A 72,089-nucleotide genomic window follows, 5' to 3' on the forward strand; every position below is an offset into this window, starting at 1 on the left:
CATGATGGATTTTGAGGGCAGATTTCCCATAAGTCATGCTAGGATAGAAAGGATTTTTCAAAAAATGTTCTATACTTACCTCTTAGCCTATGATTTTTATTGTTATTAATAATTTGGCTGTTGCAGTACAGGATTCGTTAGTATAATAAATCTACCCATTCTCCTCTAGAATTTATTGTCATTTTTTATGCCACTTTTCCTTCCGGAATTATCTAATGAAACTATTGTGCTCCGCAGATGTCTTTGGTTTGTGTGTGGGGTAGTTTTTGTACACCACTCAATTTATGCTAATCATTGCTAATTAAGTTGTTTTTAATTTAATGTCATTTCTGTTGAATGTAATGATGTTGGAAGGTGGCAGATTGACAAGAGTGGAAAATGAGGTTGGCTATTAATCCCCGCATAATTACAGCTTCAGCAGCGGGTTATTGGCTACCTATCAAGCAGAACCAATCTTCAGCCGATCCGTTTTCATGAGCGAGAAGACTTTTCTGCTCGTTGGAACGGGGGCTGCGCTTATATTAATTATTGACACTCGGCGTCGACCTAACCTGGGTGATAAAGATCTGTGAGCGAACACATAAAGGACCTGGGGGAGGAACTGCCAAAACAAAGGACAATACAATTTATATTTTTTATATTCTCCTTAAAAGATCATTGATTTCACATTCCGTTGGCGGCCATACGTCAGACGGTACATTGTGTATTTGTTATCTTCTGCTCTCCACATGTGTCCAGGCAGCAGATGCAGCAGAGGGAAATTGGTCAAGTTACTATTTTTGTCCCTAATAAGAACATCATGTTTCATAGCCACGTGTACAAAGTTCCTACAGTTCTGTGTTTTAGAACATTTTCATGTAAAGGGGCTGGCCACCGTTGTAATTAAATTACCCATGTGCCTTTACTACCTTGTAGATAAACCCTGAATGTTCATCAAGTGATTCAGCAGTCCTGCTACTTACTTACCTTACTCAATGGCATGGAATTTACAGGATACTGCATAACAGTTTATACTCTTATACAGACTTCCAGCTTCAAAAAGATCCATAAGGTACAAAGGTCCATAAGGACCTGTAGTTGGTTTAGGGTCCCAAATCAACCTGATTGAAGTATGAAATCTATATAAAAGAATAAACTTTTTAAGACCTGTGATCGGAGCCTCTAACAAACTCTGGCAATAGGTGAAGCGAATGCCGAACCCCAAATTCTTGCCACTTCAATCTTTGTTCTTCTGTGGGTTTAGCACTGAACCGAAGTGTGGAATCTAATGACGTTACATGTTTCCATTATTTAAATGTTAAGGCGATTTTTTAAACGAAACCACCCACAGGTCCTTATGGACCATTGGTTTAATGTCCCAAATTGCCCCTAAGCAAGTCCCTATGTGCGTCATATCAAAAAAATAAGTATAACACCCCGGCTTCACTGAGCATGCTCTGTGGACATGCCACTTGTACAATGAAGCCGGGGTGTACTGCTCCAGCTTCATTAAATTACTGTGCAGGGAGCACCAGAGACCAGTGCACAGCACCCAGGGTTCGCTCCAGGTTTCAGTAGGCCCCTGGGTGACAGAGCCTCAGTGGGCCCCTTTGCAGTAAACTTACATGGTGGCATTAACAATTCTGAAACTTAAACAGCCTCCTGTTCCCTAAAATATTCCCTAGTTTATCATCCCAAACAGCCCCCCCTCATGGTTATTTTATATACAGCCCCCTCATGGTTATTTTATATACCCCTCTTTATGGTTATTTTATTTTATATATAACCCTTATGGATTCATTAGAAACAGCCCCTTTTGCCCCCATGTATTATGTGGGCCCTCCCAGCAGCCCTGGGTCCCGGCACTTTCTCGGATATGCTCAGTGCTGGTGCCGACCATGAAGGTGGCTCATCAGACCCATCCCTGGTTAAGTATAAAGGTTTCTTTTTTTTAGCTAGAGGGACAAGCTGAAGGGTGAATTGGGGCACTAAACAAATAGTCCATAAGGACATGTGGGTGGTTCAGTGTCCCAAAACCTGAAATGTCCTCTTTGACCTCCACAAGGATGTCATAACTATGCATTTTCAATATATTTAGGAAATGGCTACTTGCTCTTTTGTAAAATGTCTCTAAAATTCTTCCATTTCCATCTTAGGACATGACAACAGGTTTTATCTGAGGTCAAACACATCTCTGCTGTCCCACTGATAACCTCGGCACCACGACATCTGCACGTTCAGAGTCATTTCAGGGAATTCTTTGTTCCAATAGTCCTCTCTCAGCTTCCCGTCACATCGTCAATAGCGCTAATTTAGCCGAGACCTATACCTCCGAGAGTCCTCCTATTGATAATGCATTATCCATTCCTCAGTTCTACAGAAACACCAGAAAAAAAACTTTTTGAAGTGATTAGACAAAACATCGACGTAATTACCAGCGATGACAACAGGAAGACTCAGCACTCGATGTCATTGTCCTGCCGGCTTGGGGACACACAAAGGGATCTTTTGAGGTCTACCTTATGATGTTCTTCAAGGCCACAAAGACATACAGCCATCATTTATTTCATCAGGAACATCTCAGCGCTCACATTTCCCAATAGCCATATTTATAAAGTCTACATTAATAGCCACTCGAGATGCTACATTGTATGGAGTGGAATCCGTATAAAGCCAACGGAAACAACGGAAAAGGGAAAAGCATTTTAGAAGCTTCCACCTATTGGTAACAAAAACACAAGGTCAAAGCTCTTCCATGGCCTAATACCAGACAAGGAGATAATGTTACTTTCATAGAACATTAAAAAGAATCGGACAAAACGCGGGATTTAACTTCAAAATTGTGTGGCAAGCCATGCACTTACATGCACCAGGAAGAAGAAGGTGAACTCCGGCGGATCTGAGCGGGGAAGCCACACATGCAGGATATCGGGTAAGTAAATGTGCCCCAATATATTCTGAGACCCCAAAACTAAACTGGGTTTCGCTGACCCTCTTCCCACAACTAAGCTAAATGTTGAGGCACCGCCTATGGAAGGTGCCTGAGAGGTTGGGGTCCTCTAATCCAGCTAGGCCAGTGTAACCTACCTCCAGAATACTCCTAGTGGTAACATGTGCAAGCTGACTCCTGCTGTTCTCTCCCTCTGCATATGCTCAACGGAGGCCTTGAAGCCTATGGGGGAAGGATGCAGCACACTGCACCTTCTTCCAGCCTCCACTGAGAGTACTCACTCAACTTCAGCAGCAGACAATCACCTACTGCTGCCAGTGTTCACAGTGGTGGATTATAATATAGGCAACTTGCCAGTAGCCCGGGGCCCATTGCCACCCAGTGATGATATCCTTCGACATCTGTCCCTGCTCTCAATACACATGTACACAATAGCTATTTCAGGACCTTTGAAGGTCCTCTAAATGTCCTGGAACAGCAGAATGGAAGCAGGAAGCTGATTCTAGTACCAGATGTATGAAGTGAATTCCAGACTTGTAGAGGCCATAATATTCATACAGCCCTGGGACCATGGCAGTGTTAATCAGCCCCTGAGTCTTCACTCCTCCTTCTACTTTCAGGGGGAAGGAGAAAGGACCCGAGGACAGATCCCAATGTATGTGCAGTATGTAAAGTGAAATATGTCCTAGCCAAAGTAGCCATACACTGTAAGGACACGTTGGGAATCTTCCACATCCAATATATCCTTATAATATATGACAAAATGGCAATGTGAATGTAGCCTTACATTCTGTATTTCCAGCTGAATATACAGTATTTCCACCAGGTCAGCTTTATTGTCCTGTTGCCTAAGGAGTCTCTAGTTTTTTATCTCTTTCAGCATTTTGCCAAAAATGCCAGTTTTCTTCCATAACCAGGTTATGTCTGGTATTTTCTAGTTTCTTTCTATTAAAACTAATTGTCAGGGCCAGCTCCAGCACTGGGTATACCAGGGCAAGTGCCGGGGCCCAGAGCTGCTGGGGGGGGGGACCACATGAGGCTGTACATAAGGAATACAATGAGTTCAGGGGGGGCTTTATCTAATCAATCCATAGGGTGTTTGGGATGATAAACTAGGGAATATTTTAGGGAACAGGAGACTGTTTGAGTTTCTGGATTTTTAATGCCACCATGTAAGTTCATTGCAAAGGGGCCCACTGAGGCTCTGCCACCCAGGGGCCTACTGAAACCTGGAGCCGACCCTGCTAATTGTCAGTTTTAAGTTTTCAAGCAGTTTCATCTTCAGTCCATACACCCTACATCTGTAATGTTTTATCATGTCCTACTGATCCGTGTCTTTATCTCGGAGGAAATGCTTATTTTTCTTGAAGAATTCTTTGGACAGCAGTAACTCATCTAGAATCCTCTGACCAGGAATGTAACATTGTACATATCCGAAACTTGGCCGGAAGCTTTGGCATTATTTATACAATTGATATCAATGCGGAACCTTAATAATCATCTAAACAAATCCCGTTCTGATTAGTTTACCGATGACTTAAGATGGAAACGCACGGTTTTCTGGACAAGCAAATACCGTGATTTGTTCTCCATTTTTCCTTCTCATTAGGGGCGTGTGATATGTTCTAATTTATACATACAAAACATTCTCGCCTCAAACAAAGGTCAACTTGTTCATTCCCTTGAAGAGAAAGCTGGGAAGTGCAGGACTGTGTATTCAAATAGGCAATTAAAGGAATATGTTTTATTCTGCGAATAGGAGAATCTTTAAGAGAGTCGTATAATTCTGCATATTGGTGTCAATTTAGGTTACAGTATGTGCCGGCAGTCTTATTGTTTCACCAGTCATTTTCTTAAAGGGAACCCTGTACCCTAGTTAATATATGTTATGTACCATTAAATATTGGTGCACAATTATTATAAGCTGTCACGGGTGCTCCTGTGACCCAGATCCTGGGTTGCAGGCGCACCCGTGCCCCTCTCCGTGGTTCCCGCTCCCCACCCCCCCGGCATCATTCACCTCCCCACGCTCCTGCTCCCATCCCGGCTCCCCATCTACTAGGGTGCGCACACGCCGGTGCTCGTAAATTTAAAGGACCAGCACATCTCTGATTGGCGCTTGCCGTTTCCCAGATTTAGATAAAAGCCGGCCTCTCCCAGCATTCCCCTCCAGATATTCGTGCTTTATGTTGTTGAGAAAGCTTATTCCGTGTGTATTGATCTCCTATTGTGACCCCGGACCTGTTCCCGTTTACGCTCCTCCGATGCCAGCCCTGACCTTCTGCTCCACCTCTGACCCTGAACCTTTGTCACCTGTCCTGACCTCCTGGCATTTCCCGACCACGAACCTGCCTTCCGTTCTTGTACCTCACCTTGGCTGCCACCGTGGACAAAGTCGCACCTGTGGAACGACCTGGTGGTACCACGCTGCAGCAAGTCCAAGCTGCTTTGAGGCGGGCTCTGGTGAAGACCAGGTGCCACTTAGACTCCGGTCCCAGATGCCGGCTTGTGTCATCATCTACAGTGGTCCAGGGGGTCCACTACCTCTGGAGCCTGACATAAGCATCTATAACATTAGAAAAAATGTCAGAACTAGTGTTGAGTAGACCCAAACCGAAAAGTTTGGGTTTGTTCCGAACTATCTGAGTTTTGGTCCCCCAGACCCAACCTCAAACTTAATTCGAAGTTCAGTGCCAGGTTCAGTTCCAACCCCCATGCTGTTAATGGCCACTATCAGTCTTGTTAACTCTCTAAATACCACTGGCATTTGTATTAACCGCAGCCGTGTGCATTGTCAATTATTTTGGGCAAAGGCACACATGCGATTGGGTCTTACTGGTTGGGACCACTAACCCGTATTGGGCATCCACTGAAAACATCTTTGTCCAGTAGGATGACCTGAAATGCATTATACTTATGATACCTGTGCCATATAACCTCAGGTATTAGTATTAGACCCCAAAGCTGGATGCCAAACCTGTCTTGCGACAATGATTCAGTTCAATGATCCTCTTTCAGTTCAATCATCATCATGAATGTTCTGGAGACCACAAATTGGAGATATCTCAGCAGGAAAGTCCACTTAAGGGTGAATCTCAGGAGATCCAGTGTAGCACCCAACAAGTTAACGCCTAAGATCTCGAGTCATGAGAAATGTAACAGAGAGAAAGATATTTTTATGATATATTTTTTACTCTTATTCCACAACAAGTCTCATTTGTCCTTTATGGCTTGGACATTGCAGGAGCTCAGGTTCTGCACTTTCTGTGCTGTTTATCCCTGTAGGAGTAGTAATTACCTGGTGGTGGGATTTTCGTGCCTACAAAAAGAGAGAGTGTGAAGACCAAAATAAGGACCACTGATTGAAATGCCTGCTGATCTAACGAGCTTCCATCTATAACCATGACCTATCTGCACTGTAATACGTCTTCAGTCATGAGTAATGCAGTAAAAAACTGTTATTCAGGTTACATAAATAGTTTACTGCAATCAAGGAACATTTTTGTTATTTTGTAACTAGCAGATTAGAATCTATATATGTTTATGGGCCTCCACCTACCAGGAACCCAACTTTCAGGTAGTAGTAGGTTGACCAACGACAAGTTATATGTCATATAAAAGTTACATACCCCTAAAATACTTGTGGGCAACTTCTCCTGGATCCGAATACAGATCTATAAACAGTAAGATCTAAGTAGGACACTGGTTCACATTTGGTGGAGCTGCTCGATAATACAGGACTTCTGGCAGATGGTGTTTGACACCTATAGCAGAGTGTCTGGTAAGACTATACAATTTAGCCCACAGGTTGCCCTCCTTTCAGTGTTACCGGGCACCATCTCCTCCATCAAAAAAAGGCTCCTCCGCCACTTTCTCACGGCGGCAAGGACAGTGATCCCTCAACACTGTAAGAGCCCTCATCCACCCACGGCTGTGGAGTGGATACAGGAGCTTCGTTACATACGGAGGATGAAGAAGCTGGTGGCCGAGGACATGCCCGACCTGAGTAAGACAGCCACTGTGTGGACCCCTTGGGAGGAATTCCATTTAACCCCGGCCTTTCAGGATCTTTTTGCTTAAAATAATAAGGTCTCTACTTGAATTTGTAACCTTTCAGGACCCTTGCATTGCAAATAGGCGATACGCCTGTAGTGTACAACCAAAACATGACACAGAAGCCATCCCTAACCCCAGCCCCCTCCCCCTTTCCCCGCCCAGTTATTCCCTTCGCGTCTGTCTTGTACTGTCTACCCCCTGTTCGTATTTTTGTCTTGTTCTATCATTGGAAAGGATGGGAGGACCCCCGCAGCCGGTACTTTATGATCTCTACCTCAATATAATTTCACAGCCTGCTGCCACGTCACTGTGTGACATGATGTAATATGTATCTTAATGCTGGGGTCCTGCGAGACCACCCTTCTTGCCTTGGAAATTCTGTTCACAATTGTTACTCTTTTTCATCAATTAATGTTGATTGAACATAAGTAGGACACTGGTGTTAGAGACCCACAATGGACATTTGTGCCGTGGACTTTGTGTCCCGCATAAAACATCTATATCTATATCTGTCCAGTTCAAAATGGAAATTTTGGACTCTGCTACTCCAATCATCTGTGTAGTTTTTCACTAAAGCTGGAGTAGTACACCCTGTAAATGGTTGGATCCTTGGCACATGCGCAGTGACAATGAGGTCTACTTCCCTGGGTTCAGGTTCTGTTGAGGGACCAAGGGCAACAAAGATAAATCAAGGTTTTTTAAGAGTGCCCCAGTCATATAGGAGTAAGGACACATGGATTGTTTGGTGTCCCATGACCTTCTGATACAGTGAGATTTATTCCAGCATTAATGAGTGTCTGGACCTACTACAAAAAGTTTCTCTAGCGCTGGAAGACCTGTCCTCTCCTATTACTCACAAAATAGAGATAAGCGGACCTAAACTTTAGCTGTGGTGTCTTCCGGTTCGGCAGATCTTCCTAACCTGGATGTGTTGCTTGATGGGCTAAAGAGTAGCCCATCAGGCAGTTTTATACCCCTTCTAAATAAGCATGGCTGTGATTGGTCAGGTGTGTCCCCCAGGTTTCCACCTGGTCAATCACTGCCTAGTAGCCAGGGGAGTAAAGAGGCCTGATTGGCTGCTCTGCAGACCATAAAGCAACATGTCCAGGTTAAGCAAAGCTGCTGAACCATGGATGTTGAACCCAAAGTTCGGGTCTGCCCATCTCTACTCATAACCGCAAACCATTTAATATAGGTTAAACAGCAAAATATTCAATTTTTCCTGTAGTGGTGCCGTAGAAAATGTGAACACTTACTACTAGGTTTTCCAGTTCTAATATATAGGAACCAGGGTGTAACAGGAGGGATACAGAGGGTGCGGTTACAACTGGGTCCAAGAGGCTTAGGGGGCCCTTATGGTGTCACTTTCCCATATCAAAAGACCAATACTATAACCAAACATTATAGTCGGGGGCCTGGCATAGAGTATTGTACTGGGCCAATCAGCTTCAGGTTACTGATAGGGACTAAAGATAATTTGAGGATCAAAAAGGACATCTACCACCAGGATGAAGGATGGTCAACCAAGCACACTTACATGCTGGTGTGTACCCCTGCTCATTTTTTAGCTTCTTGTGCCCTGGGTTTTGAGAAAAAAAGGCTTAGAGAATCATGCAAATGACCCTGAGGGGCTCAAGGCTGCATTATCATCTATGGAGCCAGGAGCCTCTCTGGCTCATTTGCATAATTTTGAAAAACTTTTTTTGTAAGTATCAGGGAATAAGGAGCATAAAGAAGAGCCGATCATGCCAGAGGGGGCACACACCAGTATGTCAGTGTACTTGGTTTACAGTCCTTCATCCTGGTGGTAGATGTCCTTTAATTACGACAAAAATTCTAGTATCGGTCTCCTTTTACTGATATTCTCTGTTGTTCTATGACTACGATAGAAAGTTATTTAAATTTGGTTTCTATTATTTTAATTGACTGTTCATTTTACTGGCTTAGGGCTCATTCCATGATATCCCACAATTACAGAGGTATGTCCATAACAAGCCGTAATCCCATAGTGGTAATTCCTCGCATACTATACACATGACACACTCCACCATCGGCTCTGCGCTCTTCACCAGTCTATGATTCAATAGCAGATACCAATCAGTATAAATACACCATACACATATCCATTATCCCACATTACTGTTGCGTTATGGTCATTCGTTGTCTTAGAGAACGATTGGTGCAATCAGATCTGCAATATCTCTTGTGGTTATAAACTTTATTCACTGTAGCATCTTATGATTGGATTCAGCACCTTCCGCTCTGTGTTCAGCCCAGGGGACAACACGTCACGTAGCTGTGCATCACAGGGAACGTTCCTGGTTGTTGTTGTTGCAATTTTCTATACTGATAACTTTTGAACCACAAGATATTGCAGATCTGATTTTGGCAATCCCTTTCTGAGACGATCCTGGTCTTCTTGCCATGTTATATAATATAATAATATAATATCCAGTATGTTCAAAGGGTTACCATGATCTGGACATAACCTGGATAATAGCCATTAATATGAGACTTTTGTAATACAAAACTTCCATCAATTAGTCTTACAGGGGAGATCAAACCATTCATTCCACACACATCTCATTTTTGTATTAGGTTCCAAGGGGGAGATTTATCAGAAGTGTCTGAGAGCAGAAATGTTCTAGTTGCCCAAGGCAACCAATCAGAGCTCAGCTTTCATTTTCCCACAGCAGTTTATAAAATGAGAGCTTAGCCCTGATTGGTTGTCATGGGCTACTGGAACAGTTCTGCCCCCAAATGTTTGTTTCTATTGAAATCATCTTAAGGAAAGTAATAGATAGGTATAATATTGAGAGAATATCACTTTTAAGGGTGATTCGCTTTGACAACTCCTACTGCTCTGACAATCGGCTCAAAGGAAATCTCTCATAAAAATAAATGATGATAAACCAGGGACACTTACTCATAGATCCAGGCACCATAACTGAGGTAATCTTCTTATATTTATTATCCATGGCCTCCTTCCTTATAAAATCAACTATTAAAACTATGCTAATGAGCCCAAGTTGCTACACTAGCCCCTCTGTGATATGGCTTTACAGTCTGTTAAAATTTTGCTAATGAGCTTGAATGTCTACAGGGGCTGTTCCCAGAGTATCTCTTTGCTGCAGACTCACAGGCAGTTACACTGTCTCCCCCTCTGCTCCCTCAGCACTCCTCCCTCCCCCTGCATGATGTAATTTCACTGCAGCAGAGGAAGCTTCAGCACACAGCAAGTACTCTTGCACAGTGTAACAGTCTGTGAAACTATATCACGCAGAAACTCTGATAACACCCTGAGGAACCCTTTTGTCTCATTGGCATAATTTTCAAAGTTGATATTAGAAGGAAGGAGGCAATGGCTAACAGATATGAGAAGTTTACCACATTCACGTTGTCTGGATCTATGGGTAAGTGCCCCTGGTTTATCATGATGGGCATTGATGATAAATTTTCTTTATTATTCAGTACACCATCTCTCTAGATCACCTACTAATCAGCTGATATCTTTCAGGAAACACAGAGGGGGTCATTTACTAAGGGCCCGATTCGCGGTTTCCCGACGTGTTACCCGAATATTTCCGATTTGCGCCAATTGTACCTGAATTGCCCCGGGATTTTGACGGACGCGATCGAATTGTGGCGCATCAGTGCTGGCATGCACGCAATGGAAATCGGGGGACGTATTCGGAAAAACTGACGCATTTAAAAACCGAAAATGTGTCGCTTGGGAAGCGCTTACCTTCACCTGGTCCAGCTCGGTGTATTCCGGCGCGTTCAGATGATTTTCAGCGCAGCAGCGCCACCTGGTGGACGGCGGAGGAACTACCTTCATAAATCCCGTCCGGACCCGAATCCTGTTCAGAGAATGCGCCGCTGGATCGCGAATGGACCGGGTAAGTAAATCTGCCCCAGAAAGTTTTTAGTTTCCCTGCAGTGCCACCACAGGAGAAATGGGGTATTACACCATGTCCATTCAAGCCAATGGGGCTCATTTACTAAGGGTATTCCAACGATTTCCGTTTTGCGCTGAATTGCCCAGGGATTTTGGTGCACAAGATCGGATTTTGGCACATTTGGCGCATCCGCATTTGGCGGATTTTGGCGCCAGCTTGCATGCGACAGAAATCGGGGGGCAGGCCGTCGGAAAAAAACTGATTCGGACTACGTGCGGGATTTAACATTTAGAATTGTGTCACAAGATCAAGCACTTACATGCACCAGGAAGAAGAAGGTGAACTCCGGCGGAGCTGAGCGGGGAAACGTCAGATGCAGGAACTTGGGCGCACGAGCTACGTGAATCACGGCAGACCCGAATTTGCGTTGGACAATGCACTGCAGGATCGCGACAGGACCGGGTAAGTAAATGTGCCCCAATGTCCTGTCTGTGTAATGCAGGATTGGACTGGTCCTCCAAGTCGACAGACGCTCTTTTATAATGGTTTAAACTCAATCCTGAAGAAGGAACCATCTATATAACCAAATAGTCTGCAATATAAACCAGACAGCTTCATTATGGTAATTTTTATTTCTATTTTTTTTTTTTTTTATGTTTTTTGCCTTGAAATGTGCATAAAAGATATCATGCAGCACATTAAGTGCTAAATTCTCCTTTCTTCATTGTTTGGAAACTTCCTCCCAGCAGGCTCAGCTGTCACTGTTAGCGAGTGTGGAGCTTACGGCAGATCAGAACATCGCTGTGATATGGTTTTAATGGCACAAGGGAACGTCATATCAATTACTTTAGCTTCCAGTTGATTTACTTCTGAAGAATCTCTCACTCTCGAATTGCAAATTGAAGGTCACTACTGACACTGCTTAAATGTATGTTCTCGCCGCATCTTAGCAGGTTGTACACAATTGGAAGTCAATGAATGTAGCCGAGGCTTAATACTGGGAGAAGGGGATTGAAGCACAACTTAAAAATACAAAGTGAGGAGCCGAAATGATTGAGGGAAAATTGCACTTTTCTTTCTGGTGCGGTCCCTCAGGTAATCTTATCTCACTAGAAGCTCTAGTAGCTTTTTGGACCATGTGCTTCCCATTCCTTTGAAAATATTAGAAGGACTTTGGTCCATGTTGTGCACCCGATTTTCCAATGGACGTGTTTTCGGACCACTGATTTGTTAGTCAAATGCATTCTCAAATGTACAGAGAAAAAAGGTCTAACAATCTAAAATGTGTTGTAAAAATGTTATGTCGTCTATTGCCGCGATTCACTACGATTGTGCGCCCGATATCCTGCAGATGTCGCTTCAGCGCTGAGGTCCCCTGGAGTTCACCTTCTTCTTCCTGGTGCATGTAAGTGCTTGATCTTGCGACACAATTCCTTTTTTAAATTCTGCGGTTTGTCCGAATCCGTCGGCTTGTCCGACAGCCCGCCCCCCCCATTTCTGTCACGTGCAAGCCGGCGCCTATGTAACAAAATCCCGGGGCTATTCGGCGTAAAACGGAAATCGTTGGGAAACCCAGCGAAAATGCATCCGACGGACCCTTAGTAAATGAGCCCATTGTCCACAAGCAGTTCTGGACCAATAGTCCAGGAACCAATGTCTATCTTGACCATCAAGAAGTCTCTAACAGGGATTTTTGGCCACTGAAACTTTGTCCTGAAGTGTCCTCAATTTTGAAATCTTTAAAAAAAAATTTGAGAATGCTGGGAACTCCTAAGAAGTCGAATTGGGAACAGCCAGTGTTTTTCCTTTTAAGAGGTTAGGTATATAGAGCTATCCATATATATATATATATATATATATATATATATATATATATATATATATATATATACATATATCCCATATCTATCTATCTAGCATGCTTGAGAAAGGTGCGGTTTTAGCACCGAAACGTCGCTGTGTGATGGAATAAAAGTTCACCACTTTTCTACAATTCATTGAGTGCTGCCTCTTCACTACGTATATCAAGGACCCATGCCAAGGGATCATCGGCTGTTGCACCAACTACTAATTACTGGCTTGTGCTGCTTTGGACTTTGCATTTTCTATCTATCTATCTATCTATCTATCTATCTATCCCATATCTATCTATCTAATACAAAAGCTAGGTATCACAACATCTCTCCATCTATGGGGCACATTTATCGGGGCTTGTGCACCAGTTTCCCAACTTACAAGTATATTGCACCTATTTCAGGGCTTGTATGCTTGTAAATGAGCCCCATATGTGGAACAATAAAAATTATGCAGATAACTATCTACCCCCTTACATCATCTCCATGTAAAGTGGGTGTGGAGGGTTAGTAAAGGGGGGGTACCCCATGGCTGAGTGTGCAAGTGTGGGGCATCAGTACCATAGTCAACTACTGTGCACCTCTAGGACTATGCCCTTGCACTCACTAGCATCTCTTTATACCTGATGTCAGTAACAGTGGGAACACTGGATGGACAACCCGCTTAAAAAACACCCAGAATATATTACTTTGTAGGTGAGGTTGAGGAGGCGGTTTTAACATTTTGCCTCAGGCAGCAGACAGTCTGGGTTCACCCCTGTGACCCACAGCACCAGTATGTAGTTCAATACATAAGTACAGTACTATAGCCAAGATTCATACAGAAACACAGCACCAGGACCAAGTCCCGGTCCCTATATACATATACAGTATCCCAAGTGATTTTACATATGTACAGAGCCCTCTAATTTACATGTATACAGTACCTTCATGATGCATTAATACATGCAGGCCCCCATTTTAATTCATACTGTGCCCCCTGTAATAAATAGATCGATACTATGCCCACTGTATTAGATAGATACTGTGCCCCCTCTAGTAAATACCATCCTCCCTTCATCAGATATATATATACTGTGCCCCTCACCATTAGATAAATAAATGTGAGGATGCATCTGTATACATACCATTGATCGTTGGGAGTGCTGCGCTGGTAACCACAGGGAGAAAACAAAGGATTCCAAACAATGTATATTCATAACACCATAACCCCAGTATATAGGTATCTAGCACACTGCCCCCAGTATATAGGTATCCAGCACACTGCCCCCAGTATACAGGTATCCAGCACACTGCCCCAGTATATAAGTATCCAACACACTGCCCCCAGAATATAGGTATCCAGCACACTGCCCCTAGTATATAGGTATCCAGCACACTGCCCCAGTATATAAGTATCCAACACACTGCCCCCAGTATACAGGTATCCAGCACACTGCCCCAGTATATAAGTATCCAATACACTGCCCCCAGAATATAGGTATCCAGCACACTGCCCCTAGTATATAGGTATCCAGCACACTGCCCCAGTATATAGGTATCCAGCAAACTGCCACCAGTATATAGGTATCCAGCAAACTTCCCCCAGTATATATATATATATATATATATATATATATATATATACAGCGCACTGCCCCCAATATATGGGTATACAGCACGCTGCAGCCCCTCTACCTAGTACAAAGGTATCCAGCACACTGTAGCACCACCTACGGTATATAGGTATCCAGCACACTGCAGCATTACCCATGTTATATAGGTAGCCAGCACACTACAGCCCCCCCAGTATATAGGTGGCCAGCACACTACAGCCCCCCCCAGTATATAGGTGGCCAGCACACTACAGCCCCCCCCCCAGTATATAGTTAGCCAGCTCACTGCCCCAACACATAAGGTGACTACTCAGTTTATTTTACTCTTGTTTTGCAGGGGTGGCTTCTGGTGCCCCCCGTTTATTTTACCAGGTTGTGCCTGTCCCTCCCGGTGTAAGAAAAGGGCCTCTATCTATCTACCGTATCTGTGTTTCTAGAATGTTCCTCATGTCATATCGCAGACACCAGGGACCTCCGCTGTCTGATCTTTATCTAAGACCCCATTTTACTGCAGGGATTTTCAGGCACTAAAAATTTTAAAAAGAATCCACAAACCTCGCACCTGACGGAATATTTGCTATAAAATCTGGATGACACCGGATCATGAAACATTTAGGAGCCGGAACATAAAAATTGCAAAATGGGGATAGATTGTTTTTACGGCCGGGCTTAGACGCTAGTGATGGCGGCGTGCAGTAAAATCCCATGTTTTATATTGTGAGTGGAATCGCTGCGGGCGCTTTCTATGTATATACACGGCTGCCATCCATCCATTCCTCTCTTTTATTACTTCTGCTTTCCGTACAGTCCCCCGATAGAGATATTTCCTCTATTTACTGCCTAGGGTACATTCAGGGCCGGCGCTATGGGTAGGCAAAGGTGGCAATTGCCCAGGGCCCCCAGGGAGAAAGGGGAGAATCTCTTCTTTCAAATGAATCTTGAATTGTGTTTCTAGGTGCCATGGATCCAGAGATATTCAGGTTTAAAGTGAGATATCAGGTGCCATTTTTATATATAAATATCACTTCCGACGGCAGTTTAACAGTTAATATCTCCGTTTTTCTGCATTTTAGAAACACAAATTTAGATTCATATAAAAGAGGAGACTCTCTTCTTTCATAGGAAAAAGAAGTGAGGTTCTATGTGTCACAGAGCCAGAGATACAGCCCCCTGAAGTGTCTCCCCCTCCAGATTCTTAGCCAACAGGCTGCGGGAGCATTTGCTGCACACAGGAGCTGGTGCTCCTCACAGATAATGGAAATATTCACTTTATATGTTACTAGTACTACATTTTGAGAAGGGATAATATCAACTAATATTCATGTTTTTAACCCTTCTCTATGCAAATCTAAGAACACACTTTGGGCCACATGTATCAATCGTTTTTTTCTGTTGTTTTTGCGCCTTTTCATTCAGGCGCACCATTTTTTGTGCCATTTTTGCGACTAAATGCAACTAAATGCTAGCTGCGCAGCAAAAAATAACCAGCTTTCCCTCATTTATCCTAGCAATCCAGATGTTTTGATGCGCCTAATGATATTCATCACTTGCGACTTTTCATTTAGGCGCAAAAACTGGCGCAAAAACACTCCAGCCCGAAGGTGGCGTTAACTGAGAAGAAAGCACTGAGCCCCTTTGCAGAACAGCTCATTTCTAGCAGCAAAGATCAGCCAGACACTGCAGACACTAGTACATATAATACAGACATGAGATACTCTGCAGACACTAGAACATATAATACAGACATGAGATGCTCTGCAGACACTAGAACATATAATACAGACATGAGATACTCTGCAGACAGGAGCTGCAGACTCTATTTACAGTTCATCACCTTCTATTTACAAAACATTCTGCAGAATCCTGAGCTCAAAGCAAGAGAGAAGAGAACGTTACAGAATGTTGCACATAGTACTGGGGGATACTGTGCAGAATTACAGGGGTGCAGCAGGAGACCAGCACTGGGGGATCCCCTCCAGGAGAAGCCCCTGCTGAGGAGGTCACTGGGTGCAGGGTGTCACACACCTGGGTGCTGCTGTGAGTGTTATCTTCATTCTGGGCTGTGGGAGAAGCAGAGAGGAGCTTGTAGCAGGATCACATGTAAGTGCCTAAATCTAACATTACGCCTTAACTGCGCCAAAATTGCGCCTAAACTGTGTTAAAGTAAAGTGATTAATAAGAGGCAGGAAATTAACTTATCACAGATGGTTGTAGCTTGTGATAATTCTGGCAAAACAGTGCGCAGAATTTAGGCGCAACTACTACACTTAGGCGCACAAAAGTGATAAATGTGGCCCTTTCTCTCTTATTCCCTTTTATTTTGTGATAGTTATTTTTTGTTGGGAAAATTGACTGATACGATGAACATTCAATCCTCTTCGCCTAATGTGACTACACCACGACCAGAACATGTCCATAAAGTTATATGTAACACCAAAAACACACACATGTCCTGGAATAAAGTTTTTATTTCCCATCATCCTCCATTATTTACACCTATGTTATGACATTCTCACTTTAATTCTTATGAAGCGCGGAGGGTTCTGTTATTGTGATAATACAATGGCGACATCTAAACGTGACTTTTATTATCTCATTAGAGAGGTTTATGGATATATAGTTATTTATTTGGGTTACCATTGTGTAAGGAACAGACAATGATAGATCTGTGTGAATTTTCTGCAGTTCCCTTTGCTGCATATTTTGGTGAATATACACATGTGGGGTATGTATCATCTCCTCACATCTTACTGTTTTAGGAAAGTATATTTTCTTTATATAAGTATCTGGATTTGTACATATTTTAGAGGAAATTTTGAATGTTAATTGCCAAATGCATCGCCTGGTTGTCTGCTTTCTATTCTATAGGTTTTATGGCGCCTTTACTTTTTATTCTGTTTTATTGCTATATTTTGCAGGTTGTGACTGTCTAAAAATGTCTAGCTGAAAAGCAGATATCTAGTTATTACAGTTTTAGTGATATTATGTGGATTTATTCATGTGAACATATCAATAGGGCACATTTGTGAACTCTACAAATGTCCATGTATTACATTTAGGAGATGTGAAGGATAAACATTGTCTGTCTGGATCAAATTTTTTGCCATCAAAGTCAAATTTTAAGTATTTTTAATAAAATGTTTCAATTTGAATCAAAATTGCATGAAGGCGCCTATGTCTATAAAATCTTTGATGCAATTTTGAAAATGGGGCAAGTGTCTGCTTTCAGAAAATATCGGTCCCCCTCCCCAATGGGCCTCACAGTCTAATCAACCTACCAGTAATTTTTTGGAGTGTGGGAGGAAACCGGAGGACCCGGAGGAAACCCACGCAGACACAGAGAGAACATACAAAATCTTTGCAGATGTTGACCAGCGCTGCAAGGCTGTAGTGCTAATCACGGAGCCACCATGCTGCCCATAAATCTCCCTATCATCTATCTCCTATAAAATTCTCCCATATTACAGTTTGTTTTACCATACTAAAGGAGCCTCTTGCTGACTGTGACTGGTCATAAAATAGTTTTATTTTGGGGCCCCACTTTTAGTTTTGCCCAGGGCCCCACTTTGTCTAGAACCGGCCCTGGGTACATTACAAAGACATTCAGATTAGGATCTTCCCTCCTTCGGTAGCTCATTGTCCCCTGCCTTTCCCTTTACCGTCATGCTAAACATATGGGTGTTTGTTGGGGAATGATATCCGCGGCTTATCCATTCCCGGCACAAATGGAAAAATATCTCCTTGTTTTGCTGCCCTTTTGATGGTAATCGCTTTGTTTAATAGGGATTTTTTTTCTCCTTTTCTATTCCTTACACATCAACCTATCCATTCTCCGCAGATAATGACACCTGCTATAGCCGCAGCGGATTCCTATATTCCCATAACCCCAGGGACAGATACAGAATACAATAGCCCAATTACTGGCACCTCCTAATGCTTCACATTCCCTTTAAGAGGCAAAAATACCTGGAAATAGAATATTCTCCCCTGACATTTATGAGTCATCTGATGGATAATAGATGTTTGGTGACTAGTGAAAGTACCAGCCTTCAGCATATTAATAAACCTTGTGACTCAGTGGTTAGCACTACAGCCTTGCAGCGCTGGGGTCCTGCGTTCAAGTCCCTTCCAGGGCAATATAAGCAAAGAGTTTGTATGTTCTATCCGTGTTTGCGTGGGTTTCCTCCGGGTCCTCCGGTTTCCTCCCACACTCCAAAACATACTAGTAGGTTGATTAGATTGTGAGCCCCATTGGGGACAGGGACTGATTTGGCAAGTTCTGTGCAGCGCTGCGTAATATGTGTGTGCTATATAAATAAAGGAATTATTATTATTATACTGATGGTACTTTTTCCATGATAAAAGCATTTTTGTGAACCAGGAAGAACAGGATGAACAAAGCAATGGCTACTGTCAGCGTGCGTATAAGTGTGCTGCAGTGTATGGTATCAGATAATAGCGGATACAAAGGGGATTAAGCAGGTTTCAATATAATTCCTTTCATGTAGATTCTTCTTAAAGGGATCCACCAGCTATCAAATCAATGGAGGTCATTTACTTACCCGGTCCTGTCGCGATCCAGCGGCACGTTCTACGACGAGGATTCGGGTCTGCCGGGATTCACTAAGGTCGTGCGCGCACCACCGTGTCCACCAGGTGTCGCTGCTGCGCTGAGGTCGGTCGGAGTTCACCTGCTTCTTCTCGGTGCATGTAAGTGCTTGATCTTGCGACACAAATCGTTTTTTAAATTCTGCGTTGTTTCCGAATCCGTCGGGTTTTCCGTCAGCCTCGCCCCCGATTTCTGTCGCGTGAAAGCCAGCGCGATTGCGCCGAAATCCAATCCCGTGCGCCAAAATCCGGCGCAAATTGGAAAAACTCGGGAAACCCAACGAAAGTGCGGCCGCGGAGCCCTTAGTAAATGACCCCCAATATGTCTCACGATTCCCAGTTTTCTATTAGAAAAATAGGCAAAGAAAAAGAGCGAAGATCCCCTTATGGCATGTGGGTGTTCCCAGGTGGGAGGGGCTTAAACCGCTGGTGAAATAGGAAGGAGTGAATATTGGAAGGTATTAATATATGGCATAGATGTGGATAGATAAAACCACATAGCAAATCTCAGGGGTCGAAAGCAGTTGTTTTGGTTTCTACATGTAGAATCCACCCCTCAGAGGAGGGGCTTAGGGGGAAGGTAATGGACGGCCCCCTCAGATCTTACATTAGGCAAAATACAAAGGGGGGATGCATCATATGCTGGCAAATGATATCCCAGCGTATTATTCAAACCTGCCTAGCACCCGCCGGATCAATCAGGAGTTTCCTGATAAATAACCTATGGCGTGGGTCTAATTTCAAAGCACATTGTGTGCCTGGTTCAGTTCTACCCCCAGACCAACCTGGCAAAGAACTGCGCAGGGGGGTAGCAGTCTTCTGAATTGGGCCCCCCTACCCCCACAAACATATACAAATATGTTTATTCACACATTTATACACTCTTTTACACATTATATACTTATTATGGTGTACAGTAAGCAGCATAATATGTATCCTCCATTCTTTAATGTGTCAGGTCAGATGATAGGGCCCCCTGACACTGCGGGCCCCATAGCAGCTGGTATGGCGCTACCCCTGTAGATAAGCCCCTGGGCAATAAACTGCATCCAAACCAGGGTAGGCTGTAACTGGTTGGCAGGTGTAGGCGAGCCCACTGCATGGCCTGGCACCAACTGGCGAAGATGGCACCTCTGCTCCTGGAAATGCTACTAAATCACAGCTTTTATGCCTGTTTTCAAGGGTATAAGCCGCGATACAACCCCCCAAAAGTATCAATTCTATTTGGAATGTTCCTTTTACAAGTTCTATCGATCTTTTCTTCTGCTTGTATTACTTTTTGTATTACACGTGTAGTTGTTGTGTCATTTCAGTATTAACCAAAGCTAAAAGCAGAGCAGGAAAAGGCGGAAAAATATAAAGGAAAGTCGGATACTGTTTCTTTTAAACCCATCAGAAACTCCATGTGCTATTCCAGCCTTAAAGGCGCTGGGCTCAGCATCAGTTCACATTTGGAAGCCGCCTTCCAGCTGGGGATCAGATGACTTTTCGCTTGTTTTGGTTGTCAGGCTTCTCTCGGTTTTGATGCTTTGTGGGGATATAAACACAAGCACAATGAAGATTTCAGTCCTGGGAAAACAAGCCAAGTTATGATCCTGTTATCATATTGGGATATCAAGTTAACAACTTTCTTCTGCCAATGAAAGAAAATGTTGGCAAACGTACAATAAAACGAAATGTAAACTGAGCAAATATATTCAGATGTTCTGGTGGAATGATAGACAAATACGTTATCAAATATGTACTTTGAAAAATCATTTGGTTCCACATGGATAAGATGAAATGTAGTCAGGGATTAAGGGGAATTGGCTCCTGAACCAGCGCCATATGAGCGCCAAACATTTATCTACATCATACATGGGGCTGCAGTGCTACAGCATGTGCTATGCTCACTTCTATTTGTACTGGGCACAGCGCCATAAATTTTATAGAGGCCATGTCTGGTATTACATCTCAGTTTCACTTAAATGGAACTGAGATACAGAGGCACATTTACTTACCCGGTCCAGTCGCGTTCTCCGACGAGGATTCGGGTCTGCCAGGATTCACTAAGGTCCGCGCGCCCGATATCCAGCAGGTGTCGCTGCTGCGCCGAGGTCCACCGGAGTTCACCTTCTTCGTCTCGGTGCATGTAAGGGCTGATCTTGTGACACAAAGGGGCAGATTTACTTACCCGGTCCTGTAGCGATCCCGTGGTGCGTTGTCTGACGAGGATTCGGGTCTGGCGCGATTCATGAAGATCGTGCATCCGAGTTCCTGCATGTGTCGCTGCTGCGCTGAGGTCTGCCAGAGTTCACCTTCTTCTTCCCGATGCATGTGAGTTCTTGATCTTGCGACACAATTGGCTTTTTCCGCGGTTTGTCCGAATCCGTCGGGTTGTCCGACGGCCACGCCCCCGATTTCTGTTGCATGCAAGCCGATGCGCCAAAATCCGACCCAGTGCGCCAAAAACCCGGGGTAATTCGCCTCAAAACAGAAATTGTTGGGAAACCCGACAAAAGTGCGCGATTCGGACCCTTAGTAAATGAGTCCTAAATTCTTCTTTAAATTCCGCGGTTTTTCAGGATCTGTCGGGTTGTCCGACAGCCACCCCCCCTGATTTCTGTCACGTGCAAGTCGATGCGCCAAAATCCGATCGCGTGCGCCAAAATCCCGGGGCAATTCGGCGTAAATCAGAAATCATCGGGAAACCCAAAGAAAGTGCGTGATTCAAACCCATAGTAAATGAGCCCCATAGTATCGGACCCAGACTCATAGATGTGCCTATTACCAAAGCTCTTTTGCCTCTTCAATAATCTTTTCATTGGGGAAGCCATTGCTAACACCGATCTTGTACAGTTGCCCTTATAGGTCCCAGAAAACTATTAAAATAGTTAGTTTGTAGCCTGAAAATTACTGATTTTTCCCTCTCAAAGTTTTCTGTAGACTTTAATGCAAAGATGAAACTTATATCAAGGTCAAAAAACCTTAGGGGACCAGTGGGCTCAGACAGATTATAAAATGGGTGGTTTATGACAGCCACCTGTGGCCCAGGTTTTCTTGGGAGCCCATGACTTCCCAAACCCCCCATCAAGTCTGATATTACTTTGAATAGTTAATGAAGAGGAGGCCTCCAAAATTAAACTTCTCATCCAAAGAAAAATGTATACAACAGGACCTGTAATAGCCTGCCAAACCCTAGCACTGTACTAAAGAGAACACACCGGAGCTATGTGAGGTAAGTATTTTTCTTAATAGGGGAGGTTTATCATAGCAAGTGTCGGGCAATGATGGAAGCCCCATCTAAGCCCCTGATGTATCCTGATGTACCCTATATTCCGGCGTATACGACGACCTGGTGTATAAGACGACCCCCCTACTTTCCTGTTTAAAATATAGAGTTTAAGATATATTCGCTGTATAAGACTACCCCTTTTCCAACGCATACAAAACACCGGTAAAATAAAAAAAAAACAGATTTGAATTTAACATGGTCCTTTTTTTTAATTTAAATTCTTATGACATGCAGGTATATAGCAGGAAAACTGTCGCTCATAAACATAAGGCATACAACAACAACATTACCATCGTCCATTTTACTGTAAATGTTACCATACTGTACCTTAAATTTTTATTTTATTAAATATTCCATGCCATGTACTCAGAAGCGGAAAAAACGCATTTGCGCCATTTCCTTGTGGGCTTGGATATTACGTCTTTCACTGAGCGCCCCAAATGACATGTCTACTTTATTCTTTGGGTCGGTACGATTAAGGGGATACCAAATTTGTATCGGTTTTATAATGTTTTCATACATTTACAAAAATGAAAACCTCCTGTACAAAAATAATTTTTTTGATTTTGCCAACTTCTGGCGCTAATAACTTTTTTATACTTTGGTGTATGGGGAACGGCGATCCCAGGTAAGATGGCTTTTTGAGCAGTGGCGTAACTAGAGTCCTCTGGGCCCCAGGGCTAAATTCCCGACAGCCCCCCCCCCCCCGGTATGCATAAAAACATTGGACACCATCCACCAGTAGCTATAATTAATGTCCCTCATCTACCAGTAGCCATAATTAATGTCCCTCCTCACCAGTAGCCATAATTAATGTCCCCCATCTACCAGTAGCAATTAATGTCCCCCCCTCACCAGTAGCCATAATTAATGTCCCCCCCTCACCAGTAGCCATAATTAATGTCCCCCATCTACCAGTAGCCATAATTAATGTCCCCCATCTACCAGTAGCCATAATTAATGCCCCCCCATCTACCAGTAGCCATAATTAATGTCCCCCCATCCACCAGTAGCCATAATTAATGTCCCCCATCTACCAATAGCCATAATTAATGTCCCCCATCTACCAGTAGCCATAATTAATGTCCCCCATCTACCAGTAGCCATAATTAATGTCCCCCATCTACCAGTAGCCATAATTAATGTCCCCCATCTACCAGTAGCCATAATTAATGTCCCCCATCTACCAGTAGCCATAATTAATGTCCCCCATCTACCAGTAGCCATAATTAATGTCCCCCATCTACCAGTAGCCATAATTAATGTCCCCCCCTCACCAGTAGCCATAATTAATGTCCCCCATCTACCAATAGCCATAATTAATGTCCCTCCTCACCAGTAGCCATAATTAATGTCCCCCATCTACCAGTAGCCATAATTAATGTCCCCCCCTCACCAGTAGCCATAATTAATGTCCCCCCCTCACCAGTAGCCATAATTAATGTCCCCCCTCACCAGTAGCCATAATTAATGTCCCCCCCTCACCAGTAGCCATAATTAATGTCCCCCCCTCACCAGTAGCCATAATTAATGTCCCCCATCTACCAGTAGCCATAATTAATGTCCCCCATCTACCAGTAGCCATAATTAATGTCCCCCATCTACCAGTAGCCATAATTAATGTCCCCCATCTACCAGTAGCCATAATTAATGTCCCCCATCTACCAGTAGCCATAATTAATGTCCCCCATCTACCAGTAGCCATAATTAATGTCCCCCATCTACCAGTAGCCATAATTAATGTCCCCCCCTCACCAGTAGCCATAATTAATGTCCCCCATCTACCAATAGCCATAATTAATGTCCCTCCTCACCAGTAGCCATAATTAATATCCCCCATCTACCAGTAGCCATAATTAATGTCCCCCCCTCACCAGTAGCCATAATTAATGTCCCCCCCTCACCAGTAGCCATAATTAATGTCCCCCCTCACCAGTAGCCATAATTAATGTCCCCCCCTCACCAGTAGCCATGATTAATGTCCCCCGCTCAACAGTAGCCATGATTAATGCCCCCCCTCACCAGTAGCCATAATCAATGTCCACCCCACCAGTAGCCATGATTGATGTCCCCACCCCCAGCAGTAGCCATGATTAATGTCCCCCCTAGCAGTAGCCATGATTAATGTCCCCACCCCCAGCAGTAGCCATGATTAATGTCCCCACCCCCAGCAGTAGCCATGATTAATGTCCCCCCTAGCAGTAGCCATGATTAATGTCCCCCCAGCAGTAGCCATGATTAATGTCCCCCATAGGTAATATCCCCCCCAAATAGCCATTTCCTAACTTTGACCTATGCCTCCCCCCCCAAATAGAAACAGGGCCCCATAGATTTAAGCAAAATGAAAAATAAAACTTACCTAATTATTCCGCTCCTCTTCGCGCTCTCTCTCTCTTCTAAAGATCGGCGCAGGCGACGGCTGATGACGCGTCTGCCAGGTCAGGTGCCGGGTCATAGACCTCAGCAGACCCGGTGCAGGCAGGTGCGTCATTAAGCCTGTGCTGGCCTCGATGGATCAGGTGGGTGGGAAGGTGGGCGGATCGGGGCCCGTTCAAATTTTAAATTGTGACAGCTCCGGGCCCTCCTGATCCAGCGCACGGACCAGATGCAGAACAGTCCGTGCGCTGTTAGGGAAAGGCCCGCGGCTCTCACAATTTAAAACATCTGCCCGCTGTACTGCGCTGAGTTATCAGCGCAGCGCAGGGGTCAGGTGTGGGCCTCGGTACCGCGATCGGTACGCCACTGTTTGAGGCTGTTTGAGGGTGTTACCGGTAAGCCTTTGCTGCAATATGCAGCAAAGACTTACCGGCTATGGAGAGGGCTCAGCCCGTGAGCCCTCTCCATGCAACGCGACCCGACCGCCGCCGTGAATACACGGCGGGTGGTGGGGATTACCGGCGTATAAGATGACCCCAGAGAAGACAGAAGATTTTTCTGTCTTCAAAAGTCGTCTTATATGCCGGAATATACGGTATATGTCGGTGGCCAAGGTGAACGTTCACATGGTCTAAGTAGTGAGTAGGTCCAGAGCATGTTCTGCTCATCGTAACAGCAAGAGAAAAAACATCATTGAGGGGCACTGATAACATCCCCCAGACCCATCAGGACCATTAGAATAATTTTAAACGTTGATGTTAAAAGGAAGTAGGCCATGGATAACAAATATAAGAGGATTACCACAGTCTCGGTGCCTAGATCTATGAGTAATGTCCCTGGTTTATTATGATGGATTTTGATGGAAGATTTCCTTTAACAATGAATTAAAAGATATTAAATGGCTCTTATAGAAAACAAATACAGTATATGATATATGTCAGAGGTCCCCAACCTTTTTTGCACCAGTTGACCGGCTTTAAGCTAGACCAGTTTTCCATGGTCCGGTGGGGGTGGGGGAGGGGCTTTGGTCATATGGGGTGGGGTTATGGAGGGGTGGAGCTTAGCGCATACTTATCATATAATTATGACATTTATAATGAGAATGTGATTTAACTTACCATAGGTTCAGAATGAGTGGGAGCACCAGGCTTGTTTCCCTGAATCAGTTGGAGCACTGGGCTTGTTTTCCTGCAACAAGACAGTCCCATCTAGGGGTGATGGGAGACAGTGAAACCCGAAGTGTGTTCCTTATGTCCAGTCTACTCCGTAATCTCGTTTTTGCTGTTGTCATGGCAGAAAACCCAGTTTCAGTGTACAGCACTGCTACTAGCACTGCTATATGCACCAGACAGCACTGTATGGGGAGGATACTGGCGGGACCTCTGTGTACAGCGCTGCTACTAGCACTGCTTTATGCACCAGACAGCAATGTATGGGGAGGATACTGGCGGGACCTCTGTGTACAGCGCTGCTAAGTAGCAGCATTGTACATTGAGCGTCATTGTATACAGCGCTGCTGCTTAGCAGTGCTACACACTGAACTCCGGTACCGGGAGCCGCGTCACTGAAGCCAGTCTGCTGCCCCAGCACGCCCCACATAACATGTTCTGCCGGGGGCGTGTCAGTAAGGAGAGCCTGCCGCCCCACCCCATCAGGAGGACCGCGTCACTAAGACCCGCCCCGTGACGTACAACAGGTACCACGCTGTGCGGTGGAGGGCTGGGTCACTAAGACCCGCCCGACGCCCCACCCCGTCCTGCATAATGTTCTCTGCCGGGAGCTGCGAGCTGTCACAGTTATGACAGAAAACATTATAAATCCACACAGAGCGAGCTCTGACCAGGCGCAGGGATGCGGAGCTAGCTGTCAGCGGCGCCGCGGACCGGCTGATTAACTCCAACGGCCCGGTCCTGGTCCGCGGACCGGCGGTTGGGGACCTCTGATATATGTGATTATATCATTAGTGGACCTTATAATAAAAATAATTCTTTATCGATAATAATTCTTTATATAGAGCCTACAGATTCTAAGCAACCTACCAGTATGTGGGAGGAAACAGGAGGACCCACGCAAACACGGAGGGAACATACAAACTCTTTGCAGATGTTGACCTGGATGGTACTTGAACCCAGCACCCCAGTGCTAACCACTGAGCCACCGTGCTGTCCAGAGTAGCCATAGGGGATGCAAGCACTGATCCAATACATCAGGACCTACACCATGAGTGATTTCTCCTAGGTGGACACCTTATTACATACTGTAATCATAATACACAGCTCTGTGATGCCGTGTGTCTATGTCCACATCATGGGCCGGTAGCGGATTGAACCTTCCACCACATCTGCAGCCTGAAACCTTAACATAAAAGGCAACGTCTCTTCACTTCACAAAGTACGACAGAAAAACATAATTACCGCTGCGTAGGAATGAAAGTCTTTTGATCATCATGTAAATCGCTCGGCAATTAATCATCCACCTACAAGAAAGGGAACATTTATTATTTCCTCCCCTCCTTAGAATTCACGGCAAGTAAAGTTGTAAACAAGACATGTAATTGCCGGGGCACCAGATCTGAATACGGGCGAAGCCATGGAGGAGCAAGCAGTGTGTAAATACTTTGATCCGGTCCCTTTCTTGCCATGCCTCCAATTACATCGGGTCAGTGGGACGGCTCAGATGTTTGCCAAACATATTTTCTCGCTAAGGATAAATCCGACAACCTTTGTAACAATGCTGGGGGGATGGATGTTCCAAGGGTTTAATTGGCATCGGAATACAAATGCTCCATTGAAGGAATTACTCCCTACAGTATAAATCAATTTTCCTTACATGCCCGAGCTATTACCCTGTTAGGGGTTCGGGGAAGATATAAAACTGTGTTATGTAAATATCATTTTTCACGGGAAACAAATCCCGGGGGATCGCTAATTAGAATTTGTTTTTATGAAACATCATAACAAAGTTGCTCGAAGTTCTTATGTCTTTATGGCAGGAAATAAAAGAATCATTGTGAGATTCTGCAGGCACCGGAGACAAAAAGGAAGGGAAGCTTTCATCTATTTGATGCTACAGGAGGAGGTTTATTACTCCAAATTGCTCTGCATCGGATCATAGTAATTACTAACGTCAGAAATTCAGATTTTGTATTTTTATAATTGGGATGAATTACGTTGATGAGTTTATATTTCAGGTTTTCAAAAGTTTTTGCTACCATATAGGCCGGTGTTGGGTCCTGCCCAATATTGGACTTGGGTACTGTAGCCCACCAGTTAAAATTTTTCTGTGAGCCCATACTTAATGAAATCATCTCTAAGTGTTGTGGGGTTCAGTATTGTATTAGAGACCACTGGTACTCTGGTGGGCCAACTTGACACTGGTCTCTCCTCTGGCCTAATGGTCGTCCATAAGCTCCCAAATCATCCCACGTATAAAACCCACATTGTGGAGGGCGTATTATAATTTTTCCAGATATACCTTTCCTGTTTCCCAAGATATTTTAGAGAAAATTCATTTTAATGGGCTTCTCAATGCACTATACTGGGGCTTATTTACTAAGGGTCGCAGATCGCACTTTCGCGGGACTGTTCGCGGTTTTCAGGATTTGCGCAGCTTTGACAAGTATTTAACAGGTTTCTGCTTCGAGTGCACGCGATTGGATTGTGACAAAGCTGTGTCGGCTTTCATGCAACAGAAATCGGAGGCCGGGCCGTCGGACAATCCGACTGATTCGGACTGAGCGCGGGATTTAAGATTCGAATTGTGTCGCAAGACAATGCACGTACATGCACCAGGAAGAAGAAGGTGAACTCTGGCGGACCTCAGTGGGGAGCGACACATGCAGGATATCAGGCGCACGATTTTAGTGAATTGCGCCCGACTTCATCCTCGTCGGACAACGCACCTCGGGGAACGCGACAGGACATTATCATCAGACAATGCACTTTCGTGAACTCCGAGGGACCGGGTAATTAAATGTGCCCCACTGTGTCCATACAGACTGGTACACCATTTTTCTAATGGGAAGTCCAACGGGAGGGCTCTGAAATTTGGTAATCAGCTAACATGGCCCCGCCTTTGGTTCATTAAGAAAAAAAAACTAAATCTTCTCTAAAATTTGAGTTAGTACCAAACTTCATTAGAAGATTGGATTTGGGTTTGGCTCTACCCTCTGCAATTAACAGCCATGATGGCTGCTGGCACAAATCGAGGGCAATAAGCACACATCTGTGAAGCTGCCTTATGTAGGATCTTATGTTGATAATCCAAAAAAAAACCCTGTTGCCTGAAAAAAGCCCTTTAAATTATGCTAATTAACATTGGGTGCTCCTGTGCATATCACACAGGGCACTCCGGAACTATGGATGCTTCTAATTATTCATGCCTCCTGCATGCCATGTATTACACCCACTCCCTCCCATTCTGCAATTCCCGAGAGCCGGTGACATCATCCCCTTCTTGGAACTCTCGCTCATGGGCATTTGGCACCTTAGAAGTAGCCGGCTGCGCAAGTCAACACAGAGCCGGTTGGACGATAGAGATGGCGATCGCTCATGAGCTAGAGTTCCCGAGAGTCTATCGGGTCATAAAGCATGCCCAAAACACTCAAGAAATCGGGTTCCTGTGGTCAATGCGAATGTTGTAAAACAAATCTCTGAATGACGTTAAAGGGAACCTGTCATCAGATATTGACCTAATAAACCACTACCAGTATATTGTCAAGCAGCTGAACAGCTTCTAGATGATGTTTCTTTCATGACCCAGGATGGTGGCATCATCCAGAAAATCCACTTTGAAATGAGCTGTAGGTTAGATGTCAGGGAAGTGGAGAGTTAAACACAGAAATCAAGCTCTCTCTCCCTCTGAACAGCTCTTTCCACGTCATTGGCATCATTTACTGGACTTCAGGAGATCTGATCAATGATCCCTGGACACAGGACCATCAATTACAGTAAAAGGGACGTTCTAAGGCATGGAGAGCTTGACTTCAGTGTCAAACTCTCCGCCTCCTTGACTCCAAAAAACCAATTTACTTCTCACTTCAATGTTAATTTTCTGATTGGTGTCACCACACTGGGTCATGGAAGAAACATCATCTAGAAGCTGCTCAGCTGCTTGACAACATACCGATAGTGGTTTAGTAGCCCAATTTCTCATGACAGGTTCCCTTTAAGATCAGCTCAGGCAATATGGCTGCTTCCATAATTATATACAGATAAAAAGGGTAAAAATATAAAATCATAATATTATTAGGAAATGATGTGTATACGTATTTTAGTTAGAAAATTCCCTTTAGGATTTTTGTGACTCATTTCCTTATATATATTTATATAATTGGGTTTCTGTCTCTGTTTTCGTTACAGATCTTTATAGAGCTCACTTATAGAGTGAGTTATTTTGGCGGTCACCTCTGGGGAAGGGGTGTGTGGGTGAGGGGGAAGGGGTGATCTCACTGCATGGAGATTAACACATCTCCCAAAGTAAGCAGTAACCTCCTAAGCTTCTGTGGGGGCGCAGGAAACCAAAATGCTATCATATAACTCTGTGACTGGGGACTCTGTACCAGAAAACTGTATCCTTAGCCTATATCCTGGGTTTATTATAATTAGGGATGAGCAGATCCATATAGGTATAACATAAAGGTTCTTATCGGGTTTGGGTTCACGGTACTGAACCTAAGTGTTAAATCGGATTAGTAACACCCATGATTGGTGCTGGCACCCTTTAAATCCTGCCAGCAAAGCCACGATAGCTGAATGTCCGAAAGTATATTTTACACCCTACCTGAGGGTGCTGATAGTTGGTGACAAGACTTGCAAGACATTAGAATTATTTGTCTCTGGAGATATTAGGATTAGGATCATTTTTTGACAATTTATGAATGTGGATATAAGAAAAACTGAATTTAATAAATAGAATTTAACTGGAAAGGTGCATTACTTTATTCCTCCTGCGGAGGTGCTGTAGGGAGATTAAACACTTGCTTTAAACTAATCACTTCAGAGAACAGTGAATGTCAATGGTAGGATTCAGTGCCCAAACCTTCTACCGAAAATCTATTTTCAAGGGGTTCTCTTAATCCAAATAATGGGGTACTCATAGTTCACCTAGAAAAGAGCTTGTTAAATATCGATGGCCTTTCCTTATGGCTGTGAAAGTTTAAGACCTTCAGAGCCCTTATAAATAGGTTAACACATTTACAAAACTTATTTGATGTACCCTATTAGAAGGAAGGTCCACTGTTTGGGATTCTTATCAATTGGCCAGTTAAAGGCACATAAAAAGTCCACCACTTGCTCTAGAGGATCTGTATCTTACTGTATTAGGCTATATTCATGCGACCGCTGGGGGACATATATATATGGCAGCCGTATATACATCCCCCATTGGCCAACAGTGGGCGCATGGAGTCGTACAGAGTGGTAAGGTGCAGTACACACGCGGCACCGTACCATTCTGCACCCAAGAAAAGATAGGACATGTCTTATCTTTTCCAGCATTATGGCGCTGTGCGCCATATATCTCTATGGAGAGGGGCAGGGGCGAGCAGCGCTCACTCCCTCCTCCTCTCCCGTGCAACGCCGTGTGCCCGCCGTGAATGCAGCCTTACACAGACTACCTGTAACAAAGACAAGATAGTGAGCGCTGGCGCTAAACCCATTAGAGGCCCTACCTTTGGGCAGCAGGGTGGCTGAGTGGTTAGCACTACAGCTTTGCAGCACTGGGGTCCTGGGTTCAAGTCCCATCCAGGTCAACATCTGCAAAGAGTTTGTATGTTCTCTCTGTGTTTGTGTTTCCACCCACCTTCCAAAACATACTGGTAGGTTGATTAGATTGTGAGCTCCATTGGGGACAGGGACTGATTTGGCAAGCTCTGTGTAGTGCTGCGGAATATGTTGCCACTATAAAAATAAAGGAATTTTATTTTATTTATTTATTATTAATTATTACCTGCTTGCCTCGTGTACACTATGTGGCTCTGTACAACTAGACGACAATCCCTCCCTAAGTGCAAAACACAGACATAAGGACAAAAAGGATATAAACAAATAAGAGGATACAAAAGAGCCCACAAATAGGGCAGCGCGGTACAAAAAAACTAGACAAAAAAGTGGTCAGAATAAAAATCCGAAGTCAGGATATTATAAATCAAATTTACAAATCACAAGGAAGGTGTAGATAAAACTTCTATAACCAGCTGTGAATGAAGGGTGGACAGGACTAATATGGGATCTCAAAGCCGCAATAGTGATTGGGCCAGAATTTCTGCCTAATTCTTCCAAAGCATAAGAAAAATGTGAGCCAAGACCTCTTGTTCTACATCTGTCAGTGAAAGGCTGGGGTAAGATGGGCCCCCAGAGGTGGTGATCATGATGGGCCACCCTACATTTATAAAGCCCCACTGTAAGATGCATCATCAATAACATCTAATAATCCTTAATATTTGAGACTCATCCTATAATAAATAGACCATAATGTCAACTGTTTCGTGATTTACTTCTTAATGGGTTTGTCTTCTGCTGGATCTTTGGGGTCGATGATAAAGTGTTAGATCCTGGGCCCATCGGAGGATTCTGTGGTGCCCTGGTGGGCCTGTCTAACCCTGACATCAATGTCTGACCCCATCTATGGTTTTTCTGAAAAAGTGTGCAAAAAAGATTGGGGAAAATCTTGAAAAAAGCCTCCAGACAGTCGGAACTGTATATTTTATCATTGTAACCACAGCCGAATTTTTGTTGGTCTCGGTGACAATTGGATTTTAAAAATGTTGGGTTGTCATTAGAACCAGAATTAACAATAAATTTTCATTACAGACACCTGTGATAACTGTTACAGCTGATTATTGTACCCTAGGACTAAAGTACAGTAAATTACCAACATCCAGAGGTCCGTTTGTAACTAGGGGTCGTCTGTAAGTCAGGTGTTCTTAAGTAGGGGACCGCCTGTATATGGCAGAATATCTTCAGGGTGACCGGCTCTAATGTGGTCGCACATTTATAAACGGATTTGTTGTTTTGTAGTCTGAACTTGCGAGATTTTATTCTTCTTCCTTTACTATTAGCCTGATGTTTCCAGGGATTAACAAACTATAATTACAGCTTATTAAGACTGAAATGAAAGAACTCTCTGTGCAAATGAATGATTGATGTTTATTTTTACAGATCACTTTGTTACATACAGAAGCTGTGCAAAATATCTTACAGCACTACGAATAATAGCATCTTATATATCAATGTAAAGGGAAAAATGTATATAGTTTCCTATCTGCAGGCAGAATGTTATAGAGCAGGAGGAGCTGAGCAGATTGCACATAACGGGGCTCATTTACTAAGGGCTCGGCGGGCGCACTTTCGTCAGGTTTCTCGACTTTTTCCGTTTTGCGCCGAATTCTGCCATGATTTTGGCGCACTCGATCGGATCAGATAGTGTCCTATCTGCAGGCAGGATGTACATAGCTGAGCAGATTGTACATAGTTTCCTATCTGCAGGCAGAATGTTTTAGAGCAGGAGGAGCTGAGCAAATTGCTCATAGTGAGACCTATCTGCAGGCAGCATGCTATAGAGCAGGAGGAGCTTAGCAGATTGTTTATAGTGCCCTATCTGCAGGCAGGAGGTGTTGAGTATATTGAGCATTGTGTCCTATCTGCAGGAAGCATATTATAGAGCAGGATGAGCTGAGCAGATTGTGCATAGGGGCACCTTTCACAAGGCTTGTACACCTGAGATCTGACATTTAAACCTTAAAAAATAGGCCGAATTCTTGGCAACATTTCATAGAGATAAAGAAGCTTAACTACTTGTACAGACTGTCATTTCTGCTTAGCTTCATCTGCTCTATAATGTGCTAACTGAAGATAGGACGATGTGTACAATCTGCTTAACTCCTTCTGCTGTACAACTTACTTACTGCAGATAGGACAATGGGGCAGATTTACTTACCCGGTCCATTGGCGATCCAGCGGCGCGTTCTCTGCGGTGGATTCGGGTCTTCCGGCGATTCACTAAGGCAGTTCCTCTGACGTCCACCAGGTGTCGCTGCTGCGCTGAAGTCCGCCGAGGTCCGCCGGAGTTCACGATCCATTGCTGGGTGAAGTTAAGCGCGTGTCCCGCGACCCCTTTTTTTTAAAAAATGCGGTGGTGTTTCCGAATCCGTCGGGTTTTCGTTCGGCCACTCTCCCCGATTTCCGTCGCGTGCATGCCAACGCTGATGCGCCACAATCCGATCGTGTGCGCCAAAATCCCAGGGCAATACAGGGAAATTCGGCGCAAATCGGAAATATTGACGTAACACGTCGGGAAAACGCAAATCGGGCACTTAGTAAATGACCTCCATTGTGTACAATGTATCACGCATCTCATGCTCTATAACATCCTGCCTGCAGATCTCAAACATTAAGGACATATGGGCAGAAAAGTCAGATAGTTGAAGTATCACTGTCCATATCTTGTGAAGTGATGGCTGCACATGGATGGGCGTCCGTTTTAAATTTCCAAAAATATGGATACACCATGGATCTTCAAGATGGAAAATCTCCAGTAAATGTATCTTCTCTGATGCTTCACGTATTCACGTTTCTGATTATTCTTTTTGTAATTTTGCTTTTATTACAATTTTTATCTGCCTTTTCCTTTCTCTGACAGTTTTTAAAGATTTCACTAAACCTCTTTTGTTGGACGTCTTCATTGAATACACCCGCTATTAAAAACCTGCTACTCCATCCCAAATTTCCTGGAGGACACATACACAGATACGACGCCGGAGTCATTTTACTATTATGTCTACAATTAGACAAAAACTAACACTTTAGCGATATTCCCGGAGGATAATAATAAACAATTCCTTGTAAAGCTTTGTGTACATCCTGCATGTGATTGGGCCAGCACAGATATATGATAATCACCACCGGAGGTTCCTGGAATTGTGGAATTACTATATTCTCAAGATTAATTCATGTTTAGGATATAAAACACAAGACAATTATCCCTGGAAGTGGTAAAAGAGGGAGGTAACGGCCCGGAACAGGTCGGATGCAATCACAAAAATTATGGATATTCCTCTATAATAACCAGACTGCAGAATAGAAATACATCGGATACTAATGTTTATTCCTCATTCAGGGGCAGCAATGGGTCTGGTTCTAGAGGAAATAAAGAAGGTTTCTTCATCACCATACACATGGATTCTTACTGGGTCAGACTATGGACCTATAGTGGTTGAGACACCAGACAAGTACAAGGGGGACCTAGATGCCTTATATAGGAACAAAAAATGGGGTAATCGAGTCTTGGGATGGGATATTGATCCAAGAATTTATTCTGTCTGCTATATTCGGAGTCTTAAAGGAATGACAGCTATGGGCCTATTGGTGGGCCCATAGTAGAGATTCTTCTCGGACACCTTACTGGGCCTATTTTAGCCCTATGGATCTCAAGATTATAGATTGGACTTGATGTATCTGCTTATATATTAAACCACATCTACATTGATCTTATAGTAATGGGACTCCTAACTATACCAATGCCACTTTTCCTTCGGCGCAAAAGAAACGGTGTGCTGAAATGGTCAGACTTGAGATTTTCTTCAGACCACCTGGCTAATAAGAGGACTCAAGATACCCTGTTTTCAGGGTGGCAGAAGATCTGAGGAGGTGCACAACCGGCCGAACCCCTAGAGATCCCAAGAGGAATGGCATCTGCCCAGAGACTGCCCGATCTTTCCGTCATATTTTCCAAGAGGTCCCGTCTTTGTCGGAGGATGTCAGTCATTCATTCAGCTGAATGCCATTTCCATCAACTGCCGCCGTTTGTTTGCTTTCAACCCCCTTTGATTTCAGAGGTGTATGGAAAGAGGCCTTAATGTGGGTCGCAAGCAGCTCAACTTTGGCCGCAGAGCAACAGGCCCTTGCCAGCAGCTTGTTCCTTGTTAGTATAGTTGTGAGTATCCCCGCCTGTCATGCGGGAGACCGGTGTTCGATTCCCCGACGGGGAGAGCTTTGCCTTTTTCTCGCCCGAGTCTTGCTTTCGTGCGGAGCTCTTTCCCAAGACTGTCCTCACAGTTCCTTCTTGGACATGGTCCCACCTAAGGAAGTCGAGCTTTCCGTTTGATACTGAGAAGCTTGGCCGCTCACCAGCTCCTCGTTCGCGTAGCGCCGACAGTAGCAGGTTGGTTTTAGCCTTGGTTTCACCTATAAAAGCACCGCCTCATCCCTAGGAATGACTCGGCACTGCCACTACTAATGCATTACCAGAGGGCTGGACCTAAGTATCAGCAATAAGCCTCACACTTTTTTCTTGGGATGGAATATTAATCTAAGAATTTATTCTATCTGCAATGTTTGAAATCCTAAAGAAATCCCTAATATGGGCTTCTTGATGGACCCATAGCAGAGACTCTTTTTTGGGTCAGAACTGGCCTTATAGATAACATAAGTGTCATCAATAAGTCTCAGGCTTTACGACTTCTACGAAGAGTCACCATATCGAATGAGTGTCTTGACATGATGGGATATCAATATTGAAATTCTTAAACCCCTTCAATCCCATGGCTACACCATGTAACTGGACTTCACTAAGGCGCTGCCATAGTTATTGACCACAGTATCTAAGGGGTTGGCCACAAATCAAAAGTACAATACACTTATAGGGTCACCGATATTGTTTGTTTTTTTTTAGCTTTATAGCCTTACCCTTCTTCCCGTAGGATCTGTGGTTCACGTGACTTCCCATCAGGACTTCCTGTAATGTCCCGTATTCTATGGACCTCCAGCGGGCCCACCTAATAATGTATTCTATCTCCTCTGTAAACACCACTCCCATGTCACTGGTTGGAAGGGCATTCATACAGTAATGAGTGTATGGTCCCCTGACTTGCCAGAGGGTCAAAGGACACCAGATGACAGGAGGTCCCAAAAATTATGACTGGCAGGTCTTTTGGTTCCTAAGGGCAGAATGGGAAACTTATCACTGTAAGTACTACATGGGTTACCCTACTAGGCTATAGTACTAATCACGGCACACTTTCTCATTGGTGGCCAACCCCTTTGAGTTGTTAGTAATGTAGTTATTTAGGTGAAGACCTTGCTGGCATGGGGTCCTACATGGTTACAGGGAAGCCCCCAACTTTGCTCCTTAGTATCAGTATGTATCAAAGGATGAGCTGATCCTCCATTCCTCTGCTCTGTAGCTTGTGTAGACATACACACTCGTGACGCTCCTGGCGCAGTGATAATTTCAGCTGTCATCTCAATATGACACCCACTACTGTGTTAAAGCAATATTTTAAAGTTTAATTTGGCAGGGATTTGCATCTCTGATTTGAGAGATGTCACAGCGAGTTGGCAAATGTCCGCGCAGCTCCTCTCCCACTTGTCTCACTGCTCTGATTTTAATTATATTTCTCTGATGCGCAGATTTAAAGATCTCTATAAGAATAAATATCAGATTCATTTGCAGAGTGACAAGGAATGAAGCAATTTTCTTTCATATCTAGTAATCTAGTCAGGGACTTGTTCATAGTCAATCACATTTACTATTAGTTTTTGTGTTTTGTACAGGAAAACAGAGTCAATTTGCTGAATTCTTTGTCTTTCTGGCCATTAGGTGTTGTAAATCTTTATAGTCACAGTGTCCACCCAGAGTAGTATATAGTCAGAGGGTCAGTGAGTATCCAATTGTGTCAGTATTCTCAATAGTCAAAGTGTCTCCCACAGTATCCAACAGTCACAGTGTCCCCCACAGTAGCCAACAGTCACAGTGTCCCCCACAGTATCCAACAGTCACAGTGCTCTCCTAAGTAGCCAACAGTCAAAGTGCTCTCATAAGTAGCCAACAGTCACAGTGCTCTCATAAGTAGCCAACAGTCATAGTGCTATCATAAGTAGCCAACAGTCATAGTGCTATCATAAGTAGCTAACAGTCATACCGCTATCATAAGTAGCCATCAATAACAGTGTCTCCCACAGTATCCAACAGTGACAGTGTCCCCCACAGTAGTCAACAACCACATTGTGCCACTCTCATCTATCCTCGCTCCCACAAAGCAGCAGCAATGTTCTTCTATTCTCCCCTGAGCAGTGGTTGTATAGAGCTCTGAAGCTGGCAAACATAATGACAGCTTAAACAGCTACCACACACAGGAGTAAAGAAGCCTCAGGGGCATTGGGGAAAGGTGAGTATCAGAGTAACATAGCCCCTATGCTGCTCTCTTGACTAGCCCAGCCTAGAGCCAAGAGGTGGACCAGCGGGCCTTGCCGGATTTGGCCTGCAGGCTTTGTGTTTTACACCCATGGTTTGGTAGATAAGTGGTTAATGGCTAATGGTCCAACCTCTGGGACTCCCAGCAAGCAGCCAAAAAGGGGAATGGAATTCCACGGAACTACTCAACCTGCACTCAATGCTCATCTCTGGGACTTCTGGAACATCTATCCTCAAAGCTGTTCAGGAATTTACACTGGGGCACTTTAGGGGGCTTTTGGTCCTTTGTCCACCCTTTGGATTAAATTACAAACTCAGTTATATGTTCAAAAAACTAAAAAAACATGGAGGATCTCTTAGAAGATCGTCTTCCTTGCAATAGCGTATGAGCCCAATGCACTGCTTCACAAAGGGATGTCTCTCTCTGGGTTGATAAGCTTCTACCAAAAGTGATAGGCAGCCAAATTTTTCCCATTCAGAATATGGGCACATTGGGCTCCAACCACTTGAAAACCCAGATCAGAGAACTAAAGTCTCTTTGTTGGAGAACTGTTGTGAATGCATAAGTGTTGCAGACATGAATTTGTCAGCGTCAAAGAAGTGAATGGAGCACTGGTTGCGCATGTTCACCGGAATATCATTGATTTTCACTTCCTCTTGTGTTGCGTCTGACCCTATGGATAGGGGATAATTCACATTGTATTCTACTGAGAATTTACTGTCTGCATATACACATCAAAAACGTATAACATTTCTCACTTATCCACATATCCATATAACGGTGGACATCCGCTCGAATGTATCTCTTGGCTAGTCCCGGATCCCATGGTACAGCAGATGCTGCAAGTTATTTATAATCTTACATCACATTCAACTTTTTTTGCTGACTCCTTAGTTTTTTTCACAGTTATCGTTATATATTCAGTAACCTGACAATGCTTGATGGATTCTGTTCTCTCGTGATATGTTGAGCAAACATTGCGGCATCACGCCTATCAGTTCAAACGTAGACATATTTTAAGATTTTTTTTCTTTCTTCTTTCTTTAAACTTCACATCTGGCAAGCAGTCCCTCACAAACATTCTAAAAATACAGCACATTCCAGCCAATAATACATCTAAAGTGGAATTCATTTGTTGACTAGAAATTTATATTGTAGCCATCAGGAAGGATTTTAGTTTTTCAGGTGTCTACAGGTGTCTACAATTAGAAGTGGGTATTGCTGGTATCATAAGGAATCATAGAGCACATTATAGGGGTAGAGGAGCAAGGTATATTTACTTATGTTGATCCAAATTATTATGACCACCCCCAGCCTTGGGCAGCAGCGTTATGGTCAGGGACATGATTTTTTAGTAATGTATAGGTCTAAACAGACCTTCAGAAGCCACTCTCAACAAATTTTTTATCTCTCCATCTTTATAGATCATATACACCTGCATGAGGTTCTCCCTAGGGCTGGTGGAACCATGCAACAAGACAAAGCAACGGGTCATACTTTTCTGGCCCCATCTGAGCACCCTAGGACTAGCACACTGGGAACCATCTCCATTGCCATCATTGATGCCTGAATTCACCAATATGTAGACATCAGCAACTAGTTTCTGGCTGTCCCCTTTATTCTGGATATTAGCTGGTGGTCACAGTGGGTTGACTGTAAATAAGTTATAGGCTAATGTAAAAATGGAACAATACCATTCTTAGACAGTAATCCAGGTTCTGTTTGGGATACAATGATGACCTGGTATGGGGACCTCATAGTTAGTGCTTCAATCTGGCCTTTGCTTTGGAGAGAAATACTAACCCAACTTCTTCTGTGATGATTGAGGCAGCCATCACATATGAAAGCTAATATGTAGAAGGTGTGTATTGCTTCTTATTGTTGCGTTTCCAAGCTTACCTGCACACAGAAAAGATTTCCCATAAATTAGTTGGCCAGATTGTCCTTGTCCTGACTGGTTGCCAAATAAATTTAAGCACTTTTGGACCAACTTCAAGTGTGGAAGACCTCCAAGCCCAGATGCAATATCTATGGCCAAATGTTTTGCAGAATACAATACATAACCTGTCTGCCACCATGTCACACCATAACTTTTATTGAATCCAGACAAGAGGAGGTCCGACTGAATCTAATATATCAGCGGGGAACACCTTGCTATAGTAGTAGTTCTCCTATGATGTTTGTCTTGGTAGAGTTCTGAAGCAAATCATTCATCTATGAAGTCATGGGGTAGAAAAGAGACTTGTATTCTACAAAAGAGTTAAAGGTGACCTATGAAAGGTCCATGTCATGCACTAATGTATCCATTTTCAGCTCTTGATGATATCCATGACCCCACCACAACATTGCACAGTCGTAGCGTGAGAGGTCTTTTACCTTTACAATGTTTCCCACCGGGGCAGCACATCATTTCATTTTACACTCTTCACTTTCATGTTACATATTCTTAACTAGTCATTTGAAAGTGCCAGTAGGTTCTCCGGAACGCAGCTGCACCGTCTGACAGGAATCATACAAGTGCCATGAAAACAATCCCTCTGGGCCAAGACATAACCTTCAGGGAGCTGAAAAGCCTTCTGTCTATCAAACCTCCACCACTCGGAGGCTTGTGCTTTCATACAATCCAACAACTGGAGCTAATCTGTTGTCACATCAAGTCATAGGAGCAATGTCAGATGAATTATTCTTAAACTCTTGTGGAGAACATGTGGCCATGAACTGCTTCTCACTACACCACCACCATCTGCATTGTGAATAGGTTAATGGATTTCACCTGGGCAAGATTTTTTTACTTTATTTTTAACTTCTTGAGAAGATAAGAGACATTTTGAATAGAAAGTGATAGGTGAAAGACACAATGGAAATATCTTATGTGACTCTCACCTTTTGAGGACCTTCACCATTGTATTAAGTTGACCTATAAACAATAGTTTCTGTATATAATCTGATATTATGAAAAATATAGAAAGAAGGTAACTTTGGACCCTTCATCCATAGCAGTATGAGTATAGCTCCAATACAAAATCTATGCCTGGTTCTGTTTTTGAAGCTCCCTCGTGGGTCTCATGGTGATGTAATGGGGCATATTTACTTACCCGGTCCTGTCGCGATCCCGCAGTGTGTTTTCCGATGAGGATTCTGGTCTACCATGATTCACTAAGATCGTGCGCCCGTGTTCCTAAATCCGTCGCTTCTGCACCGAGGTCCGGAGTTCACCTGCTTCTTCCAGTGCATGTAAGTGTGTGTCTTGCGATACATTTATAAATGTGAAATCCTGCAGTTTGTCCGAAACCGTTGGGTTGTGCGATGGCACGCCCCCCCCCATTTCTGTCATGTGCAAGATGGCGCTGATGCGGCAAAATCCGATCGTATGTGCCAAAATCCCGGGGCAATTCGGAGCATAACGGAAATCGTCGGGAAACCCAACGAAAATGCGCTCCGTGGACCCTTAGTAAATTAGCCCCACTGGTTTTATTAAGTATGGACCCAAAACAAGGTCCCGAGAGGGGAGAATGTGTGTCACTTTCATACAAAGAATATGGCATCTTACATTATTTCTTTCTCTGTAAACATGAGCGGACCCAAGATCCGTGTTCGAGGTTCAGGTTCACATGCTTGTTGCTGGATTCGTAGACAAACAGCCAATCCACTGCCAATCTGGCAATATGTCCGCATAGCATGGCCAAACCCTGAATGCAAACATCGGGACCACTTATCTCTACTTCTCTGTATACTCTATACACTCTAGGTTCTGTATAATGCACTTGAAGGGGTACAGATTTTTGACAGCACATTGTTGTTACAACCTAAGGAGGCTCATAAGGTAGCGTAGGATGAGACAAGAACTATATATAATATGTTGTAGTTGTTGGCCCTGTTACAGATTTTATTTTGGGGGACCATCCGCCTCAAGCGATGCCTCTATCCATACACACAGTTCTGCTGCCTTACAGAGATTGCACGTCCCACTGGGGATTCTAGGAAAGTTTCCAAGCACAAGAAAAGGAAAACTAGTCCTCCAGGTCTACTTTAAATATTTTAGCTCCCTGGCATAGTTTTTCATAGTTTTTCATTTCCCAATCTAGGAAACGAATTTACATATGCCTTACCCAGAATCAAGGCAGAGGATTTGTGACTTAGAAGAGTTTGTATGCTGAGGTTTTACCTGTTAAATGGCAAAGTCACCAGAGGCATTTAAAATAGCTGCATGCACCAACCTTAACCACTTGGCACTGCCCACTGCCATTTTGAGGAGGATCGAGACTCCCTGATGATGTCATCAGAAGCAGCCTTGCACCACCGACAAGTTGGCCACAAGTAACTAGAATGCCCTGAGCAACACAAATGATCAGTGCCAGTACCAATTATTGGCAATAATAGCAGGGTGTTGAGCCAAACCCAGACTCCAGCCCAGAACTTTTAACGTGTCCGGGGGACACAAACCCGAAAAGTTCAGAAGCTGGACTTTGTGATCCAGGTCGCTCAACACTAGTTGGGAATCTATTCCTTCTGATTTGGTTATTATTACCACATAATTTCATTAGGCTTCTTGAAAGTCAGAAATCGATGTATTGACAGATGTCTAATATGTCTAATATATGGAAGGACTGGAGACATAGGGGGACATTTTTAGGGGAAAACTCTGGCCTCCTGTTGTATCCTGCTCTTAGTACTCAACTTTTGGTCCTAACATCCAGTCATGGAGGCAGGGAAGCTCAATCATGCTGTCAAGCTACCCCACAAACCTCTGGCCGCTCAGACTTCTAACCCTGCCACGTTACTATCTTCTCAGATATGCACAGTGTTTACACCTGGCTGTCCACTCCACTGCACTTCGAAGCTGATTCTGTGCACATTAGACTGATTAAGGCCGTCTTCATAATGTAGCGTAGTGTACTTAACCCTGCACCTATGGAACGTGAAGTCCATAGAGGCAAGGTTAGTAGTCTGAGCTGGCCAGGCAGGGCCGGCGCCAGCACTCGGCATACTTGGGCAGGTGCCAGGGCCCAGAGCTGCTGGGGAGCCCACATAAGGTTGTACAAAAGGAATCCATGGGGGTGACAAGGGCTTTATCTAATGAATCCATAGGAGGTGAGGGGGGGGTTTTATATAAAATAACTGTAACGGGTCACACAGACAACTGAACTAAAAGTCTCTATGGGAAGAGTCCGGAGGGAGTCTGTGGATCAGAGGACCCTCTGGACCACCGCGGCAGATGGTATGAGACACGCGGAGGCAGCCAAGGTACAGGGATGTGCAGGAAACATTCCAAGCCTGGGATGACAGCAGCAACACAGAGGAACACTGGTAACAGGAACCCTGGGAGGCACAGCAGGAAGCACGGAGGCAAACTGAAGACTTGACACAGGATGGCAGGAGCACACGGAGGTACCCTGGTAACACTGGAAACAGGAACATGGAGGAACACTGGTAACGCTGGAGACAGGAACACCAGGAGCGTATGGGAGCGCTGGAGACAGGAGACACGGAGGCGTCTGGAAACACTGGAAGACAGGACACACCAGGAATGGGAAAGCTGGAGACACACAGGAACACAGGAAAGCGTCTGGAATTGCTAATGGGCTTTCTCTTCCACAGGAACGGCTTAGGGAAGCCTGGCATGGAAACCATAGGAGATCCTAGGAGAAGATCCGGCAGGGAGTGAAGGGAGGTGCTGGATTATAAGAGCGAGCCGGATTAGCAGGAGCCAATCAGGAGGACGCTGGCCCTTTAAGGCTTGAGATGTCCGCGCGCGTCCCCTTGTGGGGAGCGACTACAGACAAGGAGGCATGCGGCCTACACGCCGGGAGCCGGAGCACAGACAGGAGCCCGGAGAGGTAAGTGAGGGCAGGGGGATGGGGACGGGCAGGCAGCGGAGCACGGGTGTACCTGTGATCCGCGACATGGATCGTGGGAGCACCCATGACAATAACCATGAGCGGTATGATAAACTAGGGAATATTTTAGGGAACAGGAAAATGTTTTCCTTTCTGAATCTAAGGCCCTGTCACTCAAGGGCCCTCTTAAACCTGGAGCTGACCCTGACAGGGGTAGGCGGAGTAGTTGGAACAAGAGTTATTTTTGGAAGAATGTTGGCTGCAGTAAACATTATAAAAGGATCTTGTGAACACTTACAAACTACAGAACAACATTCTGTTATGAAATGGTTATTCCTGATGACAGGTTCCCTTTAATTTTCCCATATTATTGCCTACAACTATAAAACACATGAAGCTCCTGAGCTTGATTGACAGGTTCTTATTTGTAATAGCTTAAAACAATGGCACTAAATGAACCAAAAAAAAAATAATAATAATAAAAAATATGATTGAAAAAACAATATTTGCCCATTGTTAGCCTAGGAACTTTTCTCGAAAAAAAAGCACTTACGTCAGTTAAGAACTAAGAACTTACATAAATGTTCTGTTAGGATTTTAATTAAAATGTGTTATTAATCTGCAATTATGTAATTTGTGGAATGTACTGGATTGGCTATAGGCATCGCTGTAAAAATTCTATTTTTTTTACTCCAAAATGTAGAATGAGGTCCTTATGTGAAACGGAACAAGAATACAAATTATTGAGCTTTTTATGCTTTTGAAAAGTGATTTTTTTTCCCCTCTGTCATACATTGAAAGAAGAATTTGTCTAACATCAGACTGGGGAAATAATAAAAAAATGATTTTTAGCCACACTAGCGAAAGTAGGATTTAAAGGTAATTTCAGCGGCTTATAGAGAACTTATGGGAATATTCTGATTCAGCAATGAATTCCTGGAAATGGTGAAAAGATCATTTATACAGTATATTTCCGTAGACATCTGGCATGATTGCTGTCCATGGCTCATCATTCTGCTCACCTCGGAGGCTTCTCACCATCTCACTCCATAAAAGTCTTCTCATTTTACCGCAATAGATTGGAAATCCTAAGTATCCACCTTATCCCATGATTGTGGGGGGCTCAACCAGGGGCAAACCTACACTCTCAGCTGCCTGGAGCTATTTATAAAATGATGCACCCTTAGTAATATATCATGATATTTTTTTAGTATGTGGGCTTTCCATGCAGTGTTGGACACCCATGATGATATCAGGTGTGAAGAGACACTACTTTTAAATTGTCAGGTCCCTTTTTGTAGCATGTGACTGTGCCATTAACTGGCCCCACTGTGTTGCAGTTGGTGATGCCCGAGGCGAGAGGCTCAACTTGCCTCATGGCTTGTGCACCCTTGGGCTCAACAACTAAGACTCCCTAGAATCTGCACCACAGAAGACCAGAAGTTGTTTTTGGGTTCTGGCCAACCAACAAGCGGATCTGGAAGTCCCATAGTAGTCAGTGTTGCATAAGACGAAGCTGTGTAACCTTGTGACCTACCTTGGGATTGTGCCAAACCATTCTTATTGGCAAATGGCTTCAGTTTCTGAGTTTTTACTCCTCATCAGTACAGGGCTATGAAATGGCTTGGAGTACATCAAAGTTGACAGAAAGGAGGACATGTATGTAATGTTTGTTGCATGTCATCTCTATAGTGTGAAGTCTTATAAGTCATGCATGATCCTCTAAGAATACTAGGAAAGGATTATGCAAATGGAATTTCCTTTATACGAATAGAATAACTACCTTTAACCCAATGCCAGTTTTCTAAAAGCCATGTAAAAGTTAGGCAAGGAGGTTCCAAAAAGTGGTACTGGAGGCCCTGGAGGAAATCATATTTGCATATTCTTTTTGCAGAATACTTAAAGGGGTTGTCCGAGAGTTATGAAAATAAACTAAAGGTGGCCGGAGGGGGCTGCTTAAAAAAATAAAGAACTACTTACCTTCCGGCACCCTCCGGTGTCCCGCACTGCTGTCACTCCGGTCCGGGTGCCATGTAAACAAACATGGCCACCGGAGCAGCGCTGGACTCAGCTTCCTATCCGTCCCTATTCACAGCATTCACGGGCCGGAAGGTTGTCGGGTCCGGCCAGAAGCTGAGTCCTGCGCTGCTCCGGCGGCCATGTTTGTTTACATGGCACCCGGACCGGAGTGACAGCGGTGCGGGACACTGGAGGGTGCCGGAAGGTAAGTAGATCTTTTTTTAAGCAGCCCCCTCCGGCCCCCTTTAGTTATTTTTTCACAACTCTCAGACAACCCCTTTAATGAAGTATGTATCTTCATAGTAGTATCATTAGAGGTTAGGTTGAATAACAAAGCATGTCCTTATAAGGCTGAACCCAATTGGCCCATAATTTGGGAAATAATTCCTTTTCTCTGTGTCATGTGACCTTTCAAATACCACACACCTGCTATAGTTGCCTCAGACATCTTCTCCGCTGGTATTTTTGCGGCCATTCTGACCATGTTGTTGGGCATGTGATGTGACGCCACCAATTTTTTGTACAAAAGTAGAACTTATTCTAAAGAAAAACTACAGGTGAGTTACATTTAAACCTATTTAGCCCAAAAATACTCATCACTTGACTTGTAGCAACTGAAGACATGATTGGGAATCGAGTATTATAATGCAATCATAAAGGGGCATGTCGGATGCATTTCCATCGGGTTTTCCGTTTTATTCTGATTTGCCCTGAATTTCCCCGGGTTTTTGGCGCACATGATCGGATTGTGGTGCATCAACGCCAGCTTGCATGCGACACAAATCAGGGGGCGTGGACGTCGGACAACCCGACTGATTTGGACAAACCATGGAATTTAAAAACCAAATTGTGTTGCAAGATCAGCACTCACATACACCGGGAAGAAGAAGGTGAACTCCGGCGGACCTCAGCGGGGGAAGCAACACATGCAGGAAATTGGACGCACAATGTTACTGAATCACGGCAGCTCCGAATCCTCGTCGGACATTCTGGATCGGCGGCGTCAACGGGACGGGTAAGTAAATGTGCCCCAATGTTCTCTTTAGGTTGTGACCACACGTTCAGTTTTTCAGATGCAGTTGTGACAAATAATTGAAAGGTGCATCTACTGCATCTTAAAACCTAAACGTGTGGTCACACCTTTAAGGTCTCCATATTGTGTATGAGAGGTGCATGTACATGGCGCAGTAGAGATAAATTATACTGTAGCTGAGCTCGTAGTCATGTGGAACAGCTCAGAAGTATAATACCCACATCCCTGGATTGGACCCCTTCCAGGATCAGCAGAGCACAGAATTGTATTATTTTATACGTGACATTTTTCCTCCCCAGTCGTTGACTCCGTAGTGTTCACTTTATCATTGACCCAAATCAACCAAGTAAAATGCTCCTTTGTTTCATCTGCTCCACATAAAGGTTCCTGTGCTGTAATCCATGAATGAAATCTTACCGTGTCCGGATCCTGAGGGGTCTAGGTCAATGACTATTCACATGAAACCCAGGGACCATAATTCTGTTCATTTTGTAGAAAATATACTATTTATTAACACCTTATATACTGACCTCGTTAGCATAAGGGACTAAGGAACGTTATTAGTATTTTTATCTATATTATATTCTTGAAGAATCTTAGTTTAAATGGAGCCTAGGTTAAAGATACTGATGGCCTATCAGACAACTGGCATTTCCAATATTCAGATGTCCATTCTCATTGTAGATGCCAACACCAGTGATTGCAGATTTTCTCCCGTTCTAGTGATTTGCAGTGACCTGGTCCGTCCACTACACAGAGAATCCAGGTTCTTGCAGAACCACAGCCTCAACTATGCCCCAGAGATATGGAAGATATCCTTTGTGCCACCACTGCAGAAGTCAACAAAACCAACCAAATGCAATGACTTCAGGCCAATCGTCGTAACCTCCCATATCATGAAGGTTTTTGATAAAACCATAACATCCTTATCTGAGGGGAGCGGAATAGGGATCACTTGACCCACTACACGTCACCTTTAATGATAAGAGTCGAGGTTGCAATAATGTTTCTATTACACGAGGTCTACTCCTCTCTGGAACACAGGGGCTAATAATATCGACCCCCTCACAATTAGGTGAAAAAAAGATAAACCTTGAATTAGATCCAACAGTAAGCAGCTGGATCCTTGACTATATAAGGAACAGTTGAGCTGAGTGAGAACAATGAACTCATCCTTAAAGGGAACCTACCACCACGATTCTACCTATAAAGGTAGAACGGGTGGTAGGTGCATGAATGGGGCGTGAGCATAGCCCTTTTTAGAGCTAATCCTCACGTCCCCGCTATCTTTTTAAAATCTTTAAAGAGAACCCGTCATGCAAAATAACCCACCTAAACTAAATATATTTTCATAAACTGCTATTAGAGAGCATTGCCTCTATCCCTTCACTGTCCCTCTACATGCCTGTAAACCTAAGCAATGAGGTCCTAAAGCTGTATGCAAATGACCTGTGAGATGTCCAATGAAGCATTAGCATATTCAAGCTGTCCACTCTATTCATGAGTGGGAGGCACAGCCACACCCCCAGTGCATGACTGACAGCCTGTATAATGATGTGAGGCTGTATAATGATGTGCTTCCTGGTGCTGGCGCCCCCTGCAGCCTGTGTGTGCATGTGTGTGTGTATAAGAGAGATACAGCAGCTCCAGGCAGCCATGTTACAGCAGAACATGTCAGATTCATGTGTAGCTGATGTCTGTGTCTCTCACCTGTATATTAGGAGGATGCAGCATGTCAGCAGATGCAGCACACACACTAGCAATGCTTTACTATACATTACACACAGACATGAGCAGGGGGAGGAGAGGGGAGGGGTAACAGGGGTGACATCACTGCCTCTGACCATGTGACCAGCCTCATTTACATGATAAAAAATAGATGATTTTACAATGAATAATGTATGAAATAACTAGATAAAGACTGGGATGGGATCCTTGTGAGCTGCTCCAACAGGTAGTAGTGACAGGACAAGTGACACAGACCTGATGACAGGTGTCCTTTAATACCCTAATATGTTAATTTTCTAAAGGGGCTTCTGGGGCGTGGAGTAGCCGGTCATAAGGCTACACGTCGCGGCTACTCCACGGCCCCTGTAGCCTCTTTTCCTACCCTGACATCTTCAGCGCACAGCTCCTCAGAGCTGCGCGCCCTCGTCCGAGAAGCCGGAGTTCTGTGCATACACAGAACACCAACTTCTCGTATTAAAGGTTTTTAAAAGATAGCGGAGACGTGAAGATTAGCTCTAAAAAGGGCTATCCTCACGTCCCATACATCCACCTACCAAACATTCTAACTTTATAGGTCAGCCTATATTGGTCAGCCAAATGTGTAAAAAAGCCCGATCCTGTATGTACTTCCTTAGGACACTGAAATCTCTCTGCAACAGAGATCCTAAAATAGTTTTATGAGTCCACTTTTGCAAGCATCATCTGCTTTGCAGTGTTGTGTTGGGAAGGTGCTATCAATATAAGGGATCAAAATAAGGTAGCAAAAATCATTAAAAGGGATCCCAATCAACATTTTTGTATCCCGGAACTTCCCTCTCCCTCTGCCTAGTGTAATCTTATAGCAAGTTTCAGCACAAAGTGGGAGGGGGGAAGTGCTCTTAGCACACTGTAACAGCCTCTGAATCTGCAGCATGAAAGGGCTGCCCCATAGCCATTCAGGTTCATTAGCATAATTTTAATATTTGAAGGAAGGAGGCCCTGGATAATACATATAAGAAGATTACCACAGTCACGGTGCCTGGATCTATGAGTAATGTCCCTGGTTTATCATGATGGGTTTTGATGGTAGATTTCATTTACGAATAATATTAGCCATTCTCTGATAATTCATATTTTGAACCCCAGAATCTTTGCTTTGTGAAACCTATACATTTTCACAAAGGCAATTTTACTGTATTTTAATGCATCCCTGATATACATTAGAATTTAAAAATGTAAAAGGACTGTAGTTATATTGGTATCCCATATCCACAGGATTTTGGGAATGGGGGTTCAGTCTGGACAAATTCATGTAGTGGCAGGTGGAGTTTGTGTTCTGCCTCCCCTTCCATCGCCTATGGGACCATTGTAAATTTCGGAGCATGGTCCTTGGCCGGCCTTGATACTCGTAAAGACAAATAACCAAGCTCCAATATTATTAGAGTATCAGGACACCTTGACCTACCGCTACATAAATTATTGAGAACACCCATCCTTGCGATAGGTTGGGGTCCCAGTAGTTGGACTTCACCAATCACATTGTTAACCCTCCAAGAGGTGATAACAGTATAGTTTGGTACAAGCCCTTTATTGGTATTATTCACATTTGGGGGTCGATGATATTTGAATGGTTCCTGGTCTGTGCCTTGGTGTAACATGTGGCAGCTCATTACTGTTAGCGCTGAATCTCGAGTACCAGCAAGAGGGGGAGAAGGAGGATAGTGGCAGGACTGCATCGCATCACGTGGCATACTCTAACATTTGGGAGGGCAAGAAGTAGTTTTTCTTGGGGCCTACAATCTACCCTTCTCCGTAGTTACATTTTTTCCAGCTTCCAACAGTCCTAAAATAAGAAGAACATTCCATCTTCTTACGATACAACTTTATTGATCTCCGTGAAGAAATTCTTTTGTGCATAGTGTCCAGGCATACTGTTACATACAGTTAGGGGTAGGCTGCATATTTTAGGATAATAAAAGGCAGACTTCTCCTTTAAGCCTGTTGTGTATAAAATGGCACAGAGGAATTAGTAGACCAAAGGGTGCTGGCTTGGCTGAAATAGACCGGCGTAGTTATGTTTCGGTCACTGAGCAAATTTCATTTCAATGAACGACAGGATTCATGCTTGGCTTAACGTTTAATTATTGACTGTAGATTTACTGTACACTCGCTGTCTTAGCTGATCTTGCTGAAAAGGTTCAGCCCCGGTTTCTATAAACTACAAGCCGTTTCCGAAACTGAAAATTGTACTAAATGCTACATTTCATAGATCCCATAGATTCATAGCTTCATCTCTTACGTGGGATTATCTCGCTTGGGGAAAGGAATGACCTGTGGAAGACTGAACCTGGGATCAGTGGTCTCTGGAGATGTAGGGGTTACTGTGGCGTGACATTAAGGTTAGGCATTGAATTGGATTACAGTGATTCTTCATGAAAATTCACTCAGAAGAGGATTTTTTTTTTAAAACCTTAAACTTGACATAAATGTGCTGGATGCAATTTCCAAAATATAGATGAAGACAAGTATGAGAAAGAAAAGGAAAAAAAAGGATTGTGGTTCTCCCCTTTGAAAAACCCCTGTGTGTTAGAAGGTCATGAAAACTATAAACTAATTGCAAAGCCTCTCCCCACTGTGACCCCCTAATATCAAAGAGCTTTCCATGTCGGACCTTACCCATTTCATAGAAGAGTCCTTAGACAAGTCATAACAAAGTGTCCCCATGCAGTGACCCAAAACTATCAGCAGACTGGCTCTTCATTTTTGACCCTACCCATTTCTTAGAAAAGTATGGGGATTGTGACCTCTAACAGCAGAGGCCCTATCCACTTTGGACTATACCACCTTCTTGAAATGATCCTAAGACAATTTTGGGGAAATTTATCACTGCTTCCCGATACATCAAGAGGTCTAAGCTTCCTGATGTATCTGGTGGGATGCAGGAACATCGGTGTATGATACATCTCCCCCGTAATTACAAAGTGTCCCCACTTTGGACCATATTTGTTTCTTTGAAAGGTGGCAAGACAAGTAATTACGAAGTGTTTCCATCCTATAACCCACAACTATCAGCAGACTATACCCACTTCTTCGTAAGTATGGGGATTGTGCTAACAGCAGAGGGCCTCTCCACTTTGGACCATACCCACTTCTTAGTAAGTATGGGGATTGTGCTAACAGCAGAGGTCCTCTCCACTTTGGACCATACCCACTTCTTAGAAAGTATGGGGATTGTGCTAACAGCAGACGTCCTCTCCACTTTGGACCATACCCAGTTCTTAGAAAGTATGGGGATTGTGCTAACAGCAGAGGTCCTCTCCACTTTGGACCATACCCAGTTCTTAGAAAGTATGGAGATTGTGCTAACAGCAGAGGTCCTCTCCACTTTGGACCATACCCAGTTCTTAGAAAGTATGGAGATTGTGCTAACAGCAGAGGTCCTCTCCACTTTGGACCATACCCAGTTCTTAGAAAATATGGAGATTGTGCTAACAGCAGAGGTCCTCTCCACTTTGGACCATACACACTTCTTAGTAAGTATGGAGATTGTGCTAACAGCAGAGGTCCTCTCCACTTTGGACCATACCCAGTTCTTAGAAAGTATGGGGATTGTGCTAACAGCAGACGTCCTCTCCACTTTGGACCATACCCAGTTCTTAGAAAGTATGGAGATTGTGCTAACAGCAGAGGTCCTCTCCACTTTGGATCATACCCACCTCTTAGAAAGTATGGAGATTGTGCTAACAGCAGAGGTCCTCTCCATTTTGGATCATACCCACTTCTTAGAAAGTATGGAGATTGTGCTAACAGCAGAGGTCCTCTCCACTTTGGATCATACCCACTTCTTAGAAAGTATGGAGATTGTGCTAACAGCAGACGTCCTCTCCACTTTGGATCATACCCACTTCTTAGAAAGTATGGAGATTGTGCTAACAGCAGAGGTCCTCTCCACTTTGGATCATACCCACTTCTTAGAAAGTATGGAGATTGTGCTAACAGCAGAGGTCCTCTCCACTTTGGATCATACCCACTTCTTAGAAAGTATGGAGATTGTGCTAACAGCAGAGGTCCTCTCCACTTTGGATCATACCCACTTCTTAGAAAGTATGGAGATTGTGCTAACAGCAGAGGTCCTCTCCACTTTGGATCATACCCACTTCTTAGAAAGTATGGAGATTGTGCTAACAGCAGAGGTCCTCTCCACTTTGTACCATACCCACTTCTTAGAAAGTATGGGGATTGTGCTAACAGCAGAGGTCCTCTCCACTTTGGATCATACCCACTTCTTAGAAAGTATGGAGATTGTGCTAACAGCAGAGGTCCTCTCCACTTTGTACCATACCCACTTCTTAGAAAGTATGGAGATTGTGCTAACAGCAGAGGTCCTCTCCACTTTGGATCATACCCACTTCTTAGAAAGTATGGGGATTGTGCTAACAGCAGAGGTCCTCTCCACTTTGGATCATACCCACTTCTTAGAAAGTATGGGGATTGTGCTAACAGCAGAGGTGCTCTCCACTTTGGACCATACCCACTTCTTAGAAAGTATGGAGAGTGTGCTAACAGCAGAGGTCCTCTCCACTTTGGACCATACCCACTTCTTAGAAAGTATGGAGATTGTGCTAACAGCAGAGGTCCTCTCCAATTTGGACCATACCCACTTCTTAGAAAGCATGGGGATTGTGCTAACAGCAGAGGTCCTCTCCACTTTGGACCATACCCACTTCTTAAAATGGAACCTAGACAAGTCCTTACAAAGTGTCCATATGCTGGGATCCATAGGCAATCTTCACTTTATTGTCATTCTTTATTGTATTGAATATAAGCAAAAGTGACATATTTCTAAAGAAATTGCCATTTTCGTACAAGCAAAAATCATATTTGTCTTTATTCTTTTCTTGACAATAAAGTGAATATTGATTGTTTTGTTCCAATTACCAAAAACAGGGCCATACTTGTCCATGGGTAGTATATGTCATTACAATTCTCTAAAATCACTTAAATAGAAATTCACTTGTAATGTGATACTATAAAATCCTACAAGATATAGAAAATTAGGAATAAAAATGAGCTTTTAATCCAGAAACAGCCCCATACTATTCTAAGAGAATCCCTTTAAGAGTGCACATATTTAAGGTTTTGCAAGAGTTGGGAGCAAGTTGAAGAGAGGACCTTTTTATTTGGTCCATGAGGTTGAGACTCTCTGTACGTGATGCTAAGATCTGATATGTGACAAGATGTTGTCCATCGTCACGCGGGGTCTGGACAGTGCGGGGACGTGTGCTCCGGCAGACATTCCTTACTTCTTGATGTAAAGGAAACACTTTATAGCAGACAACGGGTTTTTCAGATTCTTGACTTCCTTATACTTGTGCATCAGTTCCTGTTTTGTCCCGTCTTTCCTCGGGCAGAGGGAGATTTTGTGATAAGATGAGTCAATACACGGAAAATGAGAACACAGAGAAGTAATGTGATCTCCGACACACAAAACACAAGTCCTGCATGAATGGACCATGTGTTTCCATGAGTTTCTGAGGAAGCCATGATTTTGCATAATTATCTGACCTTTGTTAGTAATGACCAGCTGTCTGTATCTTCCTTGTATCCACTCACCTGCCTCTGTGACTTTTGGCTTCATTCCAATATTTTCTCCTTTCTGTCATTTTAAATGTGTCCCCTCTTGTCTGGTGTGACCCCTGGAGGAAGACTGAGAACAGAAAGATGGGCACAGAGTGTGAGCCCTGGAACTGGACCCTGGAGACTTTTCCTACCTATTTACTCAAACAACCCTAGGCTGTGAATCAGAAACTGGGTGGCAGCCCCTACTGAATTCTAAGTGGTAACAACAAACATGAACAGGACAAATACCATATATACTCCAGTATAAGCCCTGTTTTTCAACACTAAAAAATGTGCTGAAACTCCAAACTCGGCTTATACTCGAGTAAAAAAATATATATCAAAACTCACCTTTCTGGGTTTCTCCGCTGCTGTCTATATACTGGGGCAGGGGGCTGGCTATATACCGGGGCAGGGGGCTGGCTATATACTGGGGGATATGGGCTGGCAGGCTATATACTGGGGGGCAGGTGCTGGCTATATACTACGGGGTAGGGTCCATCAAGCTATGTAATGGGGAGGCTATGACGAATTTATTTCCCACCCTCGGCTTATACTCGAGTCAATAGGTTTTCCCATGTTTTTGTGGTAAAATTAGGGGCCTCGGCTTATACATGGGTCAGCTTATACTCGAGTATATACGGTAATGAAAAGTCTCCAGAGCTGAATCACAAACCTAGAGGACAACGAAGTACCAAATTGATTTACAATAGGGATAGCCGGGAATACATTCCAAGGGGGCTGAAGTACTGATAAGCACACCTGGACCGAACATTGCAGCCTCGGAACCACAGAACACGAACCTAAACTTAAGTCAGAAATTCGCGTTCAGATCACCGGCAACACCCGCTTATCCTCTTCATGCTGCACCACAATTTTCCATTGGATAATAATATAAAATGTTACTTTAATTGAAATCCCAGTTCTTAAAAGACTCACAGAATCATTTTACTGGGATCTAAGTGTATTCCTATTGAATAAATCTTTTATAAACAAAATAGGCTATCGACTTTTTTATTATTTTTTTTTTTGCCCATGTGTTTGGCCATGCGGCACTGTTTTCTATGGAGTGGGGAGGGGTGAGCAGCGCTTAACCATCTTCTTCTCCAACTCGCCACCATATGCCCGCCATACGTCTGTGTGAATGTACCCTTATACTGTACATACAGTATAGGGTATAGGATAATACTCACGATTGGTGCCAGCATTGTTCGTGGGTGTTAACGGTGAGCGGACTCATTTACCACAAACCCGACAGACCAAATACTGAATGATTCCCTCATCACCATTCAGGAGATACCATATATAAGCATACAGAACAAACACACGCTTGGTCAAGTGTGAACTATAACAAGCATTGAGAACAGGTACCCAGGACCTTTTATGTGATGTCCGTATCCTGGTTCCAAAGCTGATAAGGATCCGGTCCTTCACCGCAGGTTAACTGTTTGATGTTGCTAGAAAGAAATAGACCAGTGTTCAGAAAGAACAATGTTAATCAGTACATCCTCAGCCGTACCTTGACTCCAAGGATGTTGGCACAGTTATTACACCTGGCTTGTCTACAGGTGACTTCCCGGCTCTCTTTACCTCCCTGGCGGGCCCTCTTCTCCTTCTAGCCCCATGGTGTACTTACAGTCTTTTACACCTTGCACCATCATGTCAACTCAGGTCCTTTGCAACCAAATCCAAACTTTCTTTTGAGGTGTCGATTGCTTATAGGACAAACTTGACTAGTTTTGGGCCAGGTTCTATCAGGTTACTGTAGATTATGGAGAACTGATCAAAGAACTATAATTTTCTTGGATAGCGCCATTTCCTTACAAGTTTTTTTTGGGAATTTGGGTCAAATCAGGTATGACCACTTTGCAGTTTTGATCATTTTACAAAAACACAAGGGCAATCAAAGGCCATGAGAATTTTTGGACATAGTTGTACTTATCATTGATTTGGGTGAACAGCATTGCCCTGGGGCAGTGATGGCGAACCTTTTAAACACCGAGTGCCCAAACTACAACCAAAAACCACATATTTTTCGCAAAGTGCCAATGCGACAATTTAAGCAGTAACTAGGGTCCTGGGCTGCCTGGGACTGCAAGAGGCCTTGACTCCTGTTTGGCAAACCCTGCCCTGGGTTAATGGCAAGGGTGCCCATATAGAGGACTCTGAGTGCCACCTCTGGCACCCGTGCCATAGGTTCGCCACCACTGCCCTAGGGGTAGTGGAGGGTATAGACAGTGGAGGAGATAGAGCAGGGAACAGTTGCCTAATCCACAGTATTTATTACAAATAAAATATATTTGCAGTTACTTCTGTGATACGAGTTTTCATTGGAAGTTGCTCAACTAAAACTTTTCTCGAAAACATTCCGGGTCAGAATCTCACAGATGTATAAAATAGGTAAATCTATATTATTAAGCTATTTGTCTGTACAGCAAATGCAACTCAAATCACCCATTGTATTCCCACGAGTTGAAAGGATTTATACCCTCATGTGATTTTATAATGAGAAAGATTACTCCGGTCTAACTTCTCCGCCAACATTCCTTGAAATACAACAGAACAAATATTCATATTACAGCAATTTTGAGGAAAATATGGACTTCAAAGTGAGATTTTGCAGCGAAATCTAAATACCGCTCCACGCTGAGACGTGACATGGGAACAGAACCTCGTCCGTAAAAAAATTGTGTTTATTACTGGCGGACGGACAAGAACAATATCCGGCTCACCATTAGGAAAGCTTATTTGTTCCTTGCTGTGTATAGAACCGAATAACGTTACCTCAAGCCAAGAGTCATGGCAAGAGCACAGACAAGGGAGAGAAAGTAAGAAAGTGAAATGATGGATATGCAAATTCTAAAAAGTCTGAAATAAAGTTTAGTTTCAATATTTAGTAATCTCCCACTGGGTAAAGAAACTTGATATAACCTAAAAGACTGTATGATAGAATTGGAGCCAAAGTACAAGAACAGGAACTGGAATTAGAAAATATAATATGCAGGAAACTTGGGATTTATGACTGCAGATTGTACTATCTAGTTTTCATTATGTACCTCAAAGAGAAAAATGTTCCATATATACTCGAGTATAAGCCTAGTTGTTCAGCACAAAAAATGTGCTGAAAACTCAAACTCGAGTAAAAAAGATATATATCAAAACTCACCTTTCCGGCTTCCCCTGCTGCTGGCTATATACTGGGGCAGGGGGCTGGCTATATACAGGGGCAGGGGGCTGACTATATACTGGGGGATGTGGGCTGGCAGGTTATATACTGGGGGGCAGGTGCTGGCTATATACTATGGGGCAGGGTCCGGCAGGCTATATACTGGGGAGGCTGTGACCAATGCATTTCCCATCCTTGGCTTATACTCGAGTCAAAAGGTTTTACCAGGTTTTTGTGGTAAAATTAGGGGCCTTGGCTTATACTTGGGTTGGCTTATACTGGAGTGTATACGGTAATCCTTCTGACAAGTTTTTAGTTATAAATTGGTACCAAAATAATTCTTCAAATTAAAAAATCACTAAGTACAAAATAATAAGCCCTATGACTTATGTAATTCACGCTTCCTCACTGGTCAATATATATATATTTTTTCTAAATCCGCTCACCCTTTTATAAGATATGGCCTTCTGAAGTTTATATGTGAATTTAGCGCCGGTGAGTCAAGGGGGCGGTAACCTTTTACATTCATACAACACCCAAAGACACACCCCCAGAGGAGATAAATGGTTACCTCCCTCCTTGGATTCTACACAAAACTTCCAAGGATCATATCTTCTGAACCGAGATGAATTTGAGTTAAACAAACACCGAATTGTTTAGGGACACAAGGCCAATCCACTTAGATAAATATTCAGTTTATTATACATGGTGTATAATATTTAGAACTTACTTATTAGAAAATTAAAGCAAAGTTAAGTGGTAGGTCCAGATTAGAAATTATGGCCTACTAGCTCTGACCGACCTATCATACAGTACCATGATGCTTTGCAGCATGCGGATATGGTGTAAAATACTGAAAGCTGAAGCCTCTGCTTTACTGCAGCTTCCTTTCCTATTTTATGTCCATGGACCACCAATTGATCAGAACAACAATTACTGTAGGATCAAACCATAGGAGACCAGGGCTACAAAGCTTCTGCTGTAATCGTGCTGTTAGGTATAAAATGTCCCTTCATAGAAGAATCCCAGAACTGCTTATATGTTGTAAAGGATGGGAAAATACAATCTATTCTTAGAATCCCATTATTCTCAGAGTGTTCTATACAGTATAGTATATACGGAGATAGATTCAATATCTATCTATCTATCTATCTATCTATCTATCTATCTATCTATCTATCTATCTATCTTTAAATGGAATATCTCTATAATCAATCTCATATCTATCTATGCATTATTTATCTATCTTCTATCTATATGTTTCCTACCTACCTGTTTCATATCTTTCTTTCTGCGTTTTCTTTCTAGCTATAAACTCAGGGCAGTAATTATAGCGGTAGCAGCCATAGCAGCTGCTATGGGGCGTGCAGTGTCAGGGGGCCCTGGCATTCTACCTGACATAGGAATCTCTTATTTCCAATTCTTGCCATATACTTCCCCCATGTGGGCAGCAGCTACTGGGACAGATCTATATAAGTGTACAGACGGTCCCCTACTTAAGGACACCCGACTTAAAGAAAAACCCTAGTTAAAGATGGTTGCCCACTGTGACCTCTGGTGAAGTCTCTGGATGTTACTATAGTCCCAGACTGCAATGATCAGCTCTACAGTGTCTGTAATGAAGCTTTATTGATAATCCTTGGTCCAATTACAGCAAAAAATGTTAAAACTCCAATTGTCACTGGGGCAAAAAAAATTTTATCTGAAGCTACAATTATAAAATATACAGTTTTGACTTACATACAAATTCAACTTAAGTACAAACCTATGGAGCCTATCTTGTACGTAACGCGGGGACTGCCTGTATAACTATAAGATCTATAACGTATATATCAGTGTATAAATGTGTGAGTACACACATATGTACATGTTTTCTGAGGGGATAGGGAGCGCCTTTCAGAAGTTTACTTTGGGGCCCTGACTCTCCCAGTTACACCCCTCTATAAACTAATTGGGGGACATGTATCAAGACACTGGGGCTTATTTACTAAGGGTCTGTGACCATACTTTTGTCAAATTTTTCGACGTTTTTGGGGATTGCACCGCTGTGACAGGTATTTAACAGGGGATTGCACACGCTGTTTTTCATCCGACAGAAATCGGGGGCGTGTCATCGGACGATCTGACTGATTCGGACTGAGCGTGGGATTTAACTTTCAAATTGTGTCGCAAGACAATGCACTTACATGCACCGGGAAGAAGATGGTGAACTCTGGCAGACGTGAGCGGGGAAGTGACACAAGCAGGATATTGGGGCACAATCTTGGTGAATCGCGGCACAGTGCTTTCTCATTTAGGCACAATTTTGGCTTTAAAACACTCCAGCCCAAGGGGGGCATAGACTGAGAAGCTAGTATTGAGCTCTTGTGCAGAGCAGTGCATCCCCTGTATATTACAGCAGCAGAGCTCAGCCAGTGTTTACACTTCATGCAGCCTCTGTTTATAGTCATGAACTTCTATTTATAAATAATGTACAATAGCAGAAGCTTAGAGTAGTATAGAAAAGAAGTGTGCAGGGGAGACAGTACAGAGAAGTGTCCCGTGTAGCAGTATAGAAGAGCAGGAAGAGTGGGAGAGACAGTACAGAGAAGTGTCCCATGTAGCAGTATAGAAGAGCAGGAAGAGTGGGAGAGACAGTACAGAGAAGTGCCCCGTGTAGCAGGATAGAAGAGAAGTGAATGGGGGAGAGACAATACAGAAAAGTGTCCCATGTAGCAGTGTCATAGGAGGAATCCTGCTGGGGTGCGAGAGAAGCATGGAGGAGCTTGTAGAAGGATCACATATAAGTACCCGAATCTTAGATTGCATCTAAATTGCTCCAAAAGTAAAGTGTAGTCGAAAATTCCTCCTGAGACCTACAAGTGATTAATAAGTGAGCCATGGCTTCAACGTATCATAGATGGTTGCAGCTTGTGATAATTCAGGCACAACAACGTGCCTCATTTAGGCGCAAAAACTAAACTAGAGCACCTCAACGGGCCCATTATTTTTGTTTGTTAGGATTCGTTGTACTACTAGTATAGTCCTCTTATAGAGTCTTCAATAAATCTTAATCTAATGGAGGAATCAACAGCTATGGCCAGAACCAGCATCCAAACAAAGCCCATTAATCTAACTATGGATTCGGAATGTGATCTTTGTAGCAACCATGATAATATTTTGGATAGAATGGGGGAAACATCTGTCCCTCACAAATCTCTGCAGATACTTCATCTACCTACTGAGGGGTTAACACATCTCAGTCCTGTTCTCATTGTTGCGCTCAAGGTCAGTAAGAGCATGAGAGAGAATTGCAGAAAGAGATGAGCATCTGGCCTATAAAACAGCAGCATGGCTGGAATGTCCTTATAGCGTTATATCCCCGGTATTTAATAGTTCTCTGCGGTTCTTGTTTCATATTTCTTACTCAGATCCTTTTGGTAACCTGAGAAAAGTGCATTAGGTAAAAACCGTGTAATGACAGATTAGATGTAGATTACCCAACTCTCAATGACCTTTACCACTATCGTGGGCCAAAATGAGGAAACCTGAATAGAGATGAGCGAACATGCTCGTCCGAGCTTGATGCTCGGTCGAGCATTAGGGTACTCGAAACTGCTCGTTGCTCGGACGAATACTTTGCCCGCTCGAGAAAATGGCAGCTCCCGCCGTTTTGCTTTTTGGCGGCCAGAAACAGAGCCAATCACAAGCCAGGAGACTCTGCACTCCACCCAGCATGACGTGGTACCCTTACACGTCGATAGCAGTGGTTGGCTGGCCAGATCAGGTGACCCTGGGATAGACTAGCCGCTGGCCGCGCTGCTCGGATCATTCTGTCTCTGGATGCCGCTAGGGAGAGAGCTGCTGCTGGTCAGGGAAAGCGTTAGGGTGTTCTATTAGCTTACTGTTAGGCAGGAGTGATTCTCAAAGAACCCAACAGCCCTTCTTAGGGCTACAATAACGTTCTACTTTTTTTATTTTAATTTGCATCTTTTACCATTTTGTGAGGAATTAGCAGGGGGACTTGCTACCGTTGTGTTTAGCTCTTAGTGGCACACATATCCATAGCAAAGACCGAAGTGGGAAAATTCAGTAGGGGTTGGATTTCTATTAGGCAATAACTCAGTGTCATCTCATCTGGCATAGTAGTGTGCTTCCTTTGATACTTGGCTAGAAAATAGCCATAGGAGAATACAAATAGCTTCTTGAAGCCTACAGTAGCGTTCTATATATTTGATTTCTGGTTGATCTGCTGGTGGCTGTAGTTTCTGCAGTGCATGTACTTGCCAATTCTGAGCAATTTGTAGTGAGACTTGCGACCGCTGTGTTCTGCGCTTAGTGGCGCACATATCCATAGCAAAGGCTGAAGTGGGAAAATTCAGTAGGGGTTGGATTTCTATTAGGCAATAACTCAGTGTCATCTCATCTGGCATAGTAGTGTGCTTCCTTTGATACTTGGCTAGAAAATAGCCATAGGAGAATACAAATAGCTTCTTGAAGCCTACAGTAGCGTTCTATATATTTGATTTCTGGTTGATCTGCTGGTGGCTGTAGTTTCTGCAGTGCATGTACTTGCCAATTCTGAGCAATTTGTAGTGAGACTTGCGACCGCTGTGTTCTGCGCTTAGTGGCGCACATATCCATAGCAAAGGCTGAAGTGGGAAAATTCAGTAGGGGTTGGATTTCTATTAGGCAATAACTCAGTGTCATCTCATCTGGCATAGTAGTGTGCTTCCTTTGATACTTGGCTAGAAAATAGCCATAGGAGAATACAAATAGCTTCTTGAAGCCTACAGTAGCGTTCTATATATTTGATTTCTGGTTGATCTGCTGGTGGCTGTAGTTTCTGCAGTGCATGTACTTGCCAATTCTGAGCAATTTGTAGTGAGACTTGCGACCGCTGTGTTCTGCGCTTAGTGGCGCACATATCCATAGCAAAGGCTGAAGTGGGAAAATTCAGTAGGGGTTGGATTTCTATTAGGCAATAACTCAGTGTCATCTCATCTGGCATAGTAGTGTGCTTCCTTTGATACTTGGCTAGAAAATAGCCATAGGAGAATACAAATAGCTTCTTGAAGCCTACAGTAGCGTTCTATATATTTGATTTCTGGTTGATCTGCTGGTGGCTGTAGTTTCTGCAGTGCATGTACTTGCCAATTCTGAGCAATTTGTAGTGAGACTTGCGACCGCTGTGTTCTGCGCTTAGTGGCGCACATATCCATAGCAAAGGCTGAAGTGGGAAAATTCAGTAGGGGTTGGATTTCTATTAGGCAATAACTCAGTGTCATCTCATCTGGCATAGTAGTGTGCTTCCTTTGATACTTGGCTAGAAAATAGCCATAGGAGAATACAAATAGCTTCTTGAAGCCTACAGTAGCGTTCTATATATTTGATTTCTGGTTGATCTGCTGGTGGCTGTAGTTTCTGCAGTGCATGTACTTGCCAATTCTGAGCAATTTGTAGTGAGACTTGCGACCGCTGTGTTCTGCGCTTAGTGGCGCACATATCCATAGCAAAGGCTGAAGTGGGAAAATTCAGTAGGGGTTGGATTTCTATTAGGCAATAACTCAGTGTCATCTCATCTGGCATAGTAGTGTGCTTCCTTTGATACTTGGCTAGAAAATAGCCATAGGAGAATACAAATAGCTTCTTGAAGCCTACAGTAGCGTTCTATATATTTGATTTCTGGTTGATCTGCTGGTGGCTGTAGTTTCTGCAGTGCATGTACTTGCCAATTCTGAGCAATTTGTAGTGAGACTTGCGACCGCTGTGTTCTGCGCTTAGTGGCGCACATATCCATAGCAAAGGCTGAAGTGGGAAAATTCAGTAGGGGTTGGATTTCTATTAGGCAATAACTCAGTGTCATCTCATCTGGCATAGTAGTGTGCTTCCTTTGATACTTGGCTAGAAAATAGCCATAGGAGAATACAAATAGCTTCTTGAAGCCTACAGTAGCGTTCTATATATTTGATTTCTGGTTGATCTGCTGGTGGCTGTAGTTTCTGCAGTGCATGTACTTGCCAATTCTGAGCAATTTGTAGTGAGACTTGCGACCGCTGTGTTCTGCGCTTAGTGGCGCACATATCCATAGCAAAGGCTGAAGTGGGAAAATTCAGTAGGGGTTGGATTTCTATTAGGCAATAACTCAGTGTCATCTCATCTGGCATAGTAGTGTGCTTCCTTTGATACTTGGCTAGAAAATAGCCATAGGAGAATACAAATAGCTTCTTGAAGCCTACAGTAGCGTTCTATATATTTGATTTCTGGTTGATCTGCTGGTGGCTGTAGTTTCTGCAGTGCATGTACTTGCCAATTCTGAGCAATTTGTAGTGAGACTTGCGACCGCTGTGTTCTGCGCTTAGTGGCGCACATATCCATAGCAAAGGCTGAAGTGGCAAAATTCAGTAGGGGTTGGATTTCTATTAGGCAATAACTCAGTGTCATCTCATCTGGCATAGTAGTGTGCTTCCTTTGATACTTGGCTAGAAAATAGCCATAGCAATAGGATAGGATTGTTTGGTTCTAAAAACTCAAAAAAAAACAAAAAACACAAAAAAAAACAAAAAACACAAAAAAAACACACAAAAAAAAAAAAAAAAGTAAAAAAAAAAAAAAAGTTATAACTCTCATTTTAAAAATGTTTAACCCCAGGGCTAGGGGTAGAGGACGAGGGCGGGGACGTGGGCGTCCAACTACTGCAGGGGTCAGAGGCCGTGGTCCTGGGCGGGGTGAGACACCACCTGCTGATGAGGGAGCAGGGGAACGCCGCAGAGCTACACTCCCTAGGTTCATGTCTGAAGTTACTGGGACTCGTGGTAGAGCACTGTTGAGGCCAGAACAGTGCGAACAGGTGATGTCGTGGATTGCTGACAATGCTTCGAGCAATTTGTCCACCACCAGTCAGTCTTCCACGCAGTCCACCCATGTCACCGAAATCCCCACTCCTCCAGCTCCTGCACCTCAGCCTCCTCCCCCCCAGTCTGCCCCCTCCCAGGAAAATTTGCCATTTGAACCGGCATACTCTGAGGAACTGTTTTCTGGACCCTTCCCACAGTCACAAACCACTTGTCCGGTTGCTGCTGAGCAATTTTCCGATGCCCAGGTTTTCCACCAGTCACAGTCTGTGGGTGATGATGACCTTCTTGACGTAGTGGAAGTGTGTAAAGAGGTGTCCGACGATGAGGAGACACGGTTGTCAGACAGTGGGGAAGTTGTTGTCAGGGCAGGAAGTCCGAGGGGGGAGCAGACTGAGGGATCGGAGGATGATGAGGTGACAGACCCAAGCTGGGTTGAGAGGCCGGGTGAACACAGTGCTTCTGAGACGGAGGAGAGTCCTTGACCTGAACAGGTTGGAAGAGGCAGTGGTGGGGCCAGACGGAGAGGCAGGGCCAGAGCTGGTGCATCAGCGCCACTGTCAACTAGTGAAGCTCCCGTGGTGAGGGCTCTTGCGGCGAGGGCTAGATCTTCAGAAGTGTGGAGGTTCTTTAAGGAAACACCGGATGACCGACGGACTGTGGTGTGCAACATTTGCCAAACCAGGCTCAGCAGGGGTTCCACCACTACTAGCTTAACTACCACCAGTATGCGCAGGCATATGAATGCTAAGCACCCCACTCAGTGGCAACAAGCCCGTTCACCTCCGGCCGTGCACACCACTGCTCCTTCCCCTGTGTCAGCTGCTAGTCAGCCCCCTGCCCAGGACCCTGGCCCAAAAACCCCATCGTCGCCTCCACGATCCTCCACAGCATCCACCAGCGTTCAGCTCTCCATACCCCAGACGCTGGAGCGGAAACGCAAATATAGTGCAACCCACCCGCACGCCCAAGCCCTTAATGTGCACATCTCCAGATTGCTTAGCCTGGAGATGCTGCCCTATAGGCTAGTAGAGACCGAGGCCTTTCGCAACCTCATGGCGGCGGCCGCCCCTCGGTATTCGGTCCCCAGCCGCCACTACTTTTCCCGATGTGCCGTCCCAGCCCTGCACCAGCACGTGTCAGACAACATCATCCGTGCCCTGACCAACGCCGTTTCTGACAAGGTCCACCTGACCACGGACACGTGGACGAGTGCTGCCGGGCAGGGCCACTATATATCGCTGACGGCACATTGGGTTAACTTGGTGGAGGCTGGGACCGAGACTGACCCTGGGGCTGCTCATATACTGCCGACGCCGAGGATTGCGGGGCCTACCTCGGTCCAGGTGTTTCAGGCCTACTATGCCTCCTCCTCCTCCCACCCCTCCTCCACCTCCTCCTCCGAACTACCATCCGTGGGCACGGCGCCATCAGTCGGTAGCTCTAGGCACAGCAGCAGTGCCGTCGCTAAGCGACAGCAGGCGGTGCTCAAACTGCTGAGCCTAGGTGACAAAAGGCACACCGCCCAAGAGCTATTACAGGGCATCACGGCGCAGACTGATCTGTGGCTGGCACCGCTGAACCTCAAGCCGGGAATGGTTGTGTGTGACAACGGCCGTAACCTGGTGGCGGCTCTGCAACTCGGCAGACTGACACATGTGCCATGCCTGGCCCATGTGTTAAATCTGATAGTGCAGCGTTTCCTCAAGACATACCCCAATCTGTCTGATTTGCTCACGAAGGTGCGCCGCATCTGTGCGCATTTCAGGAAGTCCAGCCCAGATGCTGCCACTCTCAGGGCAGCGCAGCGCCGCCTCCAACTGCCCGCTCACCGACTGTTGTGCGACGTGCCCACGAGGTGGAATTCAACACTGACCATGTTATCCAGAGTTTACCAGCAGCGCAGAGCGATTGTAGACTGCCAGATGTCAACTTCCACCAGAACTGGTAGTCAGGTCAGTCAGCTTCCTCAAGTCTACAATGAGGAGTGGACGTGGATGTCTGATATCTGTCAGGTGCTGAGTAACTTTGAGGAGTCAACACAGATGGTCAGTGGCGATGCCGCCATCATCAGCCTCACCATCCCGCTGCTTGGCCTGTTGAAAAACTCTCTGGTCAGCATGAAGTCGGAAGCTTTGCGCTCGTCACAAGAGACGGGGGAAGAATATTCCCTTGTTGATAGCCAAAGCACCCTGAGGTCTGTTTCTCAGCGCATATCGGAGGAGGTGGAGGTGGAGGAGGATGAGGAGGAAGAGGAGGAGAATGTTGGCGAGACACAAGAGGGGACCATTGTTGAGTCCTTCACTGTTCAGCGTGTATGGGCAGAAGAAGAGGAGTTGGAGGAGTTGGAGGAGGAGGAAATGGACAGTCAGGCCAGTGAGGGGAGTGAATTCTTACGCGTTGGTACTCTGGCGCATATGGCAGATTTCATGCTAGGCTGCCTATCCCGTGACCCTCGCGTTCAAAGAATTTATTCCAGCACCGATTACTGGGTGTTCACTCTCCTGGACCCACGGTACAAGCAAAATCTTGCCACTCTCATCCCTGCAGAGGAAAGGAGTGTGAGAATGCATGAATACCAGCAGGCCCTGGTGCACAAGCTGAAACAGTATTTCCCTTCTGACAGCGCTAGCGGCAGAGTGCGTAGTTCTGCGGGACAAGTAGCGAGGGAGAGTAGGCGAGCAGGCAGCTTGTCCAGCACTGGCAAGGGTACGCTTTACAAGGCTTTTGCCAGCTTTATGTCACCCCAGCAAGACACTGTCACCTGTCCCCAGTCTCGGCAGAGTAGGGCTGATCTTTACAGAAAGATGGTGAGGGAGTACGTAGCTGACCATACCATCGTCCTAAATGATCACACAGCTCCCTACAACTACTGGGTTTCAAAGCTGGACATGTGGCACGAACTGGCGCTGTACGCCTTGGAGGTTCTTGCCTGCCCTGCCGCTAGCGTCTTGTCCGAGCGGGTTTTCAGTGCAGCTGGTGGCATCATCACCGATAAGCGTACACGCCTGTCGACTGACAGCGCTGACAGGCTGACGCTTATTAAAATGAATAAAGGCTGGATTTCTCAGAATTTCCAATCTCCACCAGGTGAAGGAAGCTCAACCTGAATAATTGATCCACTCCTCCTCCTCCTCCTCATTTTCCTCCTTCTCCTCCTCTTTGTACAGTAAAGCAGAGGAAAATGGCTATTTTTTGACAGGGCCCACTGGCTCTTGCTATACTTCATGCATTTAATTTTTCTGGAGGGCCACCTACCCGGTCCTCTGTTTGAAACAATTTTTGTGAGTGCCACATACAGGCACTCAATCTATTCCATTTTTCTGGAGGGCCACCTACCCGGTCCTCTGGTTTGAACAATTTTTGGGACTGCCACATACAGGCACTCAATCTATTCCATTTTACTGGAGGGCCACCTACCTGCTCCTCTGGTTTGAAGAATTTTTGGGACTGCCACATACAGGCACTCAATCTATTCCATTTTACTGGAGGGCCACCTACCTGCTCCTCTGGTTTGAAACATTTTTGGGACTGCCACATACAGGCACTCAATCTATCCCATTTTACTGGAGGGCCACCTACCTGCTCCTCTGGTTTGAAGAATTTTTGGGACTGCCACATACAGGCACTCAATCTATTCCATTTTACTGGAGGGCCACCTACCTGCTCCTCTGGTTTGAAACATTTTTGGGACTGCCACATACAGGCACTCAATCTATCCCATTTTACTGGAGGGCCACCTACCTGCTCCTCTGGTTTGAAACATTTTTGGGACTGCCACATACAGGCACTCAATCTATCCCATTTTACTGGAGGGCCACCTACCTGCTCCTCTGGTTTGAAACATTTTTGGGACTGCCACATACAGGCACTCAATCTATTCCATTTTACTGCAGGGCCACCTACCTGCTCCTCTGGTTTGAACAATTTTTGGGACTGCCACATACAGGCACTCAATCTATTCCATTTTACTGGAGGGCCACCTACCTGCTCCTCTGGTTTGAACAATTTTTGGGACTGCCACATACAGGCACTCAATCTATCCCATTTTACTGGAGGGCCACCTACCTGCTCCTCTGGTTTGAAAAATGTTTGGGACTGCCACATACAGGCACTATCCAAATTAAATTGTCTCCATAGCAGCCTCCACACGTTGTCTCCATTCCTACCTCCAAAAGTCGTCCATATAGCTGCCTCCATACATCGTCCCTTTATCAAACGAGGTGTGTCAGGCAGAAATTTGGGTTGTTTTCATGGATTCCACATCAAAGTTGTTAACTTTGTCGCCACCCTGCTGTGTAATCCACAAAATATACTTGCAAACTTTTACCATTTAGGGATATTATTTCAGCGCTTCTTGCGCATCTGTTTACATTCCCCTCACCCGCCATATCCTAAACTTATAAGAACGCTACTACACTTGATCTTATACAAAAGTGCTGTTTGGGGAGTAGCCTAGAGACAGGGGCTTGGATTTGCGAAAGCTCGCCTGGCAGCGGAGCGCCAGCTCCATGCGCATCATGCGCTTCTTGCGCATCTGTTTACATTCCCCTCACCCGGCATATCCTAAACTTATAAGAACGCTACTACACTTGATCTTATACAAAAGGTTCTTAGAAGTGCTGTTTGGGGAGTAGCCTAGAGACAGGGGCTTGGATTGGCGAAAGCTCGCCTGGCAGCGGAGCGCCAGCTCCATGCCAAGATCCAACTAACATAGTTTTAACTGCAGCACCTTTAATCTACTACTAGTTCACTGCCTCCATACATGGTCCCCTTATCAAACGAGCTGTGTCAGGCAGAATTTTGGGTTGTTTTCATGGCTTCCATGTTAACTTTGTCGCCACCCTGCTGTGTAATCCACAAAATATACTGGCAAACTTTTATCATGTACCGATATTATTTGAGCACTTCTTGCTCACCTCCTTTGGTTCCTCTCTGCCACCCATTGGTTTGAAGCCTGAGTCCATTTAGGGTATGTCGCCATGACACTCTCTAGCCTGCTGCCGCTGCCTCTGCATGCCGTCCCCTATAGTGTCAGGGTCAATTATTGCATGTTTTAGATGCTATCTAGCTTCATTCTGTCACTCTGTCATGGCCATGCTGTTGCCCATAATTTTGGCATAATGGTGCGTTTAAGCAGCCTCAGAGGCATCCATGCATGCTGCCCCTGCTGTTTCCTGTCCATTTCCGTGGTGTTTCCATCCTTTTCTGAGGTTCCCAGGTGTTTGGCCAAGCTTCCCTGTGCAGAGCCTTGGTCCCCTTGAAAAATGCTCGAGTCTCCCATTGACTTCAATGGGGTTCGTTATTCGAGACGAGCACTCGAGCATCGGGAAAAGTTCGTCTCGAATAACGAGTACCCGAGCATTTTAGTGTTCGCTCATCTCTAAACCTGAACCTTCATTTTATTAAGGGTAGTAGAATAATAATGGAAAAGAAAGCCACCAAAGAATTAGGACAATTCATTGTTTGGGATTCATTTTTTTGGATGCCGGTGCTGTAAGTGATGAATGGGAAAAATGGTCACTTTTTAATTACAATTTAATTTATTGCGCAAATAATTAACCGATTCTGTGAGCAATTTTAACTATCAACCATTTAGCAACCATTTAATTATGTTAGTAGGAGAAGGACTGTTAAAAATTTACCTTTAATCCAAGACTGCAGCTCTGCAAGTGCTATGGAGGGAGGAGCATAAACCTGAAGAGCTACCAGCTCTCTACAGGCTCTTGATTAAATATCAAAGCTGATGCATTTATACATATTTTCACATTGACCTCTATTAGAAGATAAGATAAGGATAACACCACCCCAATAGTCTTGAACTAGACTGCATTTGTATACAATGGGGCACATTTACTTACCCAGTGCCGCGGAGTTCACGAAAGTGCATTGTCCGATGATAATGCACTGTGCTGCGATTCACTAAGATTGTGCGGCAGAGGTCCGACAGAGTTCACCTTCTTCTTCCTGGTGTCACGGGTGCTCCCGCGATCCCTGTCTCGGATCGCGGGCGCATCCGTGCACCCCCGTTTGCCCCCGCTGCAGGCCGGTCGCTGAACTCAACTCTCCCGGCTCCTGCTCTTCCCTGGACTGCCGAAACCTGCCGAAAATTTAAAGGGCCAGCGCACCGCTAATTGGTGCACTGGCTGAACCTCACCTTTAAGAATCCTGCCTCTTCCTGTGTCCCCTGCCGGATCTTTGTGCCTCATAGCCTTAGAGAAAGCTTCCTAGCGATTATTCCTGCGTTCCTGTGTATTCCTGTGTTCCCGTGTATTCCTGTGTGTTCCCGCTCCTGTGTCCTGTGTTACCCGAGTTCCTCCGTGTTGCTGTGTTCCCGTTCCCACCTGCCTGGACCTCCTGTTGCTGACCCCGGACTTGGACCTGACGTTGCACCTCTGCCGCCTGCCCTGACCCTGTGCCTGGACCTGTCTACGAGATTGTCATCCGCTAAGGTACCTCGACCTCGGCTGCCACCGTGGGCTAGTCACACCTGGGAACGACCTAGTGGTATCCTGCCGCAGCAAGTCCAACCCGCTTTGCGGTGGGCTCTGGTGAATACCAGGTGCCGCTAGGCTCCGGTTCCGGGTGTTGGCTAGTTACATCTCCCGCGGTGGTCCAGAGGATCCACTGATCCTAACAGTAAGATCCGGCCATGGATCCCGCCGAGGTTCCGCTTCCCACTCGACCAAACTTTGCCGCCATAGTGGTCCAGCAATCCTGGGAGATTGCCGCTCAACGCGAACAGCTGGATCAAGTCACCACCATGCTGCAACAGCTGCTAGCCGCCCAGCAACAGCAACAGGTTCCCCTGTCTGCTCCCGTGGCTCCTGCAACCCCGGTCTGCCTTCCTGTTGCTGAACCACGACTACGGCTGTCTATGCCCAGCAAATTTGACGGAGACCCCAAACAGTGCAGGGGTTTTATTACTCAATGCTCCTTACAAATAGAACTTATGCCTTCGCAATTTGTCACGGAGCGTTCCAAGGTGGCATTTTTCGTCAGTCTTCTCTCTGGGAAGGCCCTGGCCTGGGCCACTCCTCTTTGGGACAGAGGCGACCCGGTCACGACTACTCTTGCGGCTTTTCTGGCGGAGTTCCGGGACGTTTTTGAGGAACCAGCACGGGCTTCTTCTGCCGAGACTGCATTGTTGAATCTGCGCCAAGGCAACTCATCTGTGGGAGAGTATGCTGTTCAGTTCCGCACCCTGGCCTCTGAACTTGCCTGGAACGATGCAGCTCTCATCGCCACCTTTAAGAAAGGACTCTCACCGCAGGTCAAAGATGCGCTGGCGGCTCGGGATCTACCGTCAACTCTGGGTGGTCTCATCACACTGGCCACTCGGATAGATGTCTGGTTTAAGGAACGCGCCGAGGAACTTCGCTCTGAGCATCCTCAAGCTCAGGTAAGACGTTTTCCTCGCCTCGCACCTGCCTTCCAAAGACCGCTCCAGCCTCCGCCTGTATCGTCTGCTGAGGAACCCATGCTGGTGGACAGAATCCGTCTCTCTCTACAAGAGCGTTCCAGAAGACGACAGGAGAACCTTTGTCTGTATTGTGCCAGTGCAGGACACTTCATCGGGACTTGTCCTGTTCGTCCCCCACGTCCGGGAAACGCCAGCACCTAGGGCTCTTGGGAGAAGCGTCCCTAGGTGTGTGCCAAGCTTCTCCACGTCTGATTATTCCTGTGCTCCTCAGCGTAGACACCAGCACCCAGATTCAAGTTTCTGCTTTCCTGGATTCAGGCTCTACAGCGAACTTTATGGACGCAGCCCTGGTCTCCCGGCATCACTTCCCAGTGGTTCGTCTTGAGAAACCATTGTCCATTGCCTCAGTCAGTGGCCAGATTCTTTCCGTGCCCATCCGGTTTCGCACGGAACCCCTGCTTCTGCAAGTTGGAGCCTTGCATAAAGAAAGACTTTCTTTTTTTGTACTGCCCCAAAGCACTTCCACCCTCCTGTTGGGTCTCCCCTGGTTGCAGCAACATGCCCCTGTGCTGGACTGGTCCTCTGGGGAGATTCTCCGTTGGGGCCCGGCTTGTTCTTCTCATTGTATGGATGTCCCTCGTCCGCTCCCTGTCTGGACTTCCACCTTGTC

General features: G+C 44.6%; 1 long non-coding RNA gene across 1 annotated transcript; it reads right to left on the reverse strand.

Annotated features, from left to right (window-relative positions):
* Nucleotides 1-19,826: 19,826 nt before the first annotated feature.
* LOC140076050 (uncharacterized) lies at nucleotides 19,827-27,259 on the reverse strand. Its single transcript, XR_011849506.1, has 3 exons — nucleotides 27,207-27,259; nucleotides 27,005-27,066; nucleotides 19,827-20,509 (listed from the first exon to the last, which is right to left on the reverse strand). It is a non-coding gene; the product is annotated as an uncharacterized lncRNA (long non-coding RNA).
* Nucleotides 27,260-72,089: the final 44,830 nt, after the last annotated feature.

The sequence above is a fragment of the Engystomops pustulosus genome, chromosome 8 (genome assembly GCF_040894005.1).
Source record: "Engystomops pustulosus chromosome 8, aEngPut4.maternal, whole genome shotgun sequence".
Lineage (NCBI taxonomy): Eukaryota > Metazoa > Chordata > Amphibia > Anura > Leptodactylidae > Engystomops > Engystomops pustulosus.